This window comes from Caloenas nicobarica, chromosome Z, assembly GCF_036013445.1.
Source record: "Caloenas nicobarica isolate bCalNic1 chromosome Z, bCalNic1.hap1, whole genome shotgun sequence".
Lineage (NCBI taxonomy): Eukaryota > Metazoa > Chordata > Aves > Columbiformes > Columbidae > Caloenas > Caloenas nicobarica.
In genome coordinates this window covers 4,088,527-4,160,615 of record NC_088284.1, presented here as the reverse complement: position 1 = coordinate 4,160,615, position 72,089 = coordinate 4,088,527, and the positions used below count along the sequence as shown (strand labels likewise).

General features: G+C 42.5%; 1 protein-coding gene across 1 annotated transcript; it reads left to right on the top strand.

The window, feature by feature from the left end:
* Positions 1–51,202: 51,202 nt before the first annotated feature.
* On the top strand, positions 51,203–63,543 carry LOC136001336 (urea transporter 2-like). Its single transcript, XM_065655539.1, has 8 exons — positions 51,203–51,368; positions 53,653–53,842; positions 54,320–54,448; positions 57,406–57,598; positions 58,475–58,622; positions 60,224–60,358; positions 61,839–61,888; positions 63,274–63,543. The coding sequence occupies exons 1-8, from the start codon at positions 51,203–51,205 to the stop codon at positions 63,541–63,543; spliced, it is 1,281 nt and encodes a 426-aa protein (XP_065511611.1).
* Positions 63,544–72,089: the final 8,546 nt, after the last annotated feature.

The following is a 72,089-nucleotide window of genomic DNA, read 5'->3' as shown; positions in this document are numbered from 1 at the left end:
ATTATTATTCACTCTGAGGCTCTAAGTAATGTCTTCTGCTGGCCTTCTTGCATAAAACTGTATCTCAGCCAAGAATCATAAGGATGTGTCAGTAAAAAGAGAAAAAAACTGCACTGGAACTATATAAACACCCATTTAAAAATTACATTGTTAAAATAACAAAAATATAGGACCAAATTCAGTTCTAGCAGTGTGTACATATCTCTGCTGATATCAATGAAATTGAGGCCATTAACACCAGCAGAATATGTGGTCCATAACTATAAGTTCTGGTCACACCAGAACAGTTCCAGGAGGTGAATTTGTGGTGTCTGATTACACACACAAATTCAAAACATGAGATTACCATATCCATGATATGTAAGTTTGAAGGGCAGCCACAGAGTATTTAAATATATAATTCACAAAAATAGATATTATCCAACAAACGAGTTAGCAATACTACTCAAAAACAACCTAACAGATTAATTTACAAAGATTGCATTTCTTTGTCACTTTCTTGACCTTTAAAGTAAAGCCTATTTCCAATTAGTTCAGTTATAAAGTCCATAACTCTTGTAGGTACTGCAGTGTGCAACACATTATCAATTTACAATGTTCTCCCTGATTTGCAGCACAAAACATGCACTCCTTATGGGAATTTTTTGGCAGGCATTTAGGGCAGCTGGAAGTGATCATGAAGTGCAATTACTGTCTGTGCATATCCACATCTGGAAAACAGTTCTTTGCAGATTTTAAAATAGCCCTAATGAAGAATGGAACCTTGTACTTGAATAGATGGAAAGGGTGAAGGGATCTCAACGCCAAATTTGTTAGAGAGCCAGAATGAAAAGAACACACAATACAGAAATAGAAAATAATTAACGGAAAATTAATTATTGTCAGAAATGTTTGCAATCATTCTTCATGGAGGGAGAAATATCATTCTTGGGCAGGGGTGAAGGGAAGTTCTCTATTAAATAAAATATTTAACATTTTCCATTAAAGATTTAACAGTGGTGATATAGGCTGAGTAAGGCATGTTAGGTGATATTATCTTTAACATGTAATCTCATCAAGTCTCCTGGCCAGGGAGACACCAGCTGGTGGGAGACATGCTAAGATATTTACTGAAAAGGGCCTAGGGACAAAATGGAGGCAACTCAAGAAATACCAGCATTATCTTTAAGATGCTGTAACAATGGGTTCCTTGTGATTGGAGTTGCTACACGACATGCTGGGTCCAGCCCTTTTATTGCCTCAGAGAATGTCCTGTGTGCAGACCTAAATAAAATTCACAGTATTTATTAGCATGTGTCCGTGCCATGGGCCAGATAGGTGACATTTCAAGTTGCTTTAGGATGGCAGAGAGCTGAAGATGGTCAATTTGTAACATGCTGCAGGTATCTGTAAATTGACATGCACAATAACCCTCATCTGGAGATGTCCCCAGTTCAGCCACGCTGGTCTCTGTTATTCTCACAGTATTGATGTCCCTCAACTTCAGCTCAAAGCAGTGGACGATACTGTTCCACAGTATCTCCAAAAAATGGGCAGATTAAACATAAATTATACAAAGCAGAAAACACAGTAATTAAGACACACATTTCCTGTATTTAAATGTACTCCAAAACATCTTTCAATTGGTTTAACTTTTAATCTTACTGCATGGAACTAGCTAAAGCTTTCTCTTTTTCTTCTCCCTAGAACAAGTAATCCCTTTTCCTCTTTTATGCAATCGATACTCAGGTTTTAATTCTTCCCCTCACATCAAAGGGCTGGAGCAGCTCTGCTGGGAGGACAGGCTGAGAGAGTTGGGGGGTTCAGCTGGAGAAGAGAAGCTCTGGGGAGACCTTATTGCACCTTTCCGGACTTAAAAGGGACCTGTGAGAAAAATGGGGACAGACTTTTGAGCAGGGCCTGTTGTGATAGGACAAGGGGTGATGGTTTAAACTAAAGGAGGGAGATTCAGGCTGGACATGAGGAAGAAATTGTTGTCCCTGAGGGTGGTGAGAGCCTGTCCCAGGTTGGGCAGAGAGGTGGTGGCTGAACCATCCCTGGAGACATCCCAGGCCAGGCTGGACGGGGCTCTGAGCAACCTGAGCTGGTGCAGATGTCCCTGCTCATGGCAGGGGGGCACTGGGGGAGCTGGGAAGGGCCCTTCAACCCAAACCATTCTGTGATTCTGTGCTTTGGGGTGAGGCACAAAGACACAGCTCTGGTCACTCACAGGCATTACAGATCTCAGAGCAGCATGTTCTTCCCGCACTATCCCATGTGGGAAATCATCCCACCAGCCAAAATCTGACATAAAGTTCCTCTGCATTCCTCCCTCACCAAGTTTCTTGATGCTGCCAAATAGCTTCTGCTTTCTGCATTGTAAGTGGGTGCACCCTTTTGTCTGAGTCTAATAAACAGGATGTGCAATTTGCAAAATTTATCTTGACCCCTCTCACTTGAAAGAATCTTTAACAAAGTGTTGTGGGCACTTCAGGCTCCCCACTTTTTTCTCTGAAGTCCTGTCTAAATCACTGAATTTCATTTATTTCAGCAGAAGCTGGATCATGCCCTATGCGAGCATTTCTAAACTTCAAATATTAATTACTTTTAACAGACCTAAGATAAACTATGCAAGTAGTTAAAACAAACAGACCTCTACCGATACAAAAGATCATAATGAAAAACATTTTGCAAATATCCTTTTTTTTTTTTTTTTTTTTACCTGAGGAAGGAAAATTAAAGCAACAGAAGCTTTGAGGAGAGTGGCAAAAAAGAAAAAAAAAAAAAAAAAAAGGTGAAGAGGTAAAGGGTAGCAAAGCCAGAATGGCTCAGGTGGGAATACTGAATTTCTGCTGTCTTGAACTATTCTGCACAGGAGCAGAGTGGATGGGTCACCTCGCAGGACGGCACGTTAGCTGCGTTAGGAGCTCACAGCACAGCCAACACGCTGCCCGGAGCAGGGACTGCCCAAAAATTCCTCACTGTCTGCAACTTCCAGCTGTCTTTTCTGCATAGTGGGGCTGAAAGGAAAAGCATAAGCTGTTTCTCTGGCAGGCTGTGATGTAATTCGTCACCCCAACCCTGTCCTCCCCAGGCATGGGCAGGACCTCGCCTGTAAAGTGGATCACGCTTTGGCAGCGCTGGGCAGTGGGTGTTTCTGCTTTGGTAGCGCTGGGCAGTGGGTGTTTCTGCTTCAGCAGCTCTCCCAGATACTCTCTGTGCAGCCAGATTTCATCAGAAAAAAGCCGACGCTAATGCAAGGCGAGGCCCCTCTAATGATGTTTTATTATGAGTAAACATTGCGCTAAGCACAGTCGTATTAAGTGGATTTTTGATTCTTTCCTTGGGAAGGAACCATTGGCAGCATGTGTCCGTACATTAGTATCACAGGGAGGGTGAGCTTTCACCTGGTAATTCCTGCAGCAAACCAACAACTTCTGGCAGAAGCTGGAGGATCTCAGGAAATGCTTCGAGAGCTTTGCTGGCCATGTTCCTAAAGCTATCTATCGCCCCAGGAATATCTGGCTCAAAACGACCCAGCCATCTTCCCCAGGCAATTATTACTATTATTAGGTTTTTTTATCATAGCAAGACCTTGAGTCAGTTGATAGACGCATAAATGAAAAGTATCTTCCTTGTAGGGTTCACAGTATAAAAATACAGAAAATGGCAAGCAAAGTATTACTGTCAAGAGTTTCATGCAGGTATTTTCTCTGGAAGTAGCTTTACATTAGAAAATAAGTACTTTATTGGAATTTAACTTTTAATTAATACTAGCTTTTTTTCCACTGAGATTTTTTTAATTTCTTTTACACTAGAAACACTACCGTCACAAAAAGGCAAATATTTTTGACTGAAGGAGAATTGTCATGAAGGTCTCAGGGGGCAATTTTGCTGCCTGCAGTCCCATTCTAACCTGGAAGCTCGACTCACCAGCAAGACTACGTCTCCCCTAACACTTCACTGTCTGAGTTTTCCCAAATGTTCAACTCCCCTTCAATAAGAATATAAACCATGATGTATTACGGAAGGTTTAGCAGTAAACTCCAATTTTCCTTGGCACAATATTCAAAATATTTTGAGGATTGAATTCATTTAAAATAAGATGTTAGGTGGAAAATCATAATAAACCTGAAATCCCTCCTCTGCAGCCCCACCCCAGAAAATTATGCAGAAAGATATTTCTGTCCAGAGTTAGTGTTCCCACTTCTCAGATGGAAAGAAAAGCACAGGGAAAGTAGATGGTTTTTTCCAATAAATACATACTGAGCCTGTGACAAGGTATAAACTCAACATCAACACATCATTCCTAGCACTACACAGATTTCTCTCTGCTGGAAGCAGGAGTACAATTACACATAGGCCTCCAGACAGCTGGCCTGCAGTAGGAATTTTTCAACACTTTGAATCTGAGAGAGATGAGAAAAAGAAAAAACATCTATGCCACAAACGTGGTGGGAGAAGCTTTGCCTACAGGAGATGATGAATATTCAAATCACAGCTTCCAAGAAATAGCATAACACCTTAGTCAAACAGAGTTTGAAACAAAACCGTTCCCCAACCGTTTTGGGTCTGGTCCACAATTCAAAGTGTTTCAATTCAAAATACCAGAAACAAAAAGTACAATTTAATTTTCCCTATTTAAAATACAATGCTGGAACAAATAATTTTTTTTTAATCCCTCTCTTTTCCAAAGCCGATGTTGAGCACAATTTACATTGTCTGTCTTCGTCTTCCAAGCAAGGATCTTTAACCATATGCAGGTTAAAAGATTTGCCTCAGGGCATCATGCGATTAGTCATAATTAAGCATCTCATCCATGCTTACACTGTCTACCCTCTCCTGTCCTATGGCAGGGAGTCCCATAGTTTATCCTTGCACTGTCAGAGAAAGACTCATACTAACAAATACAGCCTGACAAATGCTTGAGGAGAAATTTATTTATTGTTTCAAATACTTTGCCTTCTTGTACAGAAGGTGTAAACAATAATAAATTAGTACTCATGAAAATAATGATGACTGTAAATTACTGAGGTACTTAACTCCTTCTACCAAATGTATCCTGAACAATAAATAAGAGGAAACTGTGTTTGGAGATAAGGAAGACCTCATAAAAATAGTAAATTCAATTAGGGAGCTTGGGGAATTCTGGAACAAATATATCAATAGGTCCATGTGATAAGCAGTAGTTGATAAGAGACTCACTGCTAGTTTTTTGTGCTGGTCCCTGGTGCACAGCAACCAGTATTTGTCACAAGTCAAAGGATCAGAGCTGGGCTGGAAACACAGTGAAAGTATGGAGACACATAAAGAAAATCAACACAGCATATTATCCGCCTTTTAGGTGCTGCGCAGGGATCTGGTACAGTGTGTGAACAACCCAGGAGTAGCAATCAAAAGCCATGGGCTCATCACAAGCATCATAGATAAAAGCTGTCATGTAAGTCCCTCCTGATAATAAGAGTAGTACTCAGCGCTTTGCATGTTCAAAGGCACCTTGGTAAGTGGGAGAAGGGTCCATGTTGGTACCCACATTTTGCAAATTTTCATCTGCATTTCGACGAACTTCCTGTTGCTGCAGCACTTGTGCAGAGGCTGGGTTCTCCCAAGTCAAGGGCACCCAAAAGACTCCCTCGGTTCCAATTCGCATCCTATGCCACTCAGTTTCCCCTCCCGGCAGCAATTCAGTGGCAAAGAAAAGGTGTGCATCCCAGCCAAGGCTATTGCCAGCTTGGAGGTCTTCCACCTTTGTCCCTGTGCTGTCATCCCTGAGGACACAATCCTGCTCTGGCTCATAGGCGAAGGAGACCTGGACACAGGCAACTCAGACAGCCCAAGGAAAGTGGACACTTGTGGAAGGAAATACATTTCCCCGGAGTTCTGGGACTATTTTTTTTCTCTCTGTGGAGGGATGGGAGAGTGATGTCAAGGGACTCCAGATCCAGCCCTTCAAGCACTGTGAAGCAGCCAAGGAGTCCAGAAAAAGCTACGCAACTCTCCCCACATGCTGCCCCTTCCTAATTCCACTTTTGAAGTGATTTGCTCACAGTATCTCTGTCTCCCTTCTCCCCACCTGCCGCTCAATCAGTGCTAAATGTCAAATGTCTTTGCCATCAGCCATGCCAGGCATTCTATAAAAAGCAGCTGTCTTCCTGACAAACAGAGCTCTCTCAAAGTCCTGTCTTCAACCTTGCTGTAATTTGCAGTCTTCCTTTAATTTTATTTTTAACTCTCTCTCTGTTTGTCTCTGTGACAAGGGCATCTTGAAGGAGCACTCTCCCTGCTGCAACACCCTGCAGGAGCACAGACAGGTGGGAATATCTGAATCCCTGTGGACCCAGGGATAAACCAAACAGTACAATCATCCCATGCTCTGCTTAAATCATCCTGGGAGGGAGATGCTCCAGGGGGACTCCTCAGTGATAGGTCCCATCACCACTGTGCTCCATACACTTGGGGCATGGCCTAAGGCATCCTCACCACCTGCCTTTTTCCGTGGGCACTAACACCATGAGCAGGCAGCACAAATGAGAGCAGATTTGGAGTTGCCCATGGCGACTTTGGGGACCAGCTGTAAGGAGAGCTGCAGAGAAGCACTTGGGAGGTCTGGTCAACAACAGGTTAAGCATGAGCCAGCAATGTGCCCTTGTGGCCAAGAAGGCCAACAGTATCTGAGGTGTATTAAGAAGAGTGTGACCAGCAGGTGGAGGGAGGTTGTTCCTCCTGCTCTGCTCTGCCCTGGTGAGGCCACATCTGGAGCTCTGTGTCCAGTTCTGGGCTCCCCAGTTTAAGAAGGACAAGGAATTACTGGAGAGAGTCCAGCAGAACGACACAAAGATGCTGAGGGGTCTGGAGAATCTTTCTGATGAGGAGAGACTGAGAGAGCTGGGGCTGTTCAGCTGGAAAAGAGAAGCTGAGAGGGGATCTTATCAATGTTTATAAATATCTCAATGGTGGGTGTCAAGAGGATGGACCAGACTCTGTTCAGTGGTGCCCAATGACAGGATGAGGGGCAACGGGCACAGACTGAAGCACAGGAGGTTCCATCTGAATATGAGGAGAAGCTTAATTTGAGGTGCCAGAGCCTGGACCAGGCTGCCCAGAGAGGCTGTGGAGTCTCCTTGTCTGGAGACATTCAAACCCACCTGGACACAATCCTGTGTGATCTGCTCTGGTGAACCTGCTTGAGCAGGTGGGTTGGACTGGATGATCTCCAGAGGTCCCTTCCAACCCCAACCAGTCTGTGATCCTGTGAGAGCAGAGCAGGGTTTACCCAAGCACGGCCATTGAACTTGGCACCTGCAATGCAGAGTCCTTTCCTGCACATGAGCATGTTTCTCATTTAATGCTGAGGCTTGCAGGCAGGCAAATGCTGGAATTGAAAGACTGAGAGCAACAAAAAGCTCTAGACTTTCTAACGGAAAATCACGTATTCTGTACTGTTTTCCAGAGAAAGCCCAGCATCCCAAGCTCAGGTACTGCCAGTGCATTCGCAGCCCTGATTGCATTTCTGGATTTAGCACCTTTCAGCCTGCTTCTTGCTGCACTATCAGGAGCTGAAGCAGGAAAGAAAAGGAGCAGAGTGGGTTAGCTCAGAATCCCACCACCATTCTTCCCTTCTCCTCCCGTATGATCCCTCCTGGGTGATCCCAGTCCCTTTTTCATCCCCACACAATCTTCACCCGTGAGTCCACTTGCAGTGTCTCCTGCAATACATTGCTGTAAGCACCAGTGAATTTTGCAGCAAACATGCCATTTTACCATTCTTCTGAAACAAGCCCATCCTTCTTGCTTTGAACTTACAATTTGATTCTGAAAATAGGCTTTTCAGAGAAAATGACCATATTGACTACCATGCTTATCTGACCTCTGTGATATCCACTCTTCTGTGTTGCTGAGCAGAAAATATATTTTTAGCCTAGCTGTCAGCCCCACAAATAGTCCAAAATTCCAGCTTTGTTCCTCCTGTCTTGCTTCTTTCTATGAATAAAAATTTTGGAACCAGAGGCATGCTCACAGTGCGAAGTGTTAACCACAAGAGAGTCCAGCTCTTATTCCCAGGGACACATTAGCTCCGCAGTGACACCAAGCAAAACATGGCACACAACAAGATAGGACTGAAATATAAAGCCATGTATGCAATATGGAGTGAAAAATGGGACTACCAGTTTAAAAAGTCACTTTTAATTCTTCCTTTACAGAATCATACGATAGAACAGTTTGGGTTGGAAGGGACCTTCAAAGCTGCCCCAGTGCCCCCCCTGCCATGAGCAGGGACATCTGCACCAGCTCAGGTTGCTCAGAGCCCCATCCAGCCTGGCCTGGGATGTCTCCAGGGATGGTTCAGCCACCACCTCTCTGAGAAACCTGGGCCAGGGTCTCATCACTTGTAAAAAATTTTTTCCTTGTGTCTAATTTGATGCAGGATTATCTCTGTCAAGTTTCCCAGTGTTTATGCACATAGAAAAGGTATTGAAACTTCAGGGTGGATCCAGCTTAGAAATATTTGATGATGGAGTTTATTTTAAATACTGCTGAGGCAAGTCCACAATTGGGTGACATGCTTTCAGAGGATTTATTTCTGATATAGGCTATTAAAAGTGCACGTGGAGTCAAGAAAACTTGCTATGTGCTGGGAGTTTGGTGTGTCAGACAGGTTTTACCAGCTGATTTCAGCTTTGTCTTTGTCATGTGGCCTTCACCTACTCTCTTTTCTTCCCTGTTAGTACCTACAGTCACTTGCAGAGACTTCCTTGGGAAACTAAATTGCGTCAGATCATAATAATGTCCTGATGTGGATGTAAAATTAATCTCATTTAAAACCAAGAGACTGCTCAAAAGCTTGGGAAATCCCAGTTCGGCAAAGTCTTTAAGCAGATGCTTAGATTCAGTCCTATTAAACACAACGTGTTAGTGCTTCTCTGAAGATTTTGCAGATTTGGGCCTCCTGCCTGGTCTGTAAATGGCGAGTGGCTTTGATTTCAGTGTGCTAAAGGAGTTCGAAAGCAATTTAATTGTCATAATGAGAATCTTCTCACCAATAAAAGACAAGTGGTTCTAAGTAGGTCTTTGTGCTGTCTGTTTAAATTAGATTAAATAAGATTATGGTATTATTAGCATTATTAGGGTTATTATTATGAAATTACTATTCACAGCACTTTTATTGTCTTATTCTACAATAAGGAAAGCAAACCTATTAAAATGACTGAACATCAATACATAAGCTCTTAATAATCCAATAGTATCAGTGAGTTCATCTTTTAGATTCAGTTGCAAAAGTCATCATTTGCTACTTAACATACAACTGTTCATTAGAGGAGACTCTCTGAGACTCATCAGCTCTCTAATGATGATACACAGTCATTACATTTCAGTCACCCTGTTCTTAGTACAACCACGGAATGGCATTTAGTTGTTACTATTTTATTATTATAACTGGTGTGTAACAATGACATCATGACCCAGACCATCACGTCAGACTTTTATCTTGACATACATTTTAAGCCATGCCAATGAGATGTGGCTAGTACTCAGACTGGGCTTTTTAAGGCAGATATACTTTCTGCCTAAAGTCAATGAGTACATCATATTGTTCATTTGTCCAACTTAGGGCTGAACAGTAAGTCCAGTAGGTCCCAGACAGCATAGTATTTATCAGAATATAGTGTATATAGAGTACATAGATGTACTATATATAGTATATAAAATACAGTTATAGTAGAAATCAGAAGAGAAGTAATAACTCTGCATGTGTTTGTTGTCTATGAACTACGTGCTGGGAAATCTTAAGTTTGAAGTTCTCACTTGATAGGTGAGTCTGGTGATGATGGTAACCATCACAGGAAAAGTCTGATGTGTAAATGTCTGACATTAAGCATTCACTTAATCTTTGATAGGCTGAACTCTGAAAACAGTGTTTTACCTTCTCTTTGCCCCTTGACTCGTTCTGTTCTCATGCAGTGCACCACAGGAGGTCATTTCTTTTGGGAGAGGAACTGTCAGGGAAAGGAAAGACTTGAGGTCTCCTGACTTTGTCTGGGCATCTTCAATTTGAGGTGCGATGTTTCACAATTAATCAGAATTTTCTGCTCACACTAACATCAGTGGCAGGACTTCCCTGGACTTCAGTAGTCATGGAGCTGTTCAAAAATCATTGTGTTTTCCAGAATATTTCCATTAATGGTGGGAATAAATTTTCAGTTACTCTCAATTGGGTGCTCTCACAGAATTTTGCACTGATTAAACTTTTGCACCCTTGAAAAACTTTAAGCATTCAGACTTTGTGCGTGTATACATCCATTGCAGGGACTTGTGTTGTTCCTTGCTACACAAATGGTGACGTGTAGACAAGCTGCAATGACAGTCTGGCTCCACATGTTCAGACAGTCTAGTTTCAGACAAGACACATCTGATGTTGCATCTGGGACTAGATATGAGGTGTCTCCTTTTTTCAATGTAACAACCTCCAGATTTACTTAAATCAACATGAATACAATACAGATTGTTAGAAATCACTGTGTTTATTCCTGTATAAAACTGGTCAGGTGTCCTGATAAAGTTGCAACAAAGGTGGTTCCAATTCAAGGAGGAAGGTGATTTTGCACCTTTTTCAAAGTTTAGGCTATTTAGATTTTATGTTTAAATTTAAGTTGTTATTGTATACATTTAAACTGTGATATCACTTTGAGTGACATGCATGCACCAAAACCCTCTGTCTTCCGTTCAGTTTTGGTTGGAACTGAGTTGTCAAAGAGGGTCCTAGGAGAAATATTTCAGTAAACATTCAATATGGAGCACATGCTTCTGTGCTTTGTTGAACAGGAGTGGATTTAAACACAGAGACCCATGCTAAATGGGCCTTACCTAAATGAAAATGACTGCTGCTAGACATGGCTAGTTGTGGACCTAAGGGAGAAAGAAGTGCACAGCTTTGTTTCTTAAATCTGCTGAAATGCTTCAGAACCATTTTAGAGGTTACTTTTCTTCCATTTATCCTGCAGGAGTGTTTTCAGCATGATGACTCAAGCTCTAGCTCACACCTTCCAGCCATAAACTGGTAATTTCTATCATGTCTTCACAATTCTTTTATTGCCTATTCTGTCTTTGCAAAGAAAGAAATGATCCTTTCCTTTTTCTTTTTCTTTTTTTTTTTTTAAGTGAGATACACATTTAATCTACATTCGTGATAGCTGGTGTTTCCAGAGAAAATACCAACAGCACCTGCCATTCAGAAGCAACGGGGTTAGCAGTCTCCTCTACTTTGGCTGGGTCTTCTGTGCCTGCCCCAATCCTTTTCCTCTACCCCATCTCCTTCTTCAGTCACCAGTCTGATTTGGGCAGACAAGATGGTCTGGGGTCCTTCTTAGGACCTTCACTGCTTCACAGGAATTGTACAGAGGACGAACACTGTGGTTCCACTCTCAATTTGCCTTTTCTCCAGCTGATTGCATGATGAAACAACGCATGATATTACAGTTTGTGCATGAAAAACTACTATGTGTCAGAAAGGCTCAGCCCTGTTTTAACACATGAGAAAGCAATTAGGGAGACAAGAGAAGCCAAATGTCTCAAGAAGAAAGATGAAAAACTGTGGGAACTGGCTAATTCCAGAGGCAACAGCACTTATGTTACTACTTGATGCCAGTAGTTACAGAAATAGTAACTATGCTCCTTGGGCCACAGTGATTCTCTCAAGTTAGCTGAGAACAGCCACATCACTAGCAGCAGAATTGTTGCATGTGTCTGGAATAAACACCCTGCAAGAATGCAAGAGATATCACAAGTGGGTTGCCACTCATCCCTGTGCTTGCCCAGGGGACAGTGGCATAGATGTGCTGATAAGGGTCAGACAGTCTCGCTGAGACAATATTCTGGCAAAAAGAATAATATCCAAACCATTGACTACGCAAGACTGTAGCTGGCTTCAGGACTGATGTGGACGTTGATATATCATTTCAGAGCAGGGGTAAAGGTTTGCCATGGCTCATCGGTTCCCCACTGGGAAGAAACTGTTGTCACTGTGAAACAACCAAGGAAAATGTTTGAATACTGAGCACACATCTGCAATATGAGGTGACATCTATGTAGGAACAGATTTATATAGTCAAAGATCCTGGATTCCCATCACTGAGCTGTCAGGCAAGCAAAGACCAATGCCAAGAATAGAGGGTAACTGAGATCTATGTCCAAGCTATGAAGTTGAATCCAATCCAAGATGCCCTACGGCTGTTTAACTAACTAGGAAAACTTAATCCCCCCAGAGTCAGTCTCAGTCTTCTGCATTTGTAATCCCTCAACGTTTCCTCCTGCCATGATAAAGGCTGTCAAGAAACAAATCCACAATATCTGCAAGGAAGTTATTGAGCCAGTCAGTCATCATTTGTATCCATGTCTTCAAACTCAGCAAGAATGTGGGGTGGGAATATGCCGTTATATGGACGTTCCAGCTGCAAAATATTAGTCTCCTACAAATGTCATGACCTAGCTCATGATTTTGGCAGCTACCACTCTCTCAGGGATCATCTGCTTATGTCAGATTCCTTACTTCATTTAAAAGACATGTTTTCAAACAACAGTCACATGCAATTTCCCCTGCACCTGAGATGTTTCTTCCGAGGATGAGCCAAATGCAGTAGCCTGGTGGGGTGGGACACTAACCCCATGTGCACCTCTACTGCAGTTATTTGCGAGAGCAGGACATAACCTTGAGTGAAGACAGTTCCTACACCAGCAGCTGTGAGGAGAGCAGGACTGAGACCATTTGTAGACTTAGTTATTTCCTTAAGTCGTAGCATGCTTAGGAGCACTTCTATCTAGTGCTGGCTGGCTTCTGACAATGCCCAAGTTCGTTAACATGCATCATTTCTAATAGTAAAAACGGCAATTTCAAAAGCAAAAACAGGGGAGGACTGGGAAGACCATGATCAAGTGAACTGAAGGTCTGATGCACAGGCTTTTTTATCCATCTTAATATTAAAAGGTGTTAGTCTAAGGTGGGACACTGGCATCATTCATCATAAATCACCCTCCACAGTTTCATCTGGAGACAATTTCTAGCTCCTTCCTGGGTGTTGTAAGATTTCTGTCAAAATATCCTTGGGTGACCTAAGACAATCCATTGTAAACCCCAAAGTAAGAAAGTAATTTCTTACGTAAATGGAGAAAAATTTTCTTCCAAACAAACAAGCAAACACAAAAATGCCAAACAAAACCAGGAAAAAAAAAAGAAAAAAGAAAAAAGAAAAAAACTTTCTTATATATGCACAAACAGCCCTGTTTGTGCTAACAAGTCCAGGTTAATGCATCTCTCAGTCAAAAGGGATGTACATATTGCTTCTATCATGTGTAACAATTAGAAACATCCTGACATCCTGTTCTTCCTGCTCCTTCCCCCTCTCTAGTATCCAAAACACTTTGGCTCTTTAAAACATTCACCCTCATATCGCATTCCCCTTCATGTCAGCATCACCCAAGTTGCCCTCTTCCTTACCCTCTTTAAGTGTTCAAAGGTAATTTTAAAGAACACCTCATTTAGCTTTCATTTTACTGAGATTCAGCTTGCCCATAAATCAGAGCTGAAGGGGAACTGGAGAGGGTCTCAGCTAATCAAAGCTCCAATCTCTAAAATGTTTAAATATAAATCAAAATAGTTGAAGGCTCTCCAAAGCTTCAATTTTCTTTGAAATTCCTAGTTCTTATTTTTTCTGTGCTTAGCTCTCAATTTCATCCTCATCCCTTGAAGATATTTTTCTGAGTATTTTCTAGTCATTTTCTCCAAGACATTGAGCTGCCTGGTTCAAGAATTATATTAAATTTTGACCTGTGTGTGAGTTACTATTTCTCCCAAGTAGGAGCGCTTTGTCCAAATTAAGGTTTTAGGGTTCAGATCCTAAATTGAAGTTTACTAATGACTTTAAGGCTAAAAATGTTCCTAGAATCTATTGAAAACATTACTTTGATCATCCATTCCATATTGCAGTCAGTACTACATGCTCCATATGTCAGAAATGATAAAATGTTCTTGCCTCCCTCTTTTTCTTCAGAAGTCTGGAAGTCTGCTAAATTAATCTGCTTACCTGTCTTTACCACATCTTATAGTTCTGGAATGCAATATGGGTTAGGAAAGTTAAGAATATAAGCTTCTCTCTCTTCCTCCCTCTCCTTCTTCCTGTGCTAAAGTTATTTCAAGAAAGGAAAAAATTACACATTGTAAAAGATATTTTTATCCTTGGGTTTGATCATTCAAGCATGTGAATTTACCTAGAGAGTTCTCATTGAAAAGAATCAGGATGCCATATCAGTGCATTTCATTTTGCTAAAATAACCAGCCTTTCAGAAAACTCCTTTGTAAGAAGTAAAAACGGGGAAAGTGCGGTGTGTGAGCATTCAAGCATTTGTCCGGCTGTGTTGTACACATGCATAAACATCAATGTGTGAAAGTGCTTCTGGGCAAAAATACACCAGGTATCTCCTAACAGATGATGTACACACAGTTTGTCTTCAATGTATTAACAGCAGGTACACAAGGTATATGAATCAAGACTGAAGAATAATTCTTGCAGCATACCACAATGATGCCTTCCCTAAAATGGATATCTAGAGGGATATTATACTCTGGAATGGTCTTCAAGTGAATGTGGTGATCTTTTCAGATCTGCCTTCTAAATGCCTGAGTTAGGGCAGATGAACCTCAATAAAAATACTGAGATATGTGCAAAAGCTGGTAGACTGTTGGGCAAAATTTTCAACACAATACATGTTTTTGCTTACTTTCATAATGAAACAAATTTCTCTAAACAGAATTTTGAAAACAGATTGATTGGTTTCAATTGCTTCAGACAAGAAGAAATTTTTTAGTGTGAAATGTTTTTATCATTCAGAAAGCACACTTTCTACCAACAAAATATTTGACAAATCTTCAGCTGCATGTGAGTAAGACTCTCTCCAAATTCTGTTCTACCTCTGTATAAAATAAGCAGAAGAGATAGTGAGGAAGAGGAAGAGAAAAAAGGGAGATGTTTCAATACCATGTCTCTAAACATAATAGAATGAAAAATCCAGGATCCTTGGGCTGACTAACAATCAACTTTACCCTTAGAAGTTTCTCATCACAAAGATCTCTTAAAATATTTTGCCTGAAAGAAAATGCACTTTTTAAACAGTTCCAACCCAAACTCTGGCTCAATGCATGTACACATACATGTGTACATAAGCAACAAATTGTTACTTGAAAATATGGAATAAAACAGTTATCCACATTCATAAGAAGAAGGTACACAGAAAAGTAATATAAAGTAAAGAACAGTATTGCCAAAATAAAAGAGGAGTTTAAAGTCTCCAAAGCTTTATTTAGTCTGGAATTGAGGACACCATTCCTATGCACAAAAGATAGGATGTTTGTCATGACAAAAAGACAGAGAGGGGAAAAACTCAAGGTACTTTTGGCATGATACTTAATGAGCTTCTGAGCAGAGTGATGTGACTCAGGACCTGCAGTAGTGGCAAACTGGGCTTAATGACTCAGTTTCTGTTGCTCTAGATTTCCACAGGACTGCAAAAAGCCAAAACCAACAAAGTGCCATTTGAAATCTCTTTGGAAAACCAAATGCTGAAGGAAAGGCAGCAAAATTTTTGTCCTTTCCTTCATTAAAAAAAGGTCATTTCCTTTCTTTCATGTTGTGAGCCTGTCTGACATCCAGCCATAGTGCAGGTGTCACTTGCCAACATACAAATGATTGACTATATAAATATTACTAATCAATGACAGGTATCAAAACTCTGATTTTCTCAGGACTTTGCAGGACCTAGGTAAACTGCAAATCAGGTATGCAGCTACTGACAGACAGACAATACTGACCGTTGTATTGCTCTCACACAAGAACATGTGGCACGGGAATATATTAATTTTTAATGGAAAATGTTATTCTTTATGGTCAGCTCTTTCAGCAGAATCATTTATCAAGACTGACATCAACCAGATACACTGTACGTTGCTAAGGATTGATGTTAGAGTGTAAGAGGAGGAGGGGGAGACCTAGTATTTACAAATGGAACATTTTTTAAAACACCACTACTTAGAATTAAGTGCAATTACCGTGCATTTAAATGAGTATTAAAGTATTTGTATTGCTAGCTTGCAAATTCAGCATCTTGAGAAGCCTGAATGGATTTTCATGTAATTATTGTCATTAACTTGGAGGAGTAAATGCTCAGCAGAGAGTCTGCTTTAGAAAAAAGCAAGTGCATGATGTATCATTAAACGGCACCTTCGTGCTTAATTCCTGACATGATCTTCTAAAATATACACCTCATAACTGGCTGAGTACCTCGGTGACATAGCACAAGATTCCTGTTTGCATAGCATTAGCATCAGGGAAGCTATATTTGGGGTCTTCTGAGAAGTTTCTCTTAGGAAGGTGACATTGAGAAATTTTCTTTCCCTGCAGCCCTATTTATCTAATTTTCTTGCAAACAGACCTATGCCTGCCTTTTTTCTACAAGTGCTATGCACAAAAAAATATTCCCACATGTTCTTACTCTCACAACTGTCACAAGTTTCCCTAATTTGTTAGTTCCTAACACTAGTGATCCACACCGTATCTCTATCTAAATTGCCCATGAGTTTTAACAGCTTGTCACTAGCAGAGACCAGAAACAGCCGGTGGTCCTAGACTGAAAAATTAAGACCTGCTGTCCTCCTTGGCAGCATGAGGAAGAGTTTCTGGGTTTGACTCCATCAGTGTGTGGCCTTGGATAACTCTCCAACCCATTTTCAGATGGCAAAATGGGGATAAGAGCACTAATTTCTGCAAAACGTTCCTTGTAATAGGAAACGTTCGACCGACACCTTAAAAATAAAGAGCATGAGACCACAAATAGCACAAGACTGTCCTTATGGCTAGCTGGTTTTGGAACAAGGTGGACTTTTGATAACTCAGTAGGACAAAGGGACAGCAGGATTCTTTCCAACATTGACTGAAACAACATTGGCAGATAACAGAAAAAGTGGTAAAACAAAGAAACAAACAAAAAACATTACTTTAGCATGGCTTTAATGAGAATCTAATTTTATGCTGAAAAGTCAGTCAGGAATCTTGCCTCTACATAACAAACATCTGTTTCAAGGTGGGCATTGAACAGTTAGTAGTAACAACGAGCAATATGACATTCAGTTCTCTTTTAAAGAATGCAAGCATTCGCCCAAGATAAAATTAATTATGTATTCTGCCCAAATAATAATGGCTTTAGCCAATATGCTGAGCAAGAAACTGCTTTCACTGAGCCATCTCAGCTGCCTTCATTCATATTCTCAGTAATTGCCCCATTGCCACATGAGGAATATTTTCTCTCCTGATTGCCACAAACAGGTTCTTTTTCCACCCAGATGTAATACGTGCTCTCAAACTGATGCATGAACTCAATTTCAACTGCTCCAAGAGCAACTCCAAACTGAGAAATGTCAGTGTGTCGAGCAGAGCTTTGCTTTATAAACATTCCATTGTTAATGAAATTGGAAAAGTTCAGAGAAGGAATTTTCCATGAGTCATCATTCCTCATGTAAACACTACTTAAAAGTCCCTTTTTTCAAATTCGCTTTGACAGCTGCTTGGGAAATAATAATAATAATAAAAAATCTTTGTCTTATCGTTATGTCAACAGAATGAACATCTGTAGGTTCAAGCAGTGGAACCCAAATTTCTGGGTCTTCATCCAACATGATGGCCTCTGTTAGTTTGTGGCTGGAGTACATCCACTTAGTTAGAGGACAAGACCCAGGCTGATAGTTCTCTTCTGGAGACCACTGCCTTCAGAGGACCACCAAGGAAACTCTGCTGTCGTTATCAAAAGGGAAACAGCCAGACTTTGTGGTATCTGTGTATTTCCCAAATCTTAAGAGTCTTTTTCTTTCCTCACTACTGCCCACAAGCTGATTTCACCTGCTGCTTCTTATCTTAGAAACAGATTGCCCCCTTTTGGGGAAAGGGGGCTGGGTCTTTGTTATATGATTCTACAGCACCCTGTGAAATGGTGATGGGATCTCCAGGGATTTCTGAAGTACAGATAATGAATCTGACAGACTATGCTACGGACGAGCTGTCAATCAACAGCGAGCTGTTCACGTCCCCTCTGTCAGGCGCCCATCACTCCACCATGAGCTGTTGCCAGGGTTTCAGCAGATAGAGCCAAGGGGAGTAGAAACAGCCCAGGGCCAGCAAAGGAGACAGCTGCCTGGGGCAGCTCATTGCTGCAAGGGGGCTGGAGGAGAATGAAAGACAGGGATAAAAAATAGAATACAGCCCTGCAGCCTTGGCACCTTGGAAAATTTCAGTATAAGGTGGCAGCTCCGAGCTGTAGACCCTGACTGCATCTCCCATGCCTCCCAGAGCTCTGCCGATCCCCAGCTCTCTATTGTCCTTCTCCTGATATGATGGCCTGGGACAAACACCCAGCTTTGGTCTTTTAGGGATTGATGGAGGTGATCCTCCAATTTTAGTCTTACAGCCTGAAGACCATTGAGGACATATAGAAGGGCACCAGAGCTATGGGTACCTGCAGGTCTCCCTGCTGTCCTGATGTGTAAATTCAATCATGAACCAAAGAACATAGGATATGTGGGGAAAAAAAAAAAGAAGCCAATAAGAGATTGGTACAATGCTGTAGCTTTTTGAGACATAAATTAGCAAGTGCAAAACATGCTACAAAATAGAGAGAAAACCAAATAAACCTCAGAAGTTTAAGGAACAACATAGGGGAGAAGTGGGTGTTGATGAATGATAGTGTCATAACAGTCAGCATGAGGTTGGCCCTTTTTCTGCTGATTGAGAGTTTTCCGTGTGCACAGACACCCTGAGAAAAGGTGGGTGAAAAAGACTGAGAAATAACACTGTGCACCACTGTCTGCATCAGGAAACCAACATGCTGCTTGAACCAGCAATGTTCAAATTGGATGTTGAAGAATTGTGAATTATGCAAAAAGAAAAAAAAAAAAAAATTCAGCCAAGATTTGTTTCCCTGAACTATAGTCGTAACACAAAGGCTTTCCAAGAGGTAAATGTTCCTGTCATGATGAGTGATCTTTAAGGCTGCAGTTACTTTCCCACTTTGAAAAACAAGGCTAAAGTGATGGAGTGCTGTTAGCACTGCTTTGTGCTGGCCCCTTTGATTTCAACACTATAATTATTTCCCTTGTCAGTGGTACTGGCCACAACAAGAACTGGTTAAACTCTCTGCAAATCTCAAAAGAGCAGAAATAATGAAGAGTAGAGTTTGGCTTTGCAATGCACTTAGGACACATGGAGATTTGAGATCCTTTCCTAGGAAGAATTACCTGTTTAAAATCACAACAGTAGTGTCACTATCACTTCTGAGTCTTGAATTAGTGTGGACAAGACAACAAGAGAAAAATAAATCTCACTATGCTTTGACTAGCTTTCCTCTTGGGCTGATATACTCAAAGCTTTCCACCACTCTTCCAGGTAAGAAAGAGGACCTGTGAGAAGGAAAAAGAGCTTGTGCCATCAGTGTTTCTGTCTTTCTTTAGCATAAAGAAAACTGCTTTTTTGAAAGAGCTTATTTTCTATTTTCACTTTGGCAATATGGGTTGTGTCTAGGCTGAAGGACTGTCTGATGGCTGACAATCTACTATGATGAAGACTAAGATAAGAAAAAGCAGAGGACCTGAAAGGAGAACTTTTGTTAACTGTTTACTTAACATCGATGCTTAAATTTTATTCTTCAGAAAACCTGTGTTAAAAGTTAAATACTGCCACTTGAATTGATTTACAAGGTCTTTGTGAAATAGCCCAAAGATTTTTCATTAAAATTCTCAGCAAGAACAAGCAGCAAAACACTAGAAGTGAAAACGTAAAAGCCTTTCAGTGACCTTTTGTTTATCAAAGGGACTACAACAAGAATTTAGGAAACTTTAAGAGGGAAAGGGGCAATTGTTGAAAAGCCTTGGCAGGTTACCTTTAAACACTCCTTCTTCTGTAGGCCATAAATCATACAGAGGGGAGAAGCCAAGTTGCCTTTCTTCATAAGATAAAAAAGAGTGTAAAGATTTCCATAAATAGACATTTTCTGTGTTAAAATCTGCATGCAGAGAATATTTCTATCTTGGTTTCCAAAGAAAATAAGGACTTAAACGATCCAAGTTATGTGTATATGGGCACATGTCTTTGTGTCCCCCTGACAACTTTTGAACCTATTTCAACAAAATTTGTTAGAATTGTACAGGTTTCATGAAAATTTACAGCCTGGAGCAAGACAGGGCTTGATTAGTTGCACCAGCTAAAATAAGACAGACTCCAGCTTACCCTTTATCAGACACTAGAGAATCCATGTTGGAGAAAGACATTATTCATATCACAGCTATAAGAAAACCTTAAGTTGGCGCTCTTGTTTGACCAGAATGTTCAAAGCCTGAGACACATATCCACAAGAAACAAGTTTTCATTTGTTCTGCTGCTCATGGAACAACTTCTTCCCACTAATGTCCTTTGCTGAAGGCATTAGCAAAGATTACACTTATTCCATTAACACTGTAGTTTCCAGTACTCGCTAACTGATGACACTGTTGACAGAAAAACAAGCCTTTGAGAGACTTTTTAGGCTGGTCTTCTGGATCGTGTATGCAAGCAAACTGCTTACACAAGCATCTCTCAGTTTCACTGTGTTGAAACAAGTGGTGAGCATGTGGGGTCAGCTACAATTCAGACCTTCTCTGAGTATGGTCTGGGTGTCTGGCAGGAGCATGAGGAGAGCCATCAAGCTCTCTGGCTTTGTGTTGGCTCTCAAAGATCTATTACAAACCCAGCAGGAAGGACCTACTTACTGTTCACCACCTGGGGACTGACCCACCACACTACCAGGTCCTACAGGGGTCACACTGCCTGGGTTGGTTACACCATTGACCCCTGGGTCTAACCAAAGCATTTTTGCACCTAGGGGAGGTGTTGGTATAGAATAGAATCATAGAATCATTTCGGTTGGAAGAGACCCTCAGGATCATAGAGTCCAACCATAACCTAACTGTACTACTAAACCATGTCCCTAAAACCTTGTCTAAATGCCTTCTAAACACCTCCAGGGATGGTGACTCCACCACTTCCCTGGGCAGCCTGTTCCAATGCCTGACAGCCCTTTCCGTGAGGAGCTATGTTCCCCTACACGTGCACCACCTTATACATGTTAACCACTCTCACTCTCTACAGCCCTCTGGGCCTTCAGGCTCCTGTATCTCCTTGTTTTAGGAAGATGTGACCAGCAGCCATCTCCATGTCCCAGAACATTGCAGGTTGAAGTCGGCAGGCTCTACTCTGCAATGGAAAGAGGACAAGACCACTGCACATTCCCCTGCCGAGCTCAGACTCCCTCTCTGTGTGTGCTCCTTTCTGTCCACACTGAAAGTCTCTCACCCAAGTGCAGTGTGATGGTTACTTCTCTCCAAGGCCAGGCACTTTCACTCAGGCTTGAAACTCACCTGCTTTGTCGGGCAGACAGGGTTTCTTGCCAGCTGACTTTCAAAGCAGCTACTCAGTTATGCAAGGGAAAGACAACCAACCATGCAGATGTGTTTGAGGACACCCTCGCAGCAGACCAGGTGGGGGATCCTTGCCATGTCTTCACGGTGCTGTGCACACATCCAGGCTATAGTAAGCCACTCAGTCCACCCTGTAGTTCAGACACCCCCAAGGGCTGATTTCAGGATTTTGTAAGGAGTGATTTCTTCTCCAAATGACAACCTGCTTAGTTCATTGCAAGATATTCATGAAGATGGGGTAGTAGTAGAGCTATACTCTATGTAAAAAGCCACCCAGGACACTGGTGGTGGCCTGGCTGTCACCACATCCTCACTACAATTGCTACTTGAAGTAATGAGGGTTGTGCATACTCACAGATTAAATTGCCAGTCCTGGAATAGCCTCTGACAGGGACCCTCTACTAATGTGGTTTAATCTCTAAAAGGTTAACCAGGCCATGGCCATCCAGGTTATTATTTCTTTCACCGCTGACTCTGTGAGTGGTCTAAAAGACAGAGTTGTAGGAGAAAGGATTTAATGTTGTACGGTCAGACCCTGTGGGGCTGTGTATGGCCCCAGGGATCCCAGTTTGTGGGTAATAATGGTCACACCTGGCATGTGGATTTTTTGGGGGAAGACCATGCCCAGAGAAGTGAGGGTTTGATCTGGAACTCTGAGTGCTCATGTGACTTGAATATTAATAGTGTAATACTGTAACCCAGCCCCCTTTGTTTCTTCCAAATAACAAAACATCAGTAAAGTCAAGAAGATTCAACTTAAATACAAATTCTTGCTGATTGGTATTGACAGGTATTGGCTGATTTTGATATAGTTGTTATGAGCTAAAAATCATGTCAAAAATGTTTTATAATTTGGAAATACATTTCAATTGCCCTGGCATGATGGCAACCATGGAAATTTTGCTCAGCTTTTCCAAGGCGATTCACTTTCTGGCTTCTAGCAAACACAGTTAATGACAGGTGCCAAAAAATTTTTCAACAAGCATTTTGAGCTAGAATGGAAATTCCAGTCCCAACAGTAACTTTAATAAGTGCTTGTGCTACTGCATTCCTATTTTGGGTCTTTTTAAGAACTGGTCTCAAGAAATAGAGTCTTTGGTACATATCTCCGGTATATTTTCAAACTCAAATAGGGGAAATGTCAATGATGTAGTTTTAATTTTGAAGGTGATCTTGGGACTTGAACTTCACACCTCTGGAAGGCATCATGCTTTTTCCTATTTATTCCTTCCAACACAGCAGCACAGAGGCAATGCTCACAGCATTTTAAGGTCTTTTTAATGATTCTTAATTGCCCTTTCTTAAAAAAATTTGACCAAGGTCCTGATTTTTGGAATATGCTAGCTATTTTCTTCTTAATGCTGATTTGCAAATTAGAAGTCCAAACACTGAGGCAAATAAAAATGTCCAACGTATTTTGTATCAATGGTGGATCTGAAGGACAAAATCCATTAACTCTGGCAATAATGCAGAGACAACCAAAGTGGGTGAATTCTGGTCTACAGGTGAATGCAGACTCACTCACTCCAGAGAGAGGAGCAGCTTTGCCATTCTACTTTCCAGTAAGTACGAGAGTGCTGCAGAGCTCTGTGGGCTTTCTTGTCGGATTCCATGCCATTTGCACTTGGCTTATTAATTAAAACATATTCTTTACTCTTTTCAATACATTAAATTGAACACGTCTAATGAATATCCAGCTGCACTTTTCCTTCTTTATACATAATAGTTTAGAATCATAAATTGCACTCATTCCAACCCGGGAACACTTTGCCCATTATATGGCTTCTGGTGATAATGTATCAGACAGCAATAATGATGCTTGATTTTCATAAGCTGCACTAAATGGGAAGTGCTCAGAGCTACATGTTTTGATTAGCAGACTAAGCAAACCATGACATGAGAACCCTTATTTACATGGAATACTAAGGCTTCTTTCACAAAGTGATTTATTTAGCCAGAGGGACAGTTTAAGTGTAACCGACCTGCCTTAACTCGGATCTAGATCTCAAGTTTAACATCTCTGATGCACAAAGCATGTGAATGATTGTCCAGCCTAAGCTAGATATGCAAAATTGTATGCTAAAATTCATTCTGTAGGTAATTTACCAAGAAAAGTAAAGTCTTTTTTTAATGCTGTATGTGTAGAAGTTGAATCAAATGCAGAATATACTGTGTATTATAGACAGATGGAAGTTATTTTGTCTCAGATGAAAATTTCTATGTCTTCACTTTCTTTTCTCCACAGCAGTTGTGTGTCCTTCATGACCCCCTTTCTCGATACAGCTACACTTCTGTCATTTCACAAGCACAAACCCTTCCTGATACTCACACACACACACAAAAATATATGCGTTCACTTGTGTGTTCTGCATTGTTCCTTCAGCTCCACCTATTGACGTCCTAAAACACAAGTGCTTTGGGGCAGCAAGTCTCTTCCACCTGTCTTGAGCATATTTCTCAGCCTTGTACATGCACAGAGGTGAACCATTCTCCTGACAGTTCAGCAGTTTGAGGGACATGACTAATATCTGTGTGTCAGGACAACTGACCAGATACAGCTGTATTCTACAAGGTTGAAATGGAAATTCTTCTTCAGATTTCAGTGGAAATCTGTGCTTTAGCTAAGAAAAGCTGAATATAAGTCACTCAAAGGAAGAATGACCATTGTCACCATCATTACCATGATTACCAGATGGCTTGGTTTCAAGTTTGACACAAAACCTACTAAGATAGTGGAGGAAATCATGGTAAACTATAGAGAACAAAGAAACAAAGATGAAAGAGCAAGTATCTGGTTATTTTTGTGGTTGGGGTACAATACTCCTCATCGACCAGACTGCCATAGGTGAATGAAGAGTTCAAGGAAAACCTGACACAGTGAGCCTTGAAAGAAGGATAATAATGAGCAAGCTAGTAGAGATGGGAAGTCTGGAAGATGAGCAAGGGAGTCAATCTGTTTCTGTACCATGCTGCTTAGGATTGTATTTTTCCCTCTCTTCATCATGAAAGACCTTTGCAGGCCAATGGACACAAATTACCAATCTGTAAAATGTCAAATTATGAAGTTCTTCTTTGTCACATTTGCAAAGCTCTAAGTGAAGGAGGTACATGGGGAAGAGCAGAGCTAGACAGCGGGATAGCAGCTGGCAGGCATCTAACAACCTGCCACAAGGTCTTCTTCACCTCTTCCCCCGAGCTTCTTGCAAAGTGCAACCACATTTTAATGCTCTTTCCTTGGGAAGAGTATGTTCATTCACCACAGCATATCTGGTAGGTCCCACAGACCATGTACATCTCGTACCTTCATGGCTGGCCCTTCTTGGATGTCAGAATTTCTGACTCCAGAAGAGCTGGTCCAGGACATGAGATGGGCAGAAGAGCAGCCAAGCCACATGAAATCAGAGCTCCTGTTTGGCTTCAAATCACTATTAGTGTTTAGCCTTGGTAGAAAAGACACTTTCTCTCCATATGGCTGTCCTACCACCTTTCATATGTAGCTTTTCTAAGCTCCTATTTATATGTCAGATAACCCCTGTCTTACCTGGAGCAGCACACACCTAAATAATTGATAGCAGATGTGTACACAATGGAGAGAGGTTCAACTTCCAGCAGTGTAACATCAAACCAGTCTGTGCTGGGGAAGTCACCTGTGGTTCAGTGGCAACCTGGAGGTCACGTGGCAGTGAGGACTTCAGAGAGTTTTTTGAAACACTGAAATTATTCATATTTTAAAATAACTTCTTGATTGGAAGGAACTTGTAAAGTGTTAAATATCATTATGAAACAAGGACTTGGAAACTTTTCTCAAGCAATATATTTGGTTTAAGGTTGGTTTGGTAGGTGAACTTAGATACTGGATGTGCCTCTATAAGCATTACTGGAGACAATGGAGTACTGGTCGCATGCAGAGACACACTTGTACCTCTGCAGGTCTCCAGGCATTATCTGAATTCTCCAAGCCTACAAACTGATGCTGGCAGTCACAGAGAAATGGACATTCCCATCACCTCTGGTAGAAATATCTTGACAACAGCCTCTCCACATCTTGGCACCTCTGGTTCCAGAAACTAGATGTGGAAGGAGAGGGAGAGAGTAAAGGTATTTTATTTCCACAACTTTAATGAAAGTTTTGGTTGGAGACATCCAACACAGTCATAGATATAGCAATATAACCCTCATGGGGATTGATGGGCAACTTTATAGCTTTTTTTTTCTCTTTTATGTAGCTGAAGCTTATAAAGTAACTTTTCAAACCTTTCTGGAGATAACTTGTCACCTGGAAGGTTTACAGGCTTGCTTCTGTTCTGCAGTACCTGAAGAGGGAAAGGATGTAGCCAAATTCATCCCCTTGTAACTCAGCCGGGCTTGGGGGAGTTAGCACAGGGAATGAACCTGGCTTGCAGTTTGCTGTATCTAATATGAGTTACAAGACCTGATAGGATGTGATCCAGCTTAAGGCTTTGCAACAGCAAAAATTGCACACAGGCGTTTCGGGAATGAGGGACAGAGCTGAGACAGTAATTCTTGCAGTGGAAACCCTGGAAAACTGGATTTGCAGCTCCTCCTGCTGCCGTGAGAACTGACTGCTGTTCATATGAGGGCTTGACATCTCCTGGAAGGAGATACCATCCCAGACACCCCATTCTCCCTCCAGCATCAGTGGCAGCAGCCAAAAAGTCTGGCAAAAGCTAAATAGACAGGAACCAATGCCATGCTGCCATCTGACTGTGCTGTTTCCAGCCATCTATTTGCTTTACGTCTGGCCCTGTAGTGCCTGCAGCTTGAAACTGTTATGTCTTTGCTCACCACCTCCCTGCTTCAAATCGCTCCATCAGCATGTTGCTACAGGAGCCAAGCCACTGTAGTCAATAAAGAAGACACGTCCACACCTTGGGCTCTTTGACAGAGACTTTTGCTCATTCTTGCAGTAGTTCGGTTGATTTGGGGTTTGGTTTTGGTTTTTTTTCTGGATCTAGTATAAAAGCAATTTCAGCTCAAAGGCTTGTTTGAGTAGGAGAAGATGCAGGAGATGCTCAGGCTGCTGAAAGGAGCGTGGTCTGAGGACACACAACATCTTCCATCCAGGAGAGATACCCAGTAAAAAGCAGCACTGCTGCATGTTGCTATCAGGCTAAAACTGAAGCCTGTCAAGGCAATGCTCAGATACCTGAAGTCAAAACCACCATTTTAAATAGATACCGGGTGGAGGGGTGGTCCCAGGGCACTCTGCAAGGAAAAAAACCACGCAGCCTGTGCTGTTGGTTGCCATCCAAAACCGCGCTGGCTCTTTATACATGACTCATGAGGCTGCGGACTCGTTCCATGGCCCCACACTATTTCTGTATCATTTCACACACATTTAGGAAACCAGTGTATAATCCTTACAGCTGTATATTTGCACTATAAATTTACCAGCTGGTTCGTTACCCCTTCCTTCCACACACACACATACATATATTCATTCTCAGTCTGTGCCAAGGCTGCAAAACCAATTCACCAACAGTGCCTAAAATTAACATAGAAAATTTTATCATCCACCCTTAAGTTTCTGCAGTGTGGCTGACAACTGTCCCCTGGGTCAGGTACAACACAGAGGCAGAAATGGTTCAGATTTTCATGTAGAAATAAGATATGAGGGGGTCTTTCTTGCAGGGGGGAACACAGCCAGTATTCCAGGAAGCTGCTATCAGAAAGATGTTCAAAACAACAAGACCTCTCACTAATCTCCAATCCTTATTATTCCCCTTCCCCCATCATCTCCAAGATATTATCTGTTTACCACATTTTTAAGCTATAACAAAGAAAACAGAATAAAATCAATAAAACTCTTTACAGCTAGCAGGACAAAAACGTTCAGCTCCCTAGTGGGAAAACTGGTTTCTTTCTTTCTTCCTTTCTTCCTTCCTTTCTTCCTTTCTTCCTTCCTTTCTTCCTTTCTTCCTTTCTTCCTTTCCTCCTTTCTTTCTTCCTTTCTTCATTTCTTCCTTCCTTTCTTCCTTCCTTTCTTCCTTTCTTCCTTTCCTCCTTTCTTTCTTCCTTTCTTTCTTCCATTCTTTCTTCCTTTCTTTCTTTCTTCCTTCCTTTCTTCCTTTCTTTCTTTTTTCTTTCTTCCTTTCTTCCTTTCTTTCTTCCTTTCTTCCTTTCTTTCCTCCTTTCCTCCTTTCTTCCTTTCCTCCTTTCTTCCTTTCTTTCTTCCTTTCTTCCTTCCTTCCTTTCTTCCTTTCTTTCTTTCCTTCTTTCCTTCTTTCCTTCTTTCTTTCCTTCTTTCCTTCTTTCCTTCTTTCCTTCCTTCTTTCCTTCTTTCCTTCCTTCTTTCCTTCTTTCCTTCTTTCTTTCCTTCTTTCTTTCCTCCTTCCTTCCTTTCTTCCTTCCTTCCTTTTTCTCTTTCTCTCTCTCTTTCTTCTTTCTCACTTTCTCTCCTTTTTCTTTCTCTCTCTTTCTCTCTTTCTCTCTTTCTCTCTTTCTTTCCTTTTTCTTTCTAATTTTAAACTTCATCTAAGGTTCAGTGATTGAACAAAAGCAGACAAAAAAATATTGCAGTTATCTGACGTACAGAAGTGTAACACAAAGTCTGCTCATTATGGATAATATTTATGGCAGATCATAACATTAAATTACAACTCAGCCGCCTCAGCCAGAAATTTGTAACACCACACATGTGCTTCTAATTAAGGGCTTTTGAAGTTGCCCTGGATATTTATTTTCAAGGGATTTAGTGCACAGAACGATTAAAGTTGCTCTTGTTAGGAGTTCTGCAATCTAAAAAAAACTAAGAGAGATTGCAAATGGACCTCAAACTAATATATACGTTCATTTTTGCATGAGTGTATACATGCACATCTGTTTATATATATATAAAAAAAAGTAAAAATGTATGTGTTAACATAGATAAAATAATATATTAAAAAGAGGGAGACAAAGGGTCCTTTGTTTCAAATGTGGTCCAAGTCCAAAATTTGTGACCGTAATTTTGTTTATAGGAAATCCTTTATAATGCTAGTTTAGTGTTTCCATATGGAATTCTCATAGAACTTTTTTTTTCCCCCTCCCTTTTTTATTTGGATAAGGCAAGAGAAAAGTGAATGTACATTCCAAAGATGCATAGTCATTCCGGATCAAATTCAATGGATTCTGGCAAGAGTTGAAAAACACAGATGCAGTGTTTTAGGTCTCCTGCTGTGCAGCCTCCAGCCGTGAGTGTCTGGCTGAAGCACTTTGTAAAATCATGAAAACACTATTAAATTCATGAAATATGATATACTGCATTTTCGAGCTAACTTTCCATTGAACTGTCCATGAAGATGGAATTTGGCTGGCTTGCTCATACAGTGAGTGTGCACACATGCATCCCTGTGTGCACACCAGTAGATACAACCAGGAGCTGCCACAATCCTTCAGAGGGGTCTTTTCTCTCCACTTCTACAGCTGAATCTTCCTCTGCAAACCAGCAGAGCCTGGGTCAAAGCTCAGGAGTTCCCATCAAGCCTGCTATACCTTTTGCACCACCTAGATACTGTTGAAGCGGTACTGATGTTTAGGGGAAGATGTCCTCCAACACAGCTGCATCTCTTCCAACTTAAAACAAAATCCCTTGCTAGGAAACTGCCCAACTGAAAGCAGTCTGATATTCTTACTTCATTTCCTATTGGGTTTCACATAATAAAACCATCATATGTTCAGGCTTGGGTTTCCTTTCTCCTTTTTTAAATTAAAAAGTGAGAGCAGTCCCCTGAGGAGAATGGTCTTGCTGTTAAAATTGTCCTCAAGACACAGGCAATTGCAGCCCCTCGCATGCCTGTCAGAGTAAGAAAAGTATCTATTTTAGTAAAGCTTGTCTGCCCTTGCTTATTTATGTCTAGGCACACACTTGGTTTAAAGTTTAATAAAATATGTATAAACCTGAGCTCACTATACCACTGCATGAGGTTTTCTTTACCTCTGCAGAAGTCAGATGGAGCTCTCCCATAAAATATGTTGTACTTCCAATTGTGTCTTTTATTCAAGGATCTGTTGATACTTTAGAAACACTGAAATTCATAAATGATTGGGCTAGAAGGGACATTTCAGCATTTGGCCCATGTAATACAGACTGTAAATCTCATTCTGTAGCTGCTGTATTCAGCGTAGCAATGTTGACATCCCGTTTTGAGATAAGACTTCAAGAGAAGAGGAACCCACTGCTTTCTCTAGTAGTTTGCTCCAACAGCTAATCAGACCTCTTGTTAAAAACATTACCAGCAATAAATAACTTATGAGATGTAAAGCAATATCGCCAATAGGAGGATTTAAGTTATATATCTGTGATTAAGACTGTCCACAGGGGTCTTAACTCCAACCTTTTTGAGTGAAAATTATGGCAATGTGCTTCCTTTTGTCTCCATGATGTCTACCAAGTTCTGCTCCACCACATCCACAGAAAACATTTGAGATTTTGTGTAGAAATGCATGGTGATGATATTTAAATATCTCTAATACTTTTGGTAGAATCTATTCTTCTCTCTTGTGGGAGTTTTCTATCAGTGAAGCTTTGATGTTTGTTAAGTGGGTTGACATCTTTAGACGAAAGGTATTATTGCAAGCACTAAAGCAATTTAAAACTAGAAGTTGCTTTGAAATATAAATGTCCAGAAGTTTGCCCATTTACTTAAAAATCCCAGATCCCTTTGGACTGGAAATAAAGGCTTAAATTTCAGGACCACAGTGCATGTTTGACATATTCACTGGCTTCAGATATGCCAAAACAGAGACAACAGGCTGTTTGCTATTTCCTATTCAGAATGTAATAAAAAGGACAAAGGAATGGCACAAGTCCCTTAAGTGCTCACTTTTTTGTATAAATAAAGCTTTGAACTTGAGTTTTTTGTAACGTTGTTTGCTTAAGGGTTAGATGTGAATTCTCTTAGGTTGTGATCAGATGAAATAACTTCTGGAGGTGCCTGTGTATCTCCACTGACTAAAAACAAAGTCTAGTATCTCCCATTCAGACCACCATGTCTTTTTAGACATTCATTTTGTGTGAGAATCCCATTTTTTCCTTAAGAAAACACGCTGAAATGAAGACAACTGCCAGTGTTGCCACAGCTGTGATTGTCTACCAACATAAACAAGAATGGAGATAGCATAGACAAAAAACCCCCTTTTTTTTCTTTTTACTAGAGGTTGCAGGGCGGTATATTTCTGTATCACATGCCACGAGCATCAAGGAGTCAGCTAAGTTACTTCACATGTCTTTAAATGTTATCGATACTATGATTCACAATACAATGATCCATGGTCTTCCGATTTCCTTTAAAACACTGAATCATACATTCACAGATGCTACAGGAAAATTAATTAATGACATTTTTGTTAACAGACATCTTGAGAGAATTAACATGCAAAAAATAGATAACTATGTGCTTGCTATTTAGGCTTAAAGTGCAACTCCTGCTGTATTGTGTGAAAATCTAATGTAGAAAAGCACCTGTATTCTCCGTAGTGCAACAAAATAAGGGGGCACTTATTAAGTTTACTAATTCAATATACAAAGTGGCAGCTAGAGGACACATGTATTTACCTCTCTCTGCATTTTGGCAAGGAAGACTGTTCAAAGGGAACAAACGGAAATGATCTGGGAATATTTTGCTGGGTATGCAGTGAGCAAGCTGGGAAAAAAGAAAATCTGGCGTACGCTTGGCTTCATCCCAGTGTCCCCACTCCCATCCCAGCCCTGGCTGGTCACAGTAACCAACGCAGGGTGCATGGCCCTTTTGACAGGGACACATCAGTGGACAACGTACTTGGCAGGGCTCCCTTTGGTGACAGTCACCAAGATGCATTAGTGTCCATGTCCTTCCAAAGCCTCCTGAGACAGGAAGGACTGTAAGCTGGAGGTAACATCAGGCTCTTAAGAGGACTCATTACCATCTCTGACCAAGATGTCATATCATTAGGTTAAGTTATGGTTGGACTCAGTGATCCTGAGGGTCTCTTCCAACTGAAATGATTCTATGATTCTATGAAGCGTAAGTACTCCCAAATTCCCCAGCCATGTGAGCTGTCTCAGACCAGAGTCTCATGAGCATGGATTCACAGATTTCTCCCAGAGATTCCATCAAGGTGAGGAACGCAATCCACAGACCTTGCAAAGGTCTCTAATCCTACTATTCTTTACATATACAACAAAATAAACAGAAAGGCCAGATAAAAGGGTGGTATTACACACTTCTGTGCCCCAGCTCATCACTGTTTCTGCATGGTTTGAACTTGGACCAAAGCCTTTTTGTAAAAACGAGATCCTATTTATATCTGAAAATATGATCTCCTGTTTCTTCTGCCCATCTCTGAAGTGGCCGGTGAGAAATTTCACTTCTGTAATCTCATCCTTTGTGTCAGGTTACTCTCTGGTCAGATCCCTCAGATGGTCACTTTTCTCCTTAGTTACCCATCAATCCAGAACATTTCTTCTTGAGAAGTAAGTACAAGATCATGAAGGCTTAACAGGTGTTTACAGTCTTCCCTGTGCTCTTTTTTTTTTAATTTCAGAAATTTCAAAAACAAGGAGGAACAAACCACTCCTACATTGAAAACATAGCTCAAATAAAATCTATAGTTAGTAATTTCAAAATAAAAGTACCAAACCACTTCTCTCAGTTGAACCCCGTTTATATAATGTGGACAGTCAACAGACCATCTTTCTTTTTGGTCCACTCTCTAGCCTTAGATAGCCACATGTAGTAACTGACCTTAATATACTTCGACTGTAAATGTTTTGAGAGGGAAAAATATTTGGTTCTGCATCCATGCAACATCTTCTGGTGCATCCAGTTCCATGATAAACAAAGTGCTACCACCATGCAAATAACACTACCTGGTGAAACACTTATCGTTAGTATTGGCAGCAATAGCCAATGACTCCATAAATTCTCATTTTCAATAACCACAACTATTCATTACTTCAAGTCCCATTTAAGGGGCTACTGGACCACAATCTCTCTTCTCACTCTCCAGTAACAATAGGACTGTTAAAAAGGAACATTGTGCCCATTGCTTAAATGTAATGAAATGTTCATCCACCACACAAGGAGCTAGACATTAAAGCTGTCCCTGCTTCCTCAGGCAAAACTCCAGCAAGATAATTCAAAACAACCACATCGTTACTACCATCCTGCTTAATATGCATTGGGGGGTTCATTCTGGAGTAGCAAGGATGGCGATAGTTCAACAGTTATTTCCTAAAAGTCCTGTTTAGAAAATTTATAAGTGGAAATACTAGTTTGCTGCAAAGCAATTCCCTGTCTATTTGCAAATCTCAGTGACAAGTAAAAAAAAAAAGGCACTTTAAATTAATTTTAACATCTCTCTTGCTTGTGGTGTTCTATTTTTAGATATAGGATTTGCATTAGATGTTCTACAGCAAGCTTGACTGTATTCTCTAATGTTATTCATATTATTATTCATATTGTGTTACTTATGGAAGCCTTAATCATAAATCTCCTTGGGCTAGATGTTGTACGTACACAGCCCAAAAAGATGGCCCTGTTCCAAAATAGTTTTGGACTGGAACATGAAATGAAAGAAAGCCTTGATACAGACAAACAGATGGGAAAACACGAGCACAATATGAGGCAATACTGGTCAGCTGAATAGGCAAGAGCTCAACACACCAAAAGCATGATCATGTTGCATTTTCACTATTCAGACCACTGGGATAATTTCATTCAGTTCCTTTATTTCTAACAAGAAAATTATTCTCCCCACCAACGTCATCCCATTTTCCCAGTGAGCCTGGAGAAGAACGGCAGATAGAACAAGAGAAAAGCTGAGGGAACAGATTAACATCACAGTTCATAAAGTTCTAGAACATGCTTCCAGTGGAAACACCCTGGAGAAACCTGGCTGGTTCTCAGATGCACAAAAAGAGGTCTGTGCACAAGGTTATAAGATGGATGGCCTGGTGGCAACGAGGTGATTGGACTTGATGACCCAGAGATAGTGGTGTATACATATTGTTTTTTTCAGTTTTAGGCCCAAAAGAAAAGTACGTAGAGCTATGTTTCAGAACACCAAAATGACATGAAGAAAACAAAGGGTATTACAAACAGAATCTATATGCACTAAAAAAGTGGTTTTACGGAGAACACAGGCCACAAGTATCTGCAAAGTACTAGTTAATTTTATAAACAATAAAAGCACTTGTTTTGCAGATGTACAAGTTAAACTCCTATTTCTGCAAATAGACAAACTCTTTACTTGGTTCTTTGAAAGATTCCAAACAAGAAAAAGCTATCAAATCCTTTTCCATCTCTCAGAAGGGCAATTTAACCTGTCCAGAGCTCTGTACAGTTGTAGCCAGGCCACTTCTGTCCCAGATATTTCTTGTCATCCTACCCAAAGAGATTTTGCCTGTGCTTTAAGAGAGACCTTCAGGTAAGATGGCATATGCTGAACATATTCTAAAATAATATTGATTATACTTACTATTCAGAAGTAACTCTCTTACATATAATATTTATACTGCTTACAAAGTGCAAAACATTGGTGTTGGTCCACGTTCAAGATGGAGCCTGCTGTAGAACCAAGACCAGGACAGAAAGGAGAGGGGCAGGACCACCACACTTCCCGGGCAGGCATCCTTCCAAAAGAAACTCAGACTTGAATGTCTCTTAAGCATACCAGAAAAGTCATCTATTCCTGGTGAGAGCTCACACACCTCCCGAAGCATTTAGCAGACTCCACAAATAAATCAAAATAATAAAACGAACATACCCATGATCTCAGTCAATACTGTCACTAGTGAAACTATAAAGCTAAGTCATGTAGCCCAAACTCGCCTCTTGTGTGAAGAAGGAATCTGACCATCTTATTTTTGCCAGTGGTTCAAAGTGGTAGACGTTTCATTGCGATGTTTAGTTCAGGTAGGAGCTGCAGGTCCTCATGAGCAAAGAGGAACATGTAAGTGTAGAGGGATCAGAGACAGATGAAGGAACAGCCAGTGTCTGTCCCTCATAGCTGTCTCATTCCCATGTTCATTGTGTGCTGGGCTCCCACAGGGCTTACACTCTGTTCCTTTCTTGTCCCACCGCAAACCCCTTTAGATATAGTAGATATCCAGGATACAGTGGATACAGATATCACCACAAATCCTCACATTTACATCAGTTGTCTGCCTAGGTGCAATGTTACAGCTCAGATGGAAGTTTTGGGCTTTTCCTGCTTTGATCAGCTCAAGCCCTGTTCAGCTGGGCATCAACAGGACTTTCTCTGGCAACTGAAAAAATATAAACACCTCCTTTAACAACAGTGCAACAGCTATTCAATCACACAGCTGTTCATCAACACCTTTTCCTCATTCCATCTGTCTCTATAGCCAGTGATTGGAGCAGTAATAAGTAGCCATAGCTCTTTGACCAGGCACAAAATTTCCGTATCACTGGACATGATCCAGTTAAGGCAGAGTTGTCATTTTAATAAGCTGTGGCAGCCAGGTTACCCCGTGATTCTCTTTTGTCCTCTCATTGCTTCAACTTGCTGGTCTTTTTGTAGATTTCTCATGTTCCATGACAGAACTTTCCACCCATGGGTCTCACAGCAAGTTTGGGAGCATGCATCAGTTGAGGTCCACAGTGATAACCACTGGTTGAAAATTGCGTGGTCCCTGAAAACGCTGTGTGTGGTATGGTGACAAAGACCCTCATCCAGAATCCACTGAAGGCAAGAGAAAGACTTATAATTGACTTCAGTGGGGTTTGCACCTAGCTCACAAGGACTGGATTTCTAGGGCTGTTGATGTGTTGCCTTTCATGAGCACTAGTTTTACTAATGTATTTTACAATGCCATTCAGCTATCGCTTGGATAATTTCAAATCTGCCAAATTAGATGGATGTGCTGCGTGCCATGGTCCATAAAAATGAAAGGTCAACTATTAATTGGCTTCAGTTTAAGCTTAGTGACTACAGAAAAACCCCTTTCACAGCCACATCATTTAATTTATGGGAAGATATATTTGGGTCTATTTTCAGGAACAAAATTCTCTGGTTTGCAGCCATTGATTTTATAAAAGAGATAATAAAAGTGTAATGACTATGGAGATACAAAAGTGGAAATGACATGGAGAAAGTAATAATCATTAAAATAAAAGTATAAACAAGTCTATAAACCAAACCCTCAAGACATTTGCCATGTGTAATGTAACTTTTATACCTCTTACTTCATAACGCATAACTTTCGAAGAAAATTAATTTAATTCTTTTGCTAACCTTACCAAACCTCAATCAAGTAACAGGTAGCAAGAAAAACAGTTATATGCACACACAGTAAGCTTTCATTTAGTTCAAGTGGTGATTCAAGTGTTTTGATAGCATAATAAAGACCTGAAACCCCTTTTACCGATAGCAACACTGAAATACCAGAAACTCCACTTTTTACATGAGGCTGCTTGGATACTTAAAACCTCTTAAGCTTCTAAAACTGGGCTTTTGTGGGATAGTCATCTATGCTGGTCTCTTTAAATTTCATCAGGTACTTCCCCCATGATTCAGAAATAAGGTATAAATATGGGAGAGGTCTTGCAGGAGGGACAGGGCTTATGGCCAAAGTATGCTTCTGGACCAACAGCTGGTAACGATGGAAAGATGGACCTCTGGGCCCCAATCTGAGTGGGCAGACAGGGAAGAAGGACTGACCCTCATCAGCCCACCCCAGGTGGGACTATCCACAGCAGAGGGTTTAGCCATGGTGGCTCAACCTGACAGCTCAATGTGATGATGTGTCAGAGCTGGGCTGCTGTTGGGATGCCCAACAGGCCCCATGTCAACCGCGTGATGGTAGGCAGAAGGCATCTCCTGGGGGGTGACAAGGGGGTTGCCAGGAAAAGCTCTTCAATCCCCCATCTTCCTCCCTGAGGTCCTGTCCTGAGCTCCCAGCAGCAGGAGTGCTGCTTGACTGTAGAGAGAAGGACTGAATCAAGGATATATCAGAGTGGGTAGGTTGAAATCAACGCATTTTGTCCTTATGTCCACCCAGAGATGTATGGCTTGCTTTTCCCTGTTGCAAAGCCTTCCTGCTGCTTTCAACAGACCTCAAACTGCACAAACACAGGCTAGAAAATCACACTGACTGTTAAGATGTGTGATTACTGATATTTCCATAATCACAGGCAAACATGACAGCCTTAAATGGTCCTACTCTCAGGTTCCCCACTGTAAAACAGAAAACAGGGAACTTCACACAACTTTCCAAGGGCAGGACAGGGCTAATTCTAGAGTAGACTGAGGCCTTAGGCAGTGGAAGAACCGTGATCAGAAACTCCAGAGTTAAAAGTATATGCTGCAGGAAATATTATTAAGAGGCTTTCAGAAGCAGGGAAAGTTGCTCTGTACTAATAAACCCCTGAAGGTTTTGCTGCCCTTGAGTTCAGTGACACCGCTGAGATATCTGTAGTCATATAAAGATTGCAATTCTGTAAGCAGCTTTCTTGATTGCCAAAGGCAAGACCTACAAACCAATCATTATCATGATTCATATCAATTAGTTTTTAAAACTGATGAAAAGCCAAAAGCTTCAGCTCAGTAGGTGGCCCGTTCCAGTGGCTGGGCCACAGAGGACCACAGAGCAGTCCGTGTGTCCTCTGGCCTCACCAGGCTTTGAACAGGGACTGAACACCTTTGAATCATAAGCAAACCCTGGAGCTTTGGACAGATCCTGAGCTTCGACCAGTCCTGTGGGTGCTGGAGTCCCCAGGCAACCACATTTCTTCAGGAAAGCATGAACTTAATGCAGATGTGATAACATCATTCTTCCCTCCATCTCCCTCGTTTTCAGCTCAGTTAACAAACAAGGCATTCTTCTGTCTTTGGCTGGAAAGCCACATTGAAGAATTATTTTCTGAGCAGGTCTTATCCCAGGACAAGAGCTGCCAGCAGAGCTTGAGCAGCTCATCCAGCTGCAGCTCGTCGCCTGCTCCCCAGGACGGGAGTTGGGGAGAGGCAGCTGCCAGACTGGATTAACATTTTGGCAGGCTGAACGCATCCCGCAGAACTAACATCTCTGGCCAAGACAGACTTTTGCTTACCCTCTGCTCGCACATGTCCGTCTCCAACAAGTCAAAGGTCTCTTGCCCCATGTCATGACCTGGGTGCATGTCTCAGGACATCAAGGTCCAACATGAGCCAAGGTACTTGCAAGCCAGGAACTGCAATGTCCAAGATCCCCTCATATCATCCCATGCATCTGGCTATAAATGACTGCTGAACTTCAAAACTATTTCCTTCTTCTAGATTGTCAGCTTTGCAACTTAAAATACTTATCTCTCCCAATTACATCAACTGACTTGTTGATATGTCAAATGAGGAACATGTTGGCAAATTGGCTGCAAATGTTTCTTCTCCTTCCCCTCCCATGTCCAAAACATACAGATTACACCATCTTGAACTCACATAAACTCCTGACTGTGTTTATTTCAGAGTTGTAAAGCTGACCTGACTGCTCAAAATGATACAAGGAAATAGAAACAAATCACTTTGCAGCCTCCAAGTTGGCTTCTGCTGCCCAAACATCTTTCTTTGTGTCTCAGGTCTCAACAGTTGTCCACCAAATGGGTCAGAGCACAAGGCATACAGATGTGTTAGTTCTCAAACATCTTTTAAGGCTTTTCACACTCAGATGTCTTGGTTTTTCTCCTTTTAATTTAAAAATATCTGGTTTTCTTTAATCATTTATATATTTTCTAAGGACCTTGCCAATGTCTGTGTAAATTGAATTATGTCTTCTTGAAGGGTACTGGGTCAGGCATTCAGAAAGCTATCTTACAACCTTTTCCTCTAGTATAATCTATAATGAAAACTGTGTAAATAACTGGGTTTTTGTTTTAATGCTTGAACTGAAAAGCTAAGGAAAAAATCATTGTTGGAAGAGTCTTAAACTGTTTCATTTTTTCAAAGGAATGAAAGCAAGCATGAAAACACATCTATTTTATTGCAGTATTTTTCTCCTTTGAAAAATTATCACTGAATTTAGCTAAACTAGGCTTTAAAGCATCCAGAATGTAACTCTTTGATTTTCCCTCCCTGCATTTGATCTTTTTTATTTTCTTCTGACAAAGTACTCCGCTAAATACAGCTGTTATTACTAGATACGGAGTGACCTGAAACTGCCTTTTTAGCAATAAAATGCATCTTTCGCTCAAAAATTGTTCTTCTATATCCAGAGAGAGATATCTTACATTTTTCTCTCTTATACCACAAAACTAAGTGATACATTACTCTTTCATGATTTGGGGGGTCAAGATGCCCTGAAATCTTGACTAAAGTCTCTCTGGTACCTTCTGAGGTAGCTTATGCTTTATCATCCCAAATGTCAAATGAGGAAGGAGTGGAGAGAGGAGCTCACAGTGTCATGCTAGAAAGCCGTGTTTACCCATGATGGGGCATGGGGATCAGCCACGTGATTCTGCGTATACCATAGGGATGGAAAACATGAACTGTGGTCCAGAGATGACATGTCCGATGTCAAGTGCAACATTCAGATCAAGGGATTCAAAGCAACTCTCGGCTCTTGTCTTTGCAGCTGGCAAACTTCAGCCAAATACCTGGCTTTCCAATTCAACTCCTTTTGACCCTCTAAACTAATCCCAACCTTCACACTGGCCTCAATACAACTGGCAAATTTGTATTATAACCCTCTTTATGCACCCTTTAGTCTCATAAACCCTATATTACCCGAGTGCTGGCCACGCGGACGGCACTCAAGGCCCCATAAGCCTAAGAATATGGTGTTTAAATAAGCTGACACTAGTTAGATGCTTCCCCCACACAACTGGAAGCCTTCATTGAAACAAAATGTTGCATTTTGAGCATTACGATAGAACCTAGGGCTAAATCTAACCTTGGCTATAGGTAAGGCATGTGCTTCTGTGTGAAAATTCACTGTGAGTAAAACAAGCTGATGCATACTCTATATTTTCCTTCATCGCTGTGCCAAAGTTCAGCTGTAAGCTTGGGTCTGCAGTGCATCTTTCAAATCCTGTAAAAGTAACCTTACCAATAACATAGTGAATGAGAAAGGCACAAAGCACCACAATAAACTTGAGCTGAAGTTATTCAAGTAAAGTGACACCAATATTCTCCACCACAGAAACTGCAAATTTGAAAATAACTGTAGCTCTGCAGTCACCAGTTTCATAGAGGCTATCCCTAGTCGAAGCCCAGTCTCTGCCAGGAGCACATATCAAGCAAAAATTCAACATCAGGCAACCAGATCAACACAGAGGAGCACACAGCTTTTTTCCACAATGTCAACAAAATCCAATCCTAACTTTCATTCTGCAGCAATTCTTTTTGCGATCCTAACCCCACCTGAACGTTAGCTCCTTACATGCCCATACTCATAACCAAAAATTATGCATATGACTTTTTTTCTTTAAAACTCTACAAGCCATGAACATATCTGGCCTGAACGAATTCTAAAATTCCAATATTATTTAAATTTAAAACAAATCTTAAAAAAATAAATTTAAATTTTAAATTCCCAAGACCTGCCTTTGTGTTCTTCCAAGTCACTTCTGCACCTGCAACTAAAAACCTCTAGCAATGCACACTGCCCAGCCTAAATTTGAACCCCAAACTGGGTCACCCACCCAGCTGTGAGAGCGAACCTGGTATCATCCACAAACAGGGGGTGAAGTTGGGGATAGATCACACAGAGACATCAATATCATATTTCCATCTCTTTCCACTTGAATAACAAAGTGTGAATTGCAGAAACTGGCTTTGACTTTGGCTCCACTTTCATGTTTCACAGACCCTAACTCTGATCTGGTCCCAAACTCCCCTCTCCCTCCTTCTCTTTCCTCTGGATTAGTCGAACATTGACCTAATCCTGGCTCTCCAACCTTTCTCTTCTGGAAACCCAGCATGAACACGTCTCCAACCCTTGGCTGGGCCATTTACAAGACTCATACTTGCAAATGAAACACAGAAGGATGTCTGGCAAAATGTTCTTACTTCTTTCTCTCCCTTCCCTTTCCTCACAAGCATCAATGTTTGAGCTAAAATATACCCCTGCACAAACCTTAGTCTCATTTGTCCCCTGTACCATAGTCACTAGCCCCACTCCCAATATTACTATGGACTAGGCATCCAGTGGCCTCAGCTCCCGCCATGGTCAAGACAAACTGGTAAAAAAAGCCCACTGCTTGAAGAAAATAGATCAATAGACTGGGATGTGCTGTGCTGAATTTCACAAGTCTTTACCCTGGCCCTATTTTTAAGTCCACAACGCAGTCTGTGGAAAACAAAAGACTGGTGCTGGTTAAAGTCCTCTACCAGGAGCCTGTTTGGCATCCAAAGATAACATCACCTGCATCCATGGGGAGGGCTGAACCTCAGACAATGCTTGACACAACCTATGGGGACCTCAGCGTGAGCCAGCAGTGTCCCCATTTTCCACCCAGCACACAGGGCACATGTACATCAAAGTGCCTAGAATAGGTCACCTGCGAAAGCTCATCTATTAATACCTAAGATTGTAGATATGACAGACACTTAGGTATGTCTACCCAAGTCTGGGCAGTGCGGGAAGGCACAAGACCAAATAAATCAGACTGGGATGAAGCTGTCAGAGAAATAGAGATGAAGGTTATAGGAAAGGAAACAACTCCCAGTGTGAACAGGTCCACCACATTTCCGGATTGTGTTAGGGCAAGCTCAGTGGTGGGCCCTCCCTGAAGATACAGGAGCTCTGCTGAGCTGTGCAACACAGTCTCCAACACACAAGTGTCCTATGGACAGAAAGAATCCTGACCCAGTCTATAAGAATGTCAGGAAAATATGCAATTGCACTCTTGTGATTTCACCTCTCAGTATTAGGGATGGGAGGTTGTCTGAGTACCTCACAAAATATCTTCTGACCTGCTCCGGGAACAATTTTTCTGGAATTTCTGCTGGGAGACTGAAAATTTCCTTTGCCCTCTCGCCATGTTCCACATTTAATAACGTTGCCACAGCACAGTTCTCGGACCACATGCCCCCATTCATATTAGAAGCAGGATTTCACTAATTTGTGCATGTAGTCTGACCCTCTTAGTCCTCAAATTTAATTTAAAAACTTTTTTGATTTCTGATAAATAACACCCTCTTCTAATTAGAAACATTATGTAATCAAGTTTCATGTTCTTCCAACCTTATTAGATTCTTTTCACAACCCTGTGTATGCTTTGAGCATCCCACTTGAACACAAACATGTTGTCCACCAAGATATGCCAAAGATGTCTTCTGATGGCAGGAGTTATTTAATGTTTCAGTTACATGATATTATAGTTCTCATAGCACAGTAACAAAGCACGAAGGTAAAAAATGTGAACACAAAACAAAGAACTTCACAGAAATCTCAGAATTTCTCCTGAAAATCTCTTCTGCTACTCAACATCCGGTGTCCCAGTTTTCCATTTTGAAATGACACTTTGTTTCATCTGTAACTTACATTGCAGATACACTATATTGCTATTTTTAAAGATTAAAGCGAAAACAAATATTTTGAAAGATGTACACTTAAAAAATAATAGCTGTTTTAAATTTTTCTTCCTAGAGATTTTTGTAAAGGAGAAAGGGCCTTCTGTGCACTCTTTCGGAATTTCTAAGTCTTCAACAAAATAGGATTCCAGCCTCTCATAAAGCTCTCAGGCTATAAAAAGACGTGCTTTGCAATGCAGATGCAACATATAGTTGCAGTCACAGTGGAAGGGGGTGCGAACCCGCACCCCGATGCAGTAGCACGCAGAAACCACGCTCGCTCCTCTAGCAAACAAGCCCCCACTTGCAAACAGCACCAGAAACTGCTTTTATGTACGACAGCACAAATCCAGAGCAGCTCCGCTGAGGCTGGTGGACGTGACCCTTCTCTCACTTGTATTAGCGTTATTCTATTAACTACAGAGAAATAAAACCTGAGATGAAAACCAGACTCCATCAAGTAAGCTGTGCTGCAAGAAAAGTCAAGTCTGGGCTGTGGAGCAGGGCCAGGGGCTGCCAGGAGTCTCAGCAGCTGCAAAGTTGTTACCCACAGCTCTGCCTCTTCTCCGCTTCTTCTGTCTTTAGGTATGATGAAAAGGTCATTAACATCAGGCGAATCCCTCCGCTGCATTTCTCCAGCGCAAAAATTACATCCATTTGGCACACGAGCAGCGAGATTGCTATGTGGGTATGGATACAAAACCCTCGAATCCTGCAACGTGCCCTATTTTTTCACTTTATTCTACTCGGCAAGTCCCAGCGCTGTTAGCAACTAGGGAAATTGAGCCTGTCGTCTATAATCTTTGAAGTGCAAACTTCAGGCTCATGCAGAACAGAGAGGAGAAGTGATGTCTATATTTTCAGGTGAGCAAAGCCACAGACTTCAAAGGTTCGGTATTAGTCTGTGAAGCTTCTTAAAGATTGTCACCTGAGCTTCTCAAAAGCTGGCTGAAAATGCCTCTGTACATCCAGATAAACGTGTTCTTTGATCTGAGTGATAAAAACAACTGTTTTTCTACATGTAAACTCCTTTTTTGTAAATGTTTATGAACTGTGGGAAATTATGTGTCTGCCAGAATTTAAAGTAAAGTGATTCAATGGGTTTGCTTTACATTTAGCATTCATTATGCTAACTAACATTACAGGAATCCCAACAGAGTTTTCAAGGAAGGTTCACGGTGTTGTAGTTACCAGGGAAACACACGATAAATTGTTGCTATCTAAAAAAGAAAATCCCCATTAACTTTCTCTTAAAGAGCAAGCTATATGAACTATATGGAGAAATGCCTTTACAGTTACCCTATAAAAATGCTGTATGTTTTGTTTCAAGATTTAACCAAATATTAGCCAAGCTCTGACATTTTTATTCATTGTGAACAGCACCTAGCCCTTTATAGTCTGTGTTTTACCATGCATTGTTAAAGACAGTCCAGTATTCCGATAGACGAGGCCAGGAATAGCAGACAGCATGTGATTGTTACTGCAGTTAAAACATTTGCTGGCATAGCTTTGTTTGAGAGAGGTTTGATTCTTTCATGCTAAGCTAGCAAAACTGGTGGTGTGTTTCACACCAAAATGTAGGGGTTTTTGCCAACCCCACATGGCTTGTGCAAGGCATCTAACCTCAGAGGAAGAGTTTACAGGCTGAGGAAACAGATGTATGGTATAGACCAGATTTCTGGGTGTATGTATACATCATTTTTTTGGACATGACATCACCTAGACAGCCACATGGAGAAACTAGAAAACTTCCTTGTCCAAAGCCCTCTTCAACCTTTTGCAGATCAGGTGGGCAGTTTGAGAAGTAATCATCACCCTCAGCCACCACCTCTCAGAGGGAGTTTTTTCCTCACTGTCTCTTGGCCAGTTTCAAGCCTTTGGGACTGATCACAAGAACTGCTCCAACCTTACTGCAATGTGAATACACTGCCTAAAAGCACCTTCAGCAGAAGTTAAATTAAATCTGGTTTTTTCCACACTAAAATGTCCTAAAAGCACATTTCCTTCCCTGTCGTCTGTTTCACACCCATCAGTTACAGTATGTCAGCCAGACAGAAGGTAACTTCTAACAAAGAACAGTAATTTCTCTGGTTGCTCCAACCTTATTCACATTTGACTGCCCATGTTCGTCACACTCAAGCCTTATAGAGTAAGTCCTTGAATAACTATGGTGGTTAAAAAGGATTTTCCTCTTTTAAGAGGTCACCTCTGAATTGAGGAGAGACACTCAGTACCTGACTTCCCCAAGTTTCCACTGTAAATTAACGAGAAAGCAGAGATTTTCTCTCATTTCTTGCTGTATTATTCCCACCTTGCTACTCTCTGTATTAAAGAAGGCATTAATTTCATTGGAGCCCATGTTAGGACATCTTAGATTTGTACCGCAGGAGGGGATCTTTGGAAATATTTCTGGCATATGGAGGCAGTGTTATAGGTCAGCTGAATGTAGAAATTAAATTTTCCTTCTTGATGAGACAGAGAAATGACCTGTTCTAAGACTGAAGACATGTAGCTCATGGTCAACATGAAGGAGAAATACGGAAGGTGACATCAAAGTGAAAGTCAGGAAGATGGCGATAAGGCTTTTAGCTTTATTTTTAAATCTGCATCACCAAGATGTAAAATAATGGAATGAAAGTTTCATTTTAGTTAGCTGTATTAAAAAGTTGAGTTGTTTTATTTTTCCTCTCCTTATTCTTACTTTTACTGATCTATTTCTAAAATCTATTCCTAAAACAAGTAAACCTTTTTTTGTTTCCATTTGCGAAAGGTTAAAAAGAAAATTACTGAGAGAGAGAGACACAGACACACAAAGCCAAAAAGAAACAGAGAATCCAAGTGGAGAGGTATGTGTTATTGAACAAGTGTTTAATTTATGGAACTTGGCCGGCAGAACAAGAGTTTGAATTGTACTTCAATAAGTGGGACTCTTAGAATAAATGTGGCTTGTAAAGTTGTTTTACAGTCTGCTTTGCTGAGCAGCCAACACCTCATGGAAACCTTTGAAAAACATTCTGTTTAGAAGCGATGGTTTTTATATTTCATATTTTCTCTATTTGTTTTCCTCTCTGGTTTTATAACTGAAACCATATGCAGAAAACCAGGATTTTTGTGTCTCAAAATATCTACCTGGTCTGACTACTTTTATTATTTAAAAAACAATAAAACTGTTAGCATTTGAAAATTCTTCATCTATTATGTGTTTGGTTCGAACATTAACATGTCTTTGTTTGATACCCCAGTCAGCTACAGATTTCCCAAATGACATTGCTAGAGTCACTTTGTTGAGATTCATCACCCTTTTCCCTACGTATATGCAGTGCAGCTGTGTGCATCTGAGCTGTCTGTCTTTCCCATTATAGACAGAAAATGCAACAGAGTTTAGGACATGATTCATCTGTGTAGGATGGGAGGGGATGAATCATACTTTGGATCCATATATTGACCAGCTCTTCACTGGAAGTCAAGGCAAGCTGCTCAGATACAGGCAGTTAAACTGGAGAAACCCACAGTTAGCAACCTAAGCCCCATTTTAGCCTCTCTGTACTACTAACGGGACAAGACAGACCCTTTGGGAAGGAAATCCATCCCAAGAATGATGTATGACCACCTGGGTGAATTGCCAATAGATGATAATGATGAGTCTATGTCGACCATAGAGGCTGCCAAAACTATAAGTTTTTCAGTGTCTAAAGGGAGTTGAAAGGAACCTTTCTCCACAAACATCATTGAGAAGATCCAAGGCAAACCCTCCTTCATGGTCACATATGCATATGCATACATTCCATATACAAACGGTATCAGCACAGCTTCTATGCAGAACACTGGGACAATCCATTAAATAAACTATGTGCCTCCATTTGGCAGACTGGGAGATACTGCTGCAACAGAGGGAAATGAAGAATCAGTGAAGTATCGCCTTGGAGAAAAGCAAAGTATTACATTACATACAGACTGGGAAAGGAAGACACAGAAAGAATCCAAGATCACACCATAAAATCCAAGTATCTAAATAAGGATGTAAGAGTCATGTTTTGCCCCATAAGTTAAACTACTCTGATTACTAACTATTGTGTGGTGGTTGTGTTTGTACAGATACGACAGAACTGCTCTGGAACACGGCTTCATTTAATGCCTGTGATAGAAAACAAGTTTACTTGAGTGTTTTTTCCCTTTTGTGTGGATTGGTTTGTTGGTTTGTTGGGTTTTTTTCTACTTTAAAGATCTGTGGTGAAGTGTTTCATACAGTTGTATTGCATCCAACCTCAATGACTGTTCTGAAATACCCTGTTTTGTTCATTTGTTTTTGTGTCACAGGTTGATCCCTGGTAGAGTTTGCTTGGCAAAGTCATTACAAACTCAGCCAAGCACTCTGTCACCATCCCGAAGTTTTTCCCTCTAGCTGCTCATTGTATTTCTTTTCTATTTCTTTATGGTTTCTTATGAGACCAACATGCTTTTACAAGCTGTTTCTTTTGAAGGCCCTTGTGAGACCACATCCCTTGAGGTCAGTCCTTTTCCGATCACCCCTGTGCTAAAGAACGGGAAATTGCAGAGGGCGTTTCTGAGCTGAAACGGGTTGACTTCCACCTGAAAGGGTAGTGGAGGAAAGAGGGGACCTGTATTGCCTCGTGGGTTTTGTTTTGTCTTTTTCTTCACAAGGCCACCAGAGCATTGCAGGCTGTGTGAGGGTGCTAGGCTGTGAACATCTTCTCCAGTAGCACACACCAAAGAAAAACCTAGTGCTTACTCTGGGAGGCTTAAAAATACAAGGCTTTGTTCTTTTTTATTATTTGGGCACCACAGTATGAAAGGAGGATATATTAAGCTACTGGAGAGTGTTCAGAGGAGGCCATGAAGTTGGTGAAGGGTTTGAAGAGGAAGCCGCATGAGGAGCAGCTAAAGTCACTGGTTTTGTTCAGCCTGGAGAAGAGGACACTAAGAGGAGACCTTATTGCGGCTACAGCTTCCTCACAAGGCGAGGAGGAGGGGCAGGTGCCAAACTCTTCTCTTTAATGACCAACAACAGAACCCGAGGGAATGGCAGGAAGATGTGCCAGGGGAGGGTCAGGTTGGACATGAGGAAAAGGTTCTTCCCCCAGAGGGTGCTGGACACTGGAACAGGCTCCCCAGGGAGGTGTCACGGCCCCAACCTGACAGTGTTCAAGAAGAGACTGGACAACGTCCTCAGACACACGGTGTGACCTGTGGGGTTGTCCTGTGCAGGGACAGGAGCTGGACTCAATGATCCTTGTGGGTCCCTTCCAAGTCAGGACATTCTATTATTCTATGAGCAGGCACATGTAGGTCCAGAGATGAGCCCTAACCAACAGGCATTACGTCGCAGTCTGAAAAATTTTCATAAGAAGCAAGACAGCTGATCACCACACTGATGAATCAGTGTTTACTGACAAAAAGGCCCTTTTCTCAAGGAATTCCCCCTCAGCCCTAGTTGTGCCATAAGCAATTCAGGCACTCATTAGCCCTAATTAGTTAACTGTTAAAATTATTTCTATATTATTCATAGAGCCTTTACCACTGACCACAAGCTTATTGACTGACAGGTGCTCACTGCAAAGAAATAGTGTTTTTCCAGGCTGACGTTCCTGCAGGGATCACTGTACCCATCACAGCCCCCCAGGATCTCCTCTAGCTGTTGTAGCGCCTAGGGCTCCTCTGCTGTATAGCCACATAATTAATCACTGTGGCAGTATAGATAATTTCAGCATCCTCATATCTCTTTTTTGCACTACTCTTTCCCCCAAAATATCAGTAATTCTTCAGCCATCTCCTCTAGTCATGTCCCAGGTTGCCTTCTGAAGTCAGTGAGTGTGCTCCCTTCCAAGCAGAGATTTAGTTTGCTTCTGAGACAGCAAACAGGAATCCTAGGAAGAGACTGTAATTTTTTTTCTTAGCCCCAGAGCTTTGATGCCCTTCTTGATGCAGATTACAGGCCTGTTACAGATGGCTCAGGGATTTAAAGCACTAGCCTGGGACCCCAGATCCCACTTCCATAAACTTCAAGGTTGACCTTGGCAAAAACCTCTTAGGCTGGAATTTCTCTTGCCTGAAAATAGCCCTTTAGAAGCTCAGCGACCAGGCTCCCTCTGCAGCTGGTGAAAAGAGAGAGACACCCTTTTTTTCACATCTTAGCTAGGTATGTAAAAAAAGGGACATGAATCACCCTCTGGAGACACAAGCTTCTCTCTGTATTGACTGCAAAGGGCTCTCACATTACTTCTTTGCACTTAACCCCTAACAGTTAAATGATGTGAGCAAGGACAAGAATTTTAAAAATATACAGCTCCCACATCTGAATTTCAGAGGGAATTGAGCAGTGCAGTCTTGTAAATACAGGCTTTAGAATCTCTGCAGTGATGTTTCTGCTCTGTAAATCCCAAAAGTAATTTTTCCTGGGGAGGTTTAAAATGAGCATGAGATTTTCAGGTGCTATGAAGACATAGACACAACCACTCAGTATTTATTCTCCCTCCTGGCAACAGCTGCACTCTGTTGCTGGTGGAGAAAATTGTTGACAGCAAAGGGGTCACTAACCTTTCTTTACTGATGTTTCCCCAACACTCCAGGATCCTAAGAGATGCTCCAGTCTCCTTTATGTGGCTCCACTACAGCTGTCTGAGCCCACCTCAACTCATGAAACTCTCTGGAGAATTCTTCTGGGAGGAACATGACCAAACAAACAAAATACGAAACACTGAATTTCTCTCTCTGATACCAGCCACACTTCCTAAACATGACTGTTAAGCTCTGGAGGGAGAGCAGCCTCTATGACAGCCAAGTGCCAGCCTGGCTTTCTCTTCTCTGCTTGTGCTGTTGACTGCAGACCCTGTGTCCTTCCCCAAAAAACATCAGGTGTTTGACTGGAACACCCAGGCTGAGCTGTTAATGGAAAGAACAGGAACTTTCAGAGGGCAGTCCTGAGCTGAGATGGGTTGACTTCTGTTTGAAGATGCTCAAAGCTACACTGACTACCAGTCAGGGCAATGATGCATCTTACACAGCCTGGGTCTATGGGATGAATTCAGGCACAAATACCTGATTTTTCCAGTAGGACTTGGCCTTTTCCTCGCTCACAGTTAAAATTCACAATATCTGACCATTTCAAATTCCCTCAGCCTAGAGCACACATAGGAGGAGAAAGGAGACTCCTACCCACTGTTCTCTACATCAATGTCCCCCTGGCTAGCCACAAGGAACTAGCCAAAAATGACAGTCATTGTGGCTCTCTTTAGCTGAAACCAGGGACTGGACCCAGCTTCTCGCCAGAATCAGATTACAGATAGGAAATAAAAAAGAGAGACAAAATAAACCTGTTCTCTTCTTTTGCTCCTTGCTTGTTCTTGCACCAAGTGCAACTGGGCAGAACCTTGGAACCTCTTTGCACACAACCCCATTAGATACTTTTGAGTAATGTTTTATGGGCATCTACTCCTTGCACAACCACATCCACTCTTTCAGACTGTTCGATAGGTTCTGTAGCTCTTCTTCCCCTTAGTAGAAATCAAACTGAATCATAGAATCATTCAGGCTTGAAAAGACCTTTACAATCATCAAATCCATTACCTAGCACTGCCAAGCCTACCACTAAGCTCTGTCTCTAAGCACCAAGTCAACACCTCTGTTCAACCCCTGCAGGGATGGTGGCTCCAGCACTGCCCTGGGCAGCCTGTTCCAATGCCCAACAGCCCTTTGGGGAAGAAATTGTTCCCCAGATCCAACCTCAACCTCCCCTGGCGCAACTTGAGGCCGTTTCCTCTGGTCCTGGTGCTTGTTCCTTGGGAGCGGAGCCCGACCCCCCCTGGCTCCAAGCTCCTTTCAGGCAGTTCAGAGATCAGAAGGTCTCCCCTCAGCTCCTGTTCTCCAGGCTGAACCCCTCAGGTGCCTTAGCTGCTCCTCAGTGCTCATGGGTGTTGTCTAGCTTTAGTTTTTGGTGTGACGCATAACAGCATCACTTGCCCGTACATCCAGTCCTGGACAGATGCTGGTACGTGAAAGTCACCACAAACTGGTGCTGCGGCAGGGACGAGCTGCCGGCAGAGAGAGCCATAGCGCCAGATGACGAGCAATGCATAACACAATTGCAGGGCTGCACTTAGCATTGTGCTGCCAGAGCTGAGTGGAAAACATTTTTAGATGTTCAAAGGCTCTCTTATTATGGTATTCAGAGCCACACACCCACCTGTCAGTGTTCCACTCTGCAAAACAGCCTTCCCTCCAGCCAGGCATCCCTTGGCTGCTTGTCCTTCTGCTGCCGTAGGCTCTAACACTGACAGCCAGGCTGTTTGAGCTACTAAAAAACAGGCTCCTACCAGAAGGTGGTGCCCATATTCCACGAAACAGGGGGCAAGCACTCAACGGCACGGTCCACGTTTGGGCAACACCTAGAAACCCCGGTCACAATTCTCCAAAATCATTAGAGCAAAACCACAGACCAGCCGATGCCAAACTCCCCCAAAAAGCAGAGTGGAATTTTTGCAGGTGTAACCAGCAGTGTAGCTCACTGGGGTTTACATCTTAATGGACAGAGTCCCACACCTGCAATAAGGAGTTCGTTAAATCCATATCCTCCCCGGATATTCATTTATTAACTAAAGAGCACACAGTCCTGAACCAAGGTGTGTATCTTTTTCTAAAGCCACACATGGATGCTGATTTCTGTGTGATACTTTGATGCTACCCCAGTTTGTTCTTGGTGGTCTATTGAAGGCAGATGTGGAATCAGAAGCATAGAAAGGCCATAGATTTGCTGTGATGTATGAATGCACCAGTTCAAAGCATCAAGAAGGATACAGGCTTCAGCCTCTGCTCTGGTATTTTCTTGTCTCGTGCTGTCTGCTACTTTACTTGCAATTTGCATTATTTGCCTCCAGCTTGCTGCTGGCCAAACATCAGCAGGTTACTTCCTTGGTAGCTCAATGCGACAACTTCCATGACAGCAGTGGGTCATCTAGTCTTCATCCCCCAGAGGAGACACTACTGCCCCAGCCACCAGCACACATCACTCTCAGCAGTGGTTCAGGCAGGTCCCTTCTCCATCAAACACCCCATCTTTGAAAAAGGATATCAGCATGTGGCTCCAAAGTACGGCAGAAAGTTGCCATGGCATGACCCAAGAGATTTTCTAACACATGGGCTTTGTGATTTACAGTTACCCCTCTTCAACACCCAAAAGAGATGGATCTTGGAGAGGTCATTGTGGCTGAACATCCTGGAGAGAGGGAGTTGCACACGGAGCAGCAGCCAAGAGCCCAGGACCTGCTGGGGAGAAGTGGAAATCAGATCCACCGGCTTTTTGGGTACCTCGCAGGAGAAATGAAAGAATATGGAGAGTGGATGAAAAGTAAGCAGAGGGATGTGTTTGGGGCTCTCTGGCCAGGAAGAGCTGGCTGGGAACATCTATTTTGCCAACAGAACTTAAAGTGCTGGGGCAGGAGATAAGGGGCCATTTCGCCCCCTGAGGCAGATGAGAGGCGGTGGGGTCCAAGCTCACTGGAAACTTCTGGCCTCTTAACCCAAATCATTTTCTTCTCAGGAAAGTGATCTCACTGCATTACCATGGCTGCAGGCACAATTCAGCACAGGCAGAAGATGTCTTTTACACTTAATCAGTTACGTGGCATTAGCATCATGTTCCTTATAGCGGTGCCCAGAATCATGCATCAGGGCCAGGAACTTAGTCTTGTTTGTAAGTGCTTTGGATCAGCGACCATCTCCTGATCTGTGTGTGTGGGCTGGTGAAGGGGACTTGACTCCTGATGGTGTGAGCAAAGGCTCTTGTATTACCAGCCTTGGGGGAGCAACAAGCACTGTGGCTGTCATGTTGCTATAAAATACAAAGCAAGCACTGATCTCAAAGTTTTACTGTCCAGACAGGAACAATACATGAGCAGATGGTCTGCGTTACCCAGAATTATTAGGGATCTGGGGCTTTGCAAGGCTCTGTAAGACTGTGGGTCTCCTGTCAAGGCTACATTCATTAGGAATACAACTCCAGCCACGGGAGAGAAATAAGAGACAGCCGTGTATAGCCAGTTTGTGCAGTGGCTATTGTTGATGGAGGATGTGGGTTGAGATGCCTCCAGGCAGGGAGGTCAGCAGGCTGGTAGTGTGGTCACCAGCCACAGGGGATCATCTCCTCTGGCTTTCTTTTACTGGTCCATGCTTGGTAGACAGCTTTTCTTACTCCGTGTCCTGAAAAGCTCTGGCCACTGCCCACTGGTTATATTTGAATACTTACAGTTAATACTTGTGTCTAAAGCCAGAAGTATTGCTGATATGTTTCATAGCTCAACACCAAACATTAGTAATAATTACTCCAGAAAAGTCCGATTGTTTTTCTCTGAGAAGCTCACTCCTCCCTGGTTGTAACTGCCTGGCTCCCTAACAACACACAGCCTGAGGGATGCTTGTGAAGCCATCCCTCAACTTGTGCTCCAGCCTCTTGGGAGGGGTCTCCCAGGGATGCTGAATAGATGCAGATTGGTACCTGCCCCTTCAGAGATCCTTTATTTAAGCTACTCTCATCAGAAAGCAAAACTTGAGCTTTAACTGTAAATACAACACAGGGAGGGAGTAGGGGAGAGGGCAGGTTTTAGGAAGTTGTTGCCCAGATTAAAAAAAATTATTCTGGCACTTTATGCTGTGTCTAAATAACAATCTAAAATAATTGGATTAATTTTAAATATTTAAGAAGATGAAAGCTGCATATACATATTGCATGAACACATTGTACTTGTAAGCAGCCCCTCTTTCTCAATTTTTCTCCTTGTATCATGTTTAATTATGCAGAGCAGTGCAGAAACAGCTGCACCTTTCCCAGAAGCGTGGAGAAAAAAAGACCTTAAGTCAATTTGCAGTAGAAGAGTCAGCAGCAAGTGTTATTGCAGTGCTACAAGACCATTCTCTGCCCATGGAGATCATCAGGAGCACTTTATGTGGATGCCCTCAGAGAGGCATCAGCCCCATGCACATCCCTGCACTCAGCCAAGATTGGTGCCCCTTTGCTCTATCTGGGTTCAACAGTCTTCTGCAAAGAGCAAAAGCTCTTTCTCCTTTGGAAATACCTCTTACAGTCCAAGCTATAATAACCATTCTCTTAATTTAGGTTCTTCAGTTCCTGGAGTACATTTTTAGATACCTTTGACAGTTTGATCTCATCTCCTATACACAGTGTACCTTCATGTTCTGGGTCCCTAAAACAGCGAAAGTGTTTCTTTTTCATAGTTCTCTATCCACATACAAACTAGACTCATTTTCCATGTAAGTCCCTCTGTGCATCTGAATTGTACACCAAAACTGGACTATCTTGTCATTAAATTTGTACTGAAATATTAAGCAACCTACCATGCAAGAAAGACTACTCTTTGACCACCATAAATAAACCACTTTTTTTATTAATGCCTCTATGAACTTTATAGCAGTGCCCGGTCCATCCCTATTAGCTTTTTAAGTGCCAGATGCAAAATATGCTCAGAGAGCAATAAATCAAGAGAGTGGTTTTACTGTCCCGTTGATACATCATTTCTATTCCACGTCCCGAAAATAACTGTAGAGAGGAGTGTGCTTTGAGGGAGTCCTGCTGAAACGATGCCTGATCACCAGCATTTTTATTTCATGTCCTATAGATAAGCCCCTAATGTTTCAGCTGGTGGACTGGATCTTGCGAGGCACCTCTCAGGTGATGTTTGTCAACAACCCTCTCAGTGGGCTGATAATTTTAGTGGGGCTTTTCATCCAGAACCCTTGGTGGATGCTCACAGGCTGTACTGGAACAACTGTGTCAACATTAACTGCGCTGGCCCTCGGTCAAGACAGGTAGGTGGTACCTTGGGCTTGGGAACTTAACGGAAACTGACTGTCATGGTATCAGGAACCTGCTGATGGGTCACAGCCCCACATTTGTGTATGATAGAGACAGCAGACTGCTTTCCTTATGGATGGTTTAGAAGAAGTAAGGTGAGGACAGAGCTGTGATTCAGGAAGAACAGGCCTGTCCCCATAATCGGCTGTCTTTGTGAGAGCAGTTGCCTCTCTCTAGTAACCATTGTCACAGCTGTGCAGGTCCTTTGGGTCACAGGGAGCCCCCTGGACCATCATCATCCAGCAGTTTCCAAACCCTCCCCTTCCACACAAGCAATGCAATGCAATATGGAAGCAACCTGATCGCTTTTTTGTCCCTCCCCTATGCTCCCTTCACCAGAAGGACATCTATAAATTGCATTTCAGTGGGTCCCTGTGACAGGCTACCTTCAGCACATCTTGCTACCTTGCAAACTCTTCTTTCTATCACAGATCAGCCATTGCAGCTGGGCTACATGGCTATAACGGGATCTTGGTGGGACTGCTCATGGCTGTTTACTCTGACAAAGGCAATTACTACTGGTGGCTTCTTCCTCCTGTGGCAATTATATCGATGTCCTGGTAAGTGTCACTTCTCTTCCTAGGAACAATTTTCAGAGAATGAGGAGTCCTGCTATATACAGCTTAAATACACTAGAAGTTCCCCAGCGCCCAGGCATAGAATCATAGAATCACAGATGGTTTGGGTTGAAGGGCCCTTCCCAGCTCCCCCAGTGCCCCCCCTGCCATGAGCAGGGACATCTGCACCAGCTCAGGTTGCTCAGAGCCCCGTCCAGCCTGGCCTGGGATGTCTCCAGGGATGGTTCAGCCACCACCTCTCTGCCCAACCTGGGACAGGCTCTCACCACCCTCAGGGCCAACAATTCTTTCCTCATGTCCAGCCTGAATCTCCCTCCTTTAGTTTAAAACCATCACCCCTTGTCCTATCACAACAGGCCCTGCTCAAAAGTCTGTCCCCATCTTTCTCACAGGTCCCTTTTAAGTCCACAAAGGTGCAATAAGGTCTCCCCGGAGCTTCCTTCTCCAGCTGAACACCCCGACTCTCTCAGCCTGTCCTCCCAGCAGAGCTGCTCCAGCCTCGCATCATTTCTGGGGCTCCTCTGGCCCCTCTCCAGCAGGTCCATGTCTGTCCTGTGCTGGGGAACCAGAGCGGGACCAGCCCTGCAGGGGGGTCTCACCAGAGCAGAAGGACAGAGTCACATCCCTGACCTGCTGCCCACACTGCAGTCCCCCACACCAGCACCTCCAGCCACGGTGACACTGGAAAGTGGCATTCATTGATGCACAGGGCTTGTGAGGCACGTTGGTGGGAGGTCAAGTGCGCAGAAAATGCTGATTATAGCACATGGGCAAAGCAATCTCACTTCAGTGCTCTGCAAATGTCCCTCATCAGCGGGAGACATTCAGGGTCGACAACATCGTGCCCAGCACCCCGGTGCTTCTTCCTCACCCAGGCGCTGAACCAACGCTGCACTCTCCCTCGGGCTGAATTAAATCTTTCCCCTCTCAGACACGCAGCCAGACACGAGTAAAATTAATTCCCTCAAGTAACCCTGAATGCCAGACAGTGTCCTGTCAGGATTAAATTTACCATTCCTAAATATGGACTCTAACAGTACTGCAGAATCTGTTTAACAGCCTTAACTGAAATTAATTCAAGAGTCACACTTTAATCACTGTTAGAGATAAGATACAGGTCGTTATTGCATTTCACTGCTTTTAAAATCAGATTTTTTTAATATATTTTATTTCTTTAGTCACTCTCAGCAAAGGTCATTTTGTAACAACCTCTCAAAACCCAGGACATGTTGCAAGAATATTTAGTTTGACTTGTCTGCCAGAATTCCTTGAGGCTTTTTATTCAAACTTTTCTTCATTCTTTCAGTTCACAAGACTAGAGAGTAGAGCTGAAATATTTTGAAATTAGACATTTCAGTGATTTTTTCAACTGTTCCTTTGAATTTCAGCCTTAAATGTTAGCATTTCTTTGTTTCCTTTTTTCCTGACAAGATATATAACTGACAGAAGCTTTGTATTTCAGCAAAGAAATTAGAACACCATTTTCACTGAAGTGCTGATTTTTCTCCTACAGCTACAAGCAAGGAAATCTGTAAACTACTCTGGGAACCAAATATTTCATAAAAGAATAGGCTTCATTTGAGGTTATACAGGGAGAACAAAGTGTTCTTTTTCCACTGATAGTATCTACACAACAGGACACAAGATGTTGCTTCTGAAATGCCAAATAATTTAGGTGGGGTTTTTTATTAGAAACAGCTTAATTACTTTCTAGGACTGAAAGGCTGCTTCTTTTGAAATTCAAGTCTTTAAAATGAATTTTTGTAAACTGTGCAATGTCCACTTCTTAGAAGTTAACTGTAAGAGCTGCTCAGCTCACTCAGAAAAGCTTGGCTGGAAGCAGCAAAACACAGTCTATTGCCATCAAGGATGGGACCCGTCCTTTCTCTTCTACATCCTTTCTGGGCCTCTTTAAAAAAAAAAAAAAAAAATCATCCTCCTGACTTGCCAATATGCTGCCACAAAAACATCCATGCAGGACATCCACTTTCCAGTCTGGAAATCTCCTGAGGAAAACAGATCTGGTGAAGTTTATATCCTGGGTTCTACAGCCAGGAACTTTGGGAACAGTCATGGTGTCTCGAGATTTGCATGCTTTTAAGTGTTCGGTCTGTATCATAAGAAGGAATCTCAGTTTTCAGAAAATGCCATATAATTTTGGGTGGCACCCGGGCAGAACACAGTATCATCAGTCTCACTGACAGAAGCAGGAGCATCAAGGTCACACCTGGCACAACACCTTTCACAGCTCTGTTAGGCTCCATATGTCCTAAGAACCCCCTCATTCCGCCAAAATATTGGCTAAAACAGTAAATATTTTCCATCTTTCTTAACAAAAGATTTTCCACCCTCTTTGATCATCTCTTCTGCTTTATTTCTGTTCCAGGACCATCTTCTGATATCCTTCATACTATTAAAAGTGTATATATATATATATATATATATATATATATATAAAAAAGGTAATTTCCATTTCCTTCTTGCCTCCTCAGAATTACAACTTTTTAGACCATGTGAAGGTCTCCACAGTTCTTCCCGTAGCATTCCCAAAAATTTGCTCTTCTATTTCTTGTTAGATTTTTCTACTGAATAAGAAGCCAGATCACCTTCCTCCATCCACGCCTAAATACTGTACTAGATGCATTTCTTCGTAGTCTTCCCGAGCCCATCATAGCTAGCAGAACACTTGCACTTCAGCCAGGTCTCCTGAGAGAACGGTGTGGAGTTTATACCATCCATGAGTGGACGTGATAGTTGTTGCAAAAAGATGAACAGGATTCTGTTGCAAACTAATATATTAAAGGTATTCACTCTCTGACATTTCTAAAAGGAATCGCATTGGTTTGCATTTACCAGAGCTTATGACAAAAGTGGTCAAATGTTTCATAACTGCCAATGTCATGAACAAGTTATACTCATTTCTCCTCTCCTGTTCTCAGTCCAATCCTGTCCAGTGCTTTGGGATCCATCGTCAGTAAATGGGACCTTCCTGTTTTCACTCTGCCCTTCAACATTGCATTGACTTTGTACTTGGCAGCCACAGGACACTACAACCCCTTCTTCCCTACAACCCTCATCAAGCCCGTAGCATCAGTGCCCAACATCACCTGGTCTACAATCAATGTGCCACTGGTAAGCTTCACTCCAACGAATTCATGCTATTCCATTAAAAAGGTGAGTGTGAAGGCATTCAGCTTGGAGTAACAATTTTACATGGGTCAGAATGGCTATACGATAAATACAGCCAGCAGCAATTCACAGAAGTACAGGGCTCAGTTCAGTCCATAGAGGACAGTGCCATTTTTATGGCTTTTGCCCTAGAAAAGTGCGGGCTGATCCAGCAGAAAGTCTTGTTGAGTCTGAGAGAAAAGAGCTGCTGAACCTCTCACTTCACCTAAACTTGGACTGCACCAAAACAAGTCTTGAGTGCTCTCAGTGCAGAAGCACATCTGGATATACACCCCCACTGTCCAGATGTGGTTAAAGAACATCAGCAAGACAGTCAGTGACAATCTGAAAATATGGAACATCAGGAGTCTGAAGGGACAGAAACTCATTTCTACCCAGTCCCCTCAGGTCAAGCTCTAGATCTGGACGATCAGCTTCCCAAAGTAGTATAAGGGTAACTGATATGCTTCATAAAATAAATCAAACAGTCCCACCAGACTCTTATTGCCTAGGAAGGTTACAATTTTCACCCCTCACTAAAGTCACATAAAAAAAAAACCACACCCAAAACCCCAGCCCCTCATTCCCCTATCCACCATACTATCCATACACCATACACCATCCCAAAAGATATAAAAGTCCATCTTGACTGAAGAAGTTGAAACCAAACAGTGAACTAACTCTGGTTTGAACGGCACGAGAGCCATCATTTACCCATCAGTCCCACTCAGAGCCAGGGTTGCTTCCTTACTTTCTAACCAATAGCTTGAACAAAATAACTGCTGTGTCCTTCTGAGTAAAGAGATACAATAACAAGACCCTTTCTACTGGTTGCTGCAGCTCTTGCAATCCATCCCAGTCGGTGTCGGTCAAGTGTATGGTTGTGAAAACCCCTGGACTGGAGGCATCTTCCTTGCTGCTTTACTTGTCTCGTCCCCACTTATTTGTTTACATGCTGCAATTGGATCAACAGTGGGAATGTTTGCAGGTAAGAAATATTTACCAAAGTCATTTTTTGACCAGGGTATCCTGATGCTGGCCATTATACGACTGTACAGACTTCAGAGTTGCAGGGGCTTGGACATACCTGGGACAACACTCAATTTTTGACACTGTCTGTAGATTTGGAAGGTCTTACTGAAGGTCACACAACATGGTGAAGGCAAGAACAGAAGATTTTCTTTAAGCTTTGAATTCGTTATTAGATTTGTAAGTCAGGCAGGTTGCTGGTTATACCTTGCTTGACCCTCCTGCCATTGAATGTGACAAATCCCACAGAGATGATAAGGAAACCTAGTAAAATAGTGTCAGAACTGACCTCTTGCCACCACAAGTGTTTTATTATAAATCACCACCATATGCAGATGTGTACGTCAGGAGCTGATCAGTCAATGGAAAGAAACACTTTTCCAGGGTGCAGTTCATTCTGTCCTGCTGCAGATTCGTAAAAATTGCTAAATGAATGCCACTCAATATGGTCTCTCTCCAATAACCAGAGAAACAATCTTAAGCTAAGAGAGATGAATCTGACCCTTGTAGTTAGAAAGGATTAATGCCACCTATGTGACCAATTGTAATTTAAAAATATGATGGAATAAGTGTAGTCTGACACAATAACTTTGGAAAAGACAGTCATCCAACATTAAGTTCTCTGTGCTCTCAAGCACTTGTAAAAGATGTGAGCTGCCTCCTTACATTTGAGGGGTTTGGTTTGTTGTTTTGTTGTTACTGTTGGTTTGGTTTGGCTTGGTTTAAAAAAAATATCCATTAGTTGTACAGTTAAGAGCATTTGGCAAGTCTTCTACAAGACTGACATTTAATCTAGAAAAGAAATGTCAGAGGAAAGTATCTGGGGATAAGCATAGCGATGAAGCAGAAGGCAAATGAGGACATTATAGCAGGAAATGTATTAATCTTAAGAGTGGCAAAAAGGTGGCCCATGCACTACATATTGTGCTCTTCTTTTTACTGTTACTTCTGAAGCCTCTGAGAAATCCTGAAGAAGTACCTGTGGGGTTTGGAGCAGACCTTCAGCTCCCAACCCAGTGGAGAATTTCCACAGCAGTGACAAAGTGACGACACTTAGTATCTAGATCACATCTAGTTATCTAGGCCACATCTAGCAAAGGCCACTAGGAAAAGATGGAAAACCCTCCTTATGGCCACAAAATACACTCAGCTGTGCCTCTGATTTTCAAGATCAGGGTACATATGAGGTTTAAATAGTACATGTGAGCATGGCTTTCTGAAAGACAGACACCCAGGTAAGAACTTCGGCTGGATCCTCCATCTGGAGGACTAACTACAACGCACTGAGTGCATGTGCAGAAAGTTTTTCCTGAAATAAACCTTTGAGACTGGGTCAAATTCCAACCTTATGGACATTATTAGAGCTCCAAAACAAGGAGCTTCATTTGATTTCATCCTTTTTCTGCATGTGTGTGTTACGCATGTGTGTTACACATGTGTGAGCATGGTTAAATTTGTCTAGATGTCGTAGGGAAGAGACGATGCATTCCCAGAAAATGACGACTCCTCCTGCAGTTACCTCTCATACCTGACCACACAGCCCTGCCTTTTGTCTTGCAGCCCTGAGCATTGCATCACCATTCAATAGCATCTACCTTGGCTTACACAATTACAACTGCGCACTCGCGTGCATTGCGATTGGGGGCACATTCTATGCCTTGACCTGGCAGACTCATTTGCTGGCACTTGCCTGTGGTAGGTATCTCTTACATAAAGGGGAGGAAAAAATGTACACAGCCAGGCAATCTGTCAGCAGAACAGTTTTAGAGTCAACATTGGGCTATGACAGCTGCAAAGCTAGGTAGTATTCAAGAGCTATTTCTGTGCTGGCATCAGAATTGAGCTTGGATGTGCAAGATGCAAACACAGAAGAAGGACCTTTAGGCCCTGATAACCTACAAACATCTAGGAAGGATGTCAGTACTGTTTGTGAAAGAAGCACAAGCTATGCCGTCAACAGAAGTTTAACAGATTAGCACCTCAACAGATACATAGAAGCAGCCTTTTCATACCTATATGTATCATTAGAGGAAGTATGTCATAAGAACTGTTGCACAAGGCCAGTTTAAAATCCATCTATCCAGAGACATTGTCTCCAAAAGCAGCAAAAAACTGACCATATGGGAGGAGTTTAAGAACAGCATATGAAATTCCCGTGAAGATTCACCCATCCTCCAACCACTTGTATTTCAGTGGTTTTCTGTCCCGATCACAGTTTCTGGAGTGCTCCATAGCTTTCCCTTCCTTTAGTCTGCCCTCGGGTTCCTCATCTTCTGCTTTGCCACCTCTGAGGGAAGGAGGCCCACTGCTAACTGCTTGTGGTTTCAAGCTACTGGACAGATACTGGCGGAGAATTCCACAGAAACGCAGATTCATGCGATAATTTAGGTTGGAAAAGACCCCTAAGATCATCAGGTCCAACCATTAACCTAATATGGCCAAGTCCACCACTAAACCATGTCCCTAAGAAACTCATCCACATGTTTGTTCAACCCCTGCAGGGTTGGTGACTCCACCACTGCCCTGGGCAGCCTGTTCCAATGCCCCACAGCCCTTTGGGGAAGAAATTGTTCCCCAGATCCAACCTCAACCTCCCTGGCGCAACCTGAGGCCGTTTCTTTGTGTCCCTGTCTCCCCTCAGCTCCTGTTCTCCAGCTGAACCCCCAGCTCCCTCAGCCGCTCCCATCACACTTGTGCTCCAGCCCCTTCCCCAGCTCCGTTCCCTCCTCTCAACTCGCTCCAGCACCTCAAGGCCTTTCTTGGTGTGAGGGGCCCAAAACTGTCCCCAGGATTCGAGGCTTGGCCTCCCCAGTGCCCAGGACAAGGTAAACCCTGCAATCCCCCACTGCACACAGGTTAGGTTGTGCCAATTAAAAAGAAATTAAAGAAAAAAGAAATACCACCATCACTTGCTGTTGATAAAAAAAAAAAAAAACCAACATATTTGTCATTCAACCTCTCTGCAGACCAGATAGGACCAAATGTAGTCCAAATGGCCAGATGCATCATTGGGGAATTTTAGCTAATTGCTGAATTATAATATAAATCCTCACATCAGGTAGCTGGCAGGATACTTTACTGTGCATTTGGACAATATTTCTACTTGTGATAATTTCTCTGGAGAGGTAAGCAAGATTTTCCTCATCTTGATCTGTCTTTGGTTTTCTTTTCTTAGCATTATTTTGTGCCTACTCCGGAGCAGCTCTTGCTAATACTCTCTCTGTGGTAAGTTTAGGGGGTTTTTAATGGGGTTTTATTTTGTTTGGTTTAGCTGTATTCTCTTTTGTTATGATATAACGCTGAGGAAGTGCCCCAAAATTTTCCATGTCAGTTTTGACAGCGATGAAATGAGAATGTTGCAGCCAATGGCAGGTCTTGTACAGATTCTCCGTCATTTGAACCATTCACTTGCAGACTCTTCAGCTGATAATGGGATTTCAAAGGCTTTGGAGCACGTCATCCACAGCAGGATTGTGCACATATATGTGAATTCCAGCAACAGCAAGTGGTTTGAGATGAACCACTCATTTGCAGGCAATATTTTTTAATATTTTGAATATTTGCTTCTTCTGAGATCTTTCCCCCACCTTAACTACAAATATTATTTGATGTGGATATGAGAACTAAAATGAGGGGGAGGCTGTTCTCTTAAATACAAAATCGACGCATTTAGACAGATCAAGAACCAGGTGAAGCCAGGAATGCCAATCTTTTTTTATTCTTAAGATCTGAGAGATTAAAGCAAAACCATATTTTAACAAAATTGATTTAGTAACTTAAAAGAAAAAATACTTAAAACTAGCAGCTTTGTGCATTGAATATATTCATCTGGCATCCACTCCATACCGTGCAGGTTTCTGCAGATGTGTTGCTTTGTTAAGCACACCTGGTTTTGGGGCACATCAGAAAAAAAGAACATTTACTTCTTCTCCTTGTGATCTTGTTTTCTGGCAGACCTCAAGTGAGGTCAAGAGTGGGTGTCACAGAGCAGGACTGAGGGTTGGATGCAATGCCAGCAACATGTGGGTGTTGAGGACGGTGAATATGTGTGGATAGTACTCTCATTACATGACATTTTACAGGCCAGTGAGGGTAGGATTCAGCTCATTTATTACAGAATTTAAATGGCTACAGGTGAGCTGGGTGTCTTCACTTTCATTACAGTCAGCAGAGCTCTGGACCCCGATTAAAAATTGGTGCCAAGTGCCATTCTGGCCAGCAGCTGCATCTCCAAAAGGACTGAGGTCTCCAATGTGCAATGCCTTATGTATCCCCATACATTCCTGACAAACCAGGTACATCTGTGGGAGTAGCTGAATGGACATCTGGCATCAGAGGAGCTTCCCAGTCCTGCAGTGACCAGCAGGAACCCAGCTCAGATGTAGATCCCTTGCATCAGCTCCTGCATCTGGGCATCCTCCTGTGGATCTGAATGTGGGATCCTGTATGTGGGGTTCAGGAAGGCATGTCCTGTGTCACACTGTCCCCAGGGAAAGCACAGGGCTCTCCCAGATTCTCAAATGCAAGAATTTAGCCACAGGCAGAAGTTAGCAAAGGGAACATGAACAAAGAGGTATCAAAATGGACCTGTCTGTCCTTTCTCCTCGCAGGTTGGGCTGCCGCTGTGCACCTGGCCCTTCTGCTTCTCCGCCCTCCTCTTTTTGCTGATAAATTCAGACAACCCGGCCATCTACAAAATCCCCCTCTGCAAAGTCACCTACCCAGAAGCCAACCGGATCTACTACCTGAGAATGAAGAGAAGAGCGTCAGAGAGCAGGAGAGAAGAGCAGAAACGAAAGGACCAGAAAACCTCCAGTGCCTCAAACATAAGCACAGGAGGCACTCCCCTGTGCACCCCCAGTAACCGCCATGCTCACTGATTTCGAATGTCCATGACTGTATGATTTTGGGGCAGTCTTTCACATTCTAGCCAAGGACACCACAACCATAAACAACACCTTCATCAGCAGTCTGCAGGCTGGGGATTCAGTATCACATGCTCTGGAAAAAACACAATTTGTCCTTGAGCAAAACTTTCCAAGTAGCACCGAGGTAAAATAATAATGGCTGCCTTATCAATACATGTGCTGTTCACTTGAAAGTCACTTCTTACCAATAATAATTATAAGAATAGGCAGAAGAACATTAATGCTGACAAGAGGCTGAATTTAATTTCAGATATGTAATTTAACAAAATAAGTATGCTAAGGACTTAGTATCTAATAATAATAAATAATGTAAGAACTACATCAAGAGCTGAACTTCAAATTAAGAATATGTATGTTTGAAAGTGGAATAAATAGAGTGATCTCTTCCTTTCTTGTGTCACATCAATGTCTACCCCTCTTCATCATTCTCAACAGCTACAACATACACCGGTAAATATTCTTACAGAGTACATGCAATATTTGGTACCATCTCCTGAGTCCCTGTTAAGCACCAAGACAATAAAGGTATGAATATATATGCTTTAATCAAACTACGAAAGTGACTAGCTAGCGATGGTCAAACATTTTTGTTTTCCTTGCATCATTTTCTGTCTTATAAATAGAAGATCTCCCTCCTGCTGAATACTGGATAGCAGAACTGAGTCCCTACACACACCCAGTGGGAAACAGGAAAAATGTAAAGAATTAGATAAATATTTACTACTGGTGTCAGGTACCACGATTCTTTCCCTCCTTTTCCTAGGAGAGCAGCTCTCTTGCATTAAGCCACAAGCAACAAACAAGTCAAAGGCTCGCCTTATTGTTTGCTGGGTATCATACAAGGATCTTCTCATGGGTTCCAGTGTCTGACTCGCCCCAGAGAAACCTCAAAAGGCATCATCAGAGTTAATCAGGGGAAGCTGAGGACCATCCTGCCAATATTCTCCCCAGGAGTTGGTTTCTAACAGGCATCAGGTGTGAGAGGGACACTGTCACTTTATGCCTCCTCCACATCTTTACAACAAGGAAGAGACAATTTCCCCAAAGAGGACTTTTCTTGGGAACCTTTCCCAAAACTTCCTCAAAACAAGCCTGACAGAAAGGCTTCCTTGTTCCAAAGTCATTTCACGTGTTCAGTTTAAAATCACAGACCCAAAGGTCTTGAAGATTTGAAATGCAAGGAGCCTGTGCAACCACAAGCATTCAGGTCAGGCACTGTCCTTTCTGCCTCTTGGCGTGGGGCTGTTTTATGGATTCATTTAAGGGTCTTTGAGCATATGTGAGCTCAGCTCTCACCCAGTACAAGAGCCTTTTTTAAAAAAGGTGAGCCCGGGTGCTGCCCATGGGACTATTTGTGCCTTTACAAACAAAAGACCAGCAGCACCAGCACCTGCCAGCTTCTCTGAACGTCCCCGGAAGGACCATCCAAGATTCAAGTCAGCCTGTGAGACAAAAATACAGTGCCATACTAGTATGTCGAGATGTTTTCTTAAACAGATTAGGTCATTCTGGGGACTTTAGTGAAATTTAGGCCCTACTTCCTCTCCTATTTGGATGACGACAGATTGAGACTCCACCTGACAGAACAGCCTCGAACATTAAGATAAGTCCAAATTTCAGTAGCCAAGATAATCCTATTGTTGAATGTTTAGGAATATAGGAGCTTTGCAGCCATTATAACCTGTTCCACCCTCAGACCTGAGTACCCGTGTTACATCTCTGTCCCATTTTAGACCTCAGGTTAACCTCTGAACCTGAGCTTATACATGGCATCCAGAAAAGCACCAAGAGAGTGAGCTGGCGTTCCCACATGCCACAGGTCTTCCTGGAGATTAATAAAAGACCAAGAATCCCAGCAGTGTTCCTGACACGTTAGCTGTGAGATTTTTGTTGGCCCAGGGAAAAATAAGAGGGATGGGACTGACCACAACTCAACACCCAACCTGTGTCTATTAGAGGGAGGAAGATCTGACAGATTTACAGTGGCAGCAAGCAGAAAAGCAAACACATTATAGTGATTAAAACCTCCCATGCAAATCCCAGCAGACTCATGGAGAAGATGAGGTCTGGGCAGCAAAAGGGGTTCAGCGGCACCAAGTGTGTTTCTGTAATGCAAGAGCAAGGGATGGAAACTGCTAATTTAGGAGAAACAGGTTGTTTGCAAAAAAAACCAAGCCATGACCCAGGCGCTGGACACAGGCAGTTAAGCCCTTAAGCTGTCACAGAGGACTGCTGCAAATGGATCTATGATCTCAGCCGGTCTTAAAGTGCATTTGTAGGGTGCACGTGCAACTGCTTATTCCTGCATGGTGACTCCAGAAAAAAAAACAAAGATTCCACCAGACAAAGTGTCAGCAGGCAGGGAGGAAAGCAGAGACCTGCAGGAGAACTTGCTGCCAAGCTGCCTTTGGCATCATTATGCCAGCAAACCAGTGCTACTGAAAAAGAAGTCTTGTATGGTCATTACAGACTGCATGATCAGGGACATCCCAATGTTACTGCTGCTGTAGAGAAACAAAGAAAGGCAGAATAACACATGAGGTGACACACAGCAGTCTGAACACCTTCCCTCTGCAGCAGACAGAGAAATACAAAGGATGTGAAACTAGCAGGAATCGTACACAGAATCACAGAATAGCTTGGGTTGGAAGGGATCCTCAAAGCTCCCCCAGTGCCCCCCCTGCCATGAGCAGGGACATCTGCACCAGCTCAGGTTGCTCACAGCCCCGTCCAGCCTGGCCTGGGATGTCTCCAGGGATGGTTCATCCACCACCTCTCTGCCCAACCCGGGACAGGCTCTCACCACCCTCAGTGTAAAACATTTCTTCCTCATATCCAATCATCTGCTCTGCACAGTTTAATTTAGCTCACACATAATCCAGCACTAAAGATCTGAATAGTAGCAACACAAAGTTACAGAAATACTATGTAATAATGCTAGAACCATATTTTTGAAGAAAAACCTCAACTGCGGTTAGTTATGCCGAGTATATTATTTGTTTTCTTAAAAATAAAAGTGAAGTCCAAGCGCAATATGGCTATGGGAAAGAATCTGTCATGTAAGAGCTATTGCAGACATTCATTCCTCATCCACAAGTATATCCATCCTGAAATCAATTAGTAAAGCAATTTCTAGAGTTGAAGTCTTCCATAAAAATAGGGTATAAACATCTTTATTAAGTCTTTAGCTAATCAAAAGATTCGAGTAACTATAGCCAGCACTAATAATTCTTGTAAACAGCCGAGACAAATCAGTTGTCTCCTGGAAGGAAGCAGTGGGCAATAAAGGCACTAAGTGAAGTTACCAGTGGTAGCCCCAACAGCCTGCCATCTATTATGCCTTATAAAAAATATTCATCAAGAAAAGAAAATGTACAGCTTTCAGTGGGACTAATAATTTTAGCCAGTTCCCAGAGATTTCACATGAAACAAACGTGACCACTAAAAGATTTATTTTAAAAAAGAGCTCTAAAACTAAAGCTTATTCTATAGCTAGAGCAGTCACTCCACCCACCTTACCTCCAAAGAAGATGAAATAAACATTCCTATATAAATTGATGCCTGGACTTGCAGTTGCATATGTAGAAACAACCTCCTGAAAATTTGCCTTCAAACGTTTGAACAGCAGCAATAAATGTGATTAGATAAAGCAACACAAAGGAATTGCAGGACGCCTTCTCAGTGAACAGAGAAGATTGTCTGGTCTACCATAGTTGGAGTCTAGTGTGAAAATACTATATATACCATGTGGCTCTAAGAAAAAATATTTAATTTATTGCTCCAAATGTCATTTTTCTTACTCTTCTATTTGCTCATTACCCCTTAAAAAAAATAAAAATAAAAAAAGACTCCGAGAGGACATTCCCAGCTCTTCTGACATAGACACAAGTGAATAGGACTCTTGCAGAAAAAGCTGAGGCAAGTGCTTTAAATGTCCTGGCTTAGGTATTGATGACTCCAGAATGACTTACCTGTTAACTGCTCTTCACGAACAATTAGCCAAGTTGCACTGAGTGACTGTGGAAGGGAAAGGATTTGCCTTCTCAATCAACATTATTTGTAGGGGAGGTAAAAGTCATGCTGCCACCCACACTGGAGCATCCTGGCTGCTGGAGAACGTTTACCTCTGATTCCTTCATCCGATGAGCTTTTTTTGACACCCAACAGCCCCCTCGTGTACTACTGGGGTCCAGAGCAGACAGAAACAGAGGGAGACCACCATAGGAGACAGTGATACCTCTTAGCCCAGGAAGGATACCCAAGGCTGAAGGGATGGAAAACCTGATGCTATGCTTTCAGACAGTGACAAGGTGAAGCAGCTGCAGCATTGTATGGGAAGTAATGGCCCCAGTCATTCTTTCCCAGCTCTGTTCAATACTGTATTGTCATTTTTTCAGCCCCCCAGCAATGTCAACACCCTTTCTTCCCATACCTGTGACTACAGATTGATGCAAATAGGAGTGTGAAATTGTTGGACAGGGAGGACAAACGTCTCCCTCCTAGCTCCGAGGCAGCCTGTGCATGGAGCCAACCAGCACCCTGGCAGCCACAAGAAAACATCAGGAAGGGCTTTAAGTTCCAAAAGGGTACTCCAGCAACACAGGGCCTCACCACAAGCTGAAAAACCCAGAGCTTTACAACGTGTCCAAATAAAATAAGCCTCTAAAATTTCCAGCTGCTGGGAAGTTGCTCTGTGCTTTGTCTGTGCCAGATATCTCCAGTCTGCAATGACAGACATATTCCTCAGCACTGCAGGCTGGCTCGTTTTTTATGTACATCACATTTGCCAGGGTTACAGAAATATCACCACTCTGAGCGTGAGATCTGTTTGACAAACACTGTCCCCTCCTTCCTCCTTCAACAGAAGGGTGTGTTTTGACTTGGGAGATGGAAGGAGTTCAAACAGGAAACAAATCCTTAGTCGCAGTTGATTTTACAGTTCTCAGGGGGTCTTTTACAAACTCCTGCAGCTGTTGCCACAGCTGGAATTTGCACATCCCAGAGGCAGGATGAGAAGACCAGGGATAGCTCTGTGGGAAGCAAAGGTTTCTTCCACCACACTTTCCCTGGGAATAAGCAGAGAGTTTGGGGACCTCCAGCTACCGCTCAGCGCCTCCTGAGCACGTTTAGTTACCTTGGTGCATTTAGCACCTTAAGCTGTCATGGAGATGCATCCTCACATTCTTCTCCAGGGACAGCCCTCTGCACAGATAACCAAGGCACATCCAAATCCGTGCTCCCAAAATGTGCAGCTTCACTCAGCACAGCAGTGTTGAAGCACCAAGTACATAGAATCATAGAAACATTTTTGTTGGAAAAGACCTTTATGATCATTGAGTCCAACCATTAATGCACCCCTGGCACTAACCCATGTCCCTGAGAACCTCATCTCTGCGTCTGTTCAACCCCCGCAGGGATGGTGACTCCACCACTGCCCTGGGCAGCCTGTTCCAATGCCCGACAGCCCTTTGGGAAAGAAATTGTTCCCCAGATCCAACCTCAACCTCACCTGGCGCAACTTGAGGCCGTTTCTTTGTGTCCCTGTCTCCCCTCAGCTCCTGTTCTCCAGCTGAACCCCCAGCTCCCTCAGCCGCTCCCATCACCCTTGTGCTCCAGCCCCTCACCAGCTCCGTTCCCTCCTCTCAACTCGCTCCAGCACCTCAAGGCCTTTCTTGGCGTGAGGGGCCCAAAACTGACCCCAGGATTTGAGGCGCGGTCTTACCAGTGCTGACTACATGTCAGAGCTATTCCAAAAACCTCCAGCTACTTAACCCACCCAAAAAACAAGGGGGTGCAGGCTGCTTTGCACAACTCAGCAGCTGCACATCATATTGTGCTGTGCACTGAACTGCAAAAGGCAAAGACAAAGAGACAGAGACATCCTTGACCCGTGCAACTTGGGATGATGTGGAGTCTTTCATCCCCTCACTCCAGGGCACCGCAGCCTGTACCTGACCCCACTTCTCCACACTCCCCTCACTTCAGTGAAGTGCTGACAGCCCCGTTGCTCTGTCATCCACAGATCTCTGCTCTGCAAAACCACTCAGCCAGAAACCAAGCAGTCACTTCCTGATCGCAGAGAAAAACAGAAAGGCAAAGATGATGACAAACCATCAGTCAGCAATGTTTTTTACTGTAGCTGAGTGAGCTTATTTCACTTTTGTAGATTAAATCCTGTTTCGGCCATTTTCCATTTCAAGAAACTGAGTTATCCAACAGATATAACTGGTTTTTTCTTTTGTCTATTACGAAATGTGCATTTTTACTGTAAATGGATTTATGTCTGCTTGTGCGTGTGCATAAAAATGCTGCTGTATAGTTTTGCTTACAAAACTCCATGACCTTCCACAGCCAGTGCAACTTCGTATCTGTCCATTGCACTGATTACTGTCTCTTCCTACTGCTGATGATTCATTCTGGATGCTACCACTCCTCTTCCTCTCGTTGATCAGAGCTGCAAACCCATGCTATGTACAGCACCTTCCACTTCTGTTAAGATCTACTTCACAAGAAAATAGTAATCACTGGGATTTAGATGCTTGAAGAGTTTCTTTTTGGAACTGTTACAGTATCCTGCTCTTTGTTAAGGCCAAACACATTCATGTCCTACAACATAAAGGTTTGTGATAACGGATTATTTCCTTGAAAGCAGGCATGCCTTGGTAGAGACTTACACTCCCACCATCAGTGCAAAGGAAGGAGAAAGGGCATGAAACTCTACCAAGCTGACATGCCGGGATGTTAAAAGTCAACTGACTCTGAAATTGAAAAAGTGGATGAAGCAGCATAAGAACACCGTGGTTTTGTGTCACAAAAATGAGGTGAGTCTGGCCAGCTTTGTCATTCTTGTGGGGCTCCTTCTGTCTTGAGGTAGGTATGGAATGCAAACCTCTTTGGGTTTGGGTTTTTCCCTGAAGTCAGAAGAACAGAGGAGGAGTTTGAAGCTAGATTTCAGAATTATATGAGTTGCAATTTCCTCTCCAGTTCTGAAATACAGTGATACAGTCAACCATGGGCTTCCGAAACCCTCTAGCACTTCAGGATGTTTCAATACGCCTGTTCCAGTCTACAGTGCTACAGGCAACCAGAAAAACAGGGGTCAGACTCATGGTGTGAAATGGAGAGTTTTGCAAAGAAAAGAACAGGATCAAACCAAGTGCCAGGCAGAACGGACACTCCTTCTTCTAGAACAGACACACACAGCAGGGAGAGAGGAGAGGATCTGAAGGTGTTTGGAGCTGAAGACAACCATACCAGACACCAGTGCCTTCTAGCCAAAGTCCACGTTATCTTGGGAGCCAGTTGGTCATAGTAAGTAATGGGATATAAGATCATGATGATGAAGAGAATAATTTCCAGTGGAGGTCCCATGCATGCTCATTTCTGCAGGCATCCAGGCCAGCCTAGAGAAATGCCCACGGCTTATAAAAGTGTCGGTGCAGCTTGGAAAAAGGGCAGGGAACGCAAATCTAAACAAGGGGACTCAGCCAGATGGATGTGCTTGGCTATACTTTAACCTGTATTTCATTGAGTTTCATGAGATACACGACTATCTGGTCCTTCTTGGGGGTGTCAGAGACATTTCTTGTGCTGGACACCATGGCCGCCTCTACACTAGTGAATAGAATGATGCCAGGTGACAGTTCATCATTACCTAGGTGCTGAACCACCAGCCTGATCCTCAGCACATGTTGGCTTTGGCCAACTATTAACAGCTCACTTCCAAGTAATTTTTCACTCCCACTGGCAGTAATATTTTAAACAAATATCTTGAAAACTCTACAACTAAAACAGATTAGTTGTTCACTAACCCAGCTCTTCAGTATTCAGAGTATCACCCTACAGGAAGAGAGTCTGAACCTTTGCCTAACGTTGGCACCTAATTGTCATGACAGCATAGAGCTTTTTACATGCTACTCTCACCATAAAACATCGACAACCCACTCTTCACAAATTCCTGCCCCACTCCTATCCCAGGGGAGAGAGACTATGGCTCTTCATCAGTGAGTTTCCAGATACTAGTTAAGCACTCTCATGGACTGAGAAGGTGAGTCCTGAGAGCAGGTCAGGCTGGACAGAAAGGACAGTGGGGCTCCAGAGTAGACGGCAGGGGATCATAGAATCATAGAATAGTTTGAGTTGGAAGGGACCTTCAAAGGTCATCTAGTCCAACCACCCTGCCATGAGCAAGGACATCTTCAACAAGATCATGCTGATGGAAGTGATGTCTGTGCATTAGGAGAACTGTGTATTTTGGAAGCATACAGCAGCAGCAGTATCCAGATCCTCACATGAGCTCAGAACATGAGGAGTTTTGACTGTGCCAGGACCAGGGAACTGGTGTTTATGAGGTTTCTAAAAATGGGACATCTGAATATTTGCTCTGATTTCTCTAACTGTGCATGTGACTGTGCTGGAGACACGCCACGAGAGGGAGCCGGACACCGGAGCCGGACAGGTCTCCTCTCCAGCCACCCCCACAGCCACTCGCTGAACAT

Coding starts and splice junctions, on each gene's coding strand:
- LOC136001336 (XM_065655539.1), top strand. CDS start 51,203: ATGGATCTTGGAGAGGTCATTGTGGCTGAACATCCTGGAGAGAGGGAG. Junction 51,369..53,652: donor ATATGGAGAGTGGATGAAAA/GTAAGCAGAGGG, acceptor CATGTCCTATAG/ATAAGCCCCTAATGTTTCAG. Junction 60,359..61,838: donor TTTGCTGGCACTTGCCTGTG/GTAGGTATCTCT, acceptor TTCTTTTCTTAG/CATTATTTTGTGCCTACTCC.